Source organism: Melospiza georgiana, chromosome 1 (assembly GCF_028018845.1).
Source record: "Melospiza georgiana isolate bMelGeo1 chromosome 1, bMelGeo1.pri, whole genome shotgun sequence".
NCBI lineage: Eukaryota > Metazoa > Chordata > Aves > Passeriformes > Passerellidae > Melospiza > Melospiza georgiana.
In genome coordinates this window covers 98,630,104-98,702,192 of record NC_080430.1, presented here as the reverse complement: position 1 = coordinate 98,702,192, position 72,089 = coordinate 98,630,104, and the positions used below count along the sequence as shown (strand labels likewise).

The 72,089-nt window shown below is 37.8% G+C and overlaps 1 protein-coding gene across 3 annotated transcripts; it reads left to right on the top strand.

The window, feature by feature from the left end:
* Window positions 1–21,873: 21,873 nt before the first annotated feature.
* SOCS6 (suppressor of cytokine signaling 6) lies at window positions 21,874–49,352 on the top strand. 3 transcript variants are annotated; one of them, XM_058038033.1, is made up of 3 exons: window positions 21,874–21,999; window positions 43,223–43,339; window positions 44,333–49,352. In XM_058038033.1, the coding sequence occupies exon 3, from the start codon at window positions 44,458–44,460 to the stop codon at window positions 46,060–46,062; it is 1,605 nt and encodes a 534-aa protein (XP_057894016.1). In that variant the 5' UTR covers window positions 21,874–21,999; window positions 43,223–43,339; window positions 44,333–44,457; the 3' UTR covers window positions 46,063–49,352. The 3 variants fall into 3 exon arrangements, with proteins under 3 accessions (XP_057894016.1, XP_057894033.1, XP_057894023.1); XM_058038040.1 differs by lacking the exon at window positions 21,874–21,999 and adding an exon at window positions 22,070–22,129; XM_058038050.1 differs by lacking the exon at window positions 43,223–43,339.
* The last annotated feature ends 22,737 nt before the right edge of the window (window positions 49,353–72,089 follow it).

Sequence of the window (72,089 nt, the reverse complement as noted above, 5' to 3'; positions counted from 1 at the left end):
TTTGGCTTCTGTAAATATGCTAAACTCTTTTTTTTTATTTTTACTTTATGTATTTTTTCAAAGATAAATCTTTTTCTCTGCATTCCATTTTACATGCTTACATTTTCATTCCTGACAGACAACAGACTCTGATTCTAACACCCTCTATATATTTATCACTGGGTAGCATGTTGTTTGTCTCAAACCTTCTTCCCCTGTTCAATCTCTATATGTATTCCTTTTGATTCATTTTCTTAAAACATCAGTTTCTAAAAGCTTTTCTGTCTCTAAAGAAAATTAGGACTAATCAAGGTGCTTTTCAAGCTATAGTACATTAAAGTGCAAACTCACTCACATCATTGCAAATTGCACACCAGCCTAAGGTGTATATTGTTTATTTTTCAAAAAAAACCTAGTTTTTTGTTCTTAGAAGCTTAGTTTTCCTCTTTAACATTCTGCTGGCCTTTCAGAAAAATAGAACTGTCAAATACTCACATCAAAATGCTAGGACACAGAACAGAGGGAGAAAAATATCCCTCAATGCAACTTAGTTCCAAAATATTTTTGGTTTATATTTTATTCAGATCAAGTCAGAAATAATTTAAGCAATATTTTACAACTAGTTTTAAAAATGTTTTCCAGATCTGAGGCCTTATATAATAAACATTCATGCTGAAATTGTTTGACAATCACCAGCTTCAAAAAGTAGAGCTAAGTAGGGTGATACTGAGATAACCCCAGCTGTTCTGCTACTTCTAAGATAAAATGATATATTACAATAAAATATACAGCTACATTTACAATTCTTTCTGAGAAAATGAGCAGTAATTCACTACTGAAGAAATTCTACTGACTTCTTAATCTGTGCAGTCGTGTGTGCTCTCTGAAAGAGTGCCACTAGAAATTCAAAATGAGCCTGTTACTTTAATATTTCATCACAAGTTATTTGTTAGAGATGTGACAGTTTTCATAGTTAGCACAGCAAGCTATCTCATCCAGCAGCACTAAAATGTCCCTTTCTAGAAGAGATCTTGTCCTCAAGTGTGAAAGATATTTAAGTAAAACTTGCAGGAGTGAGGGTGCAGACACAGAGTTACAGGTACGTTTTGCTAGCAACACTGCTTATCCTCCAGCCTTAAGTCTGGCTTTTCATTAAAAGCCTCCTGTCTCTAGTTTTCACTTTTTTAAAGAATTGTTTTAGTAGTTCCCTCTACTTTAAGCTGGTTGAGAAGAGCCAAATACAGGTGTTGGCTGTGTATTTGACAGGGAGCAAGTACAGAGGGCTGCCAGGGAACCACATCCTGGCTATGGTCTCTGGCAGAGTCCTGAGCTTTAAGGGAACCCTCAGGGCTCAGCTCAGTATTTGGTCAATTTAGGAAATACTTGCATCTCCTAAGCTTTCAACAGCATTACACAATTCACTTGGAATCCGAGAGAGTAGCGAGACTTCCTCTTTAGATGAGCATCCCACTCTGGGCAAAGCTTTAAATAGATTACCAGGTTTAGATGGGGTGTTCACGTGCATGTTGATCAGGTATGAAAAATCCTGTCTTTGTATCTTTCCACGACACAAATACAGCTAGTGGATTTTTCTCTCTGTGTTAGTCTTTGTTTAATCTGAGATGTTAACATTGCATATTTTTGACTTTGAAAGATTCTAAACAGTTTTGAAGTTTCAGGCTGCAGTTGTAAAATAGATTTTTCTAAAGCTGACGCTCATTCTTTTGATAACAGATGAGTCAGAGAAAAATGCAGACATGGGCTTCTTGCCTGTAAACTTATATTAATAGAACTTCCTTGTTTGAGAAAATTGTTCATAACTTCAAAAAAAAATACTGGCCCAGATGAAGTAAGCACTCTTAGGTGCCCAGATGTGACTAGTTTTGGAAAGAAAAAGTATTAATATTAGAGATCATTTAGCTCAGCAGTGTATCAGAACAGCTACAATGAACAGTGCAGCATTTCAGGATGCATTTTAGTTCTTGTTCCTGGCAAATGGCATGGAAAAAGTTTTTGTAAAATGTAAAAAGATACAACAAGGTACTTTGGATTTTCAGATATACTATATTGTATAGTAATAAGTTACACAATTATAACTTGTAGCTTAGCTATAACATTATGACAATTAAAGAAAAAATAAAATATCCTCTTAGAAGTTATGATCTATCTAATTACAACTAAAACAGATATAAAATGTTTACGCCTAAATTGCTATTTTATTTGCACATAGATCAAATTTTTAAAGAAGGCAAATTTTTAAAGAAATTCTGACCTTTGGCTGGGATAGAGGCTCTCAATGAAGGTGTGAAATACAATACTTTTACAGATGTATATTTTGCCAAAACACTGAAGAAGATTTAAAATTGTATGGATGTGTTTATCCCCATGCATCACTGAAATTGCTGGGACTTTGACTTGAAATACTGGAAAGGTTGGCCATTAAACATAAGAAAGAGGAAAAGGAGACAAATATATGATCAGTCATATTTATAGTAATATACTTCCTTATATTACTAATTGTTTATTATATATTTAAAAAATAAAAAGTTTGTTCTTCCTTTCCCTATTTTTTTACATAGAAATTAATAGTCTAAAATTCCTGCAATCTTATGATTTGTAAAATCTCCATTGTAAATCCTCAACACATGAGAAGGTCCTAAATAGTAAATCCCAAGGACTATACTGAACTACATTTATATAACTGAAACAGGAAAAAGTTCCCATTGATTTTCCCCTTAAACTTTTCCAGCAAAAGAGAAGAAGACATAAAAACACTGGTAGTAAGGAAACTGGTTATAAGCCTTTCAGCGGAGACTTATTATCTATAATCTACTACATAGTACTTGTAATAATTCCTAAACACAAATAGAGAAAAACATCAAAACTTAGGGACAGGAAGTGCCAGGAAAACAGAAATGTGGTTTTCTTCATTTGTTACCTTACAGATTATGTAAGTCATTTGTTATGCAAAAGTGCTCCATGTCCCACGCACACACACCAATGTGCTATCAAATTTTGGAATTTTTTCCTTTAAGATTAACAACATAAAATAGATTAATTTTTCTTTTACATGGAAATGTCCATAATTTAAAGTCAAACTTGAAGGGATAAATGCTACAAAGATGCTTGGCTCAGAATCTGTGAAGTTCTATGTAATGGAAGCTATTTGATAATCAACTGCTGAGTCACAGAAAATTATGTAAATTATATACAGAAGGAATTTACAAGATCAAACAGCCCATCTCTTGGCTGTTACATGACTGGTTTTTGCACTCTTTAGTGAAGGCCACTTTGTTATCATCAAAAAGAGGAGTTAATGTAGTTTGACTCCCCCTACTTCAGATTTTCCATTTACGTGAATATAACAACCATGCTTAAAATTTTGCTATTTGAGGTTAACTCCAAAACAACCAGTGTCCTCCTACCTGCTTACCCCAATTTAATACAGCTTAAATGGGCATCTTCATGGCATAGCACATACCCTTTCTGAAGATCCTGGGATTTTAGAGCATTTGAACCAAAAAAACTCTAAATAAAATGCTACACCAGAAGTAATCAATGCTGTTATTTTAATCATATTTAATTGTCTTTCAGTATGCCTTATGAAGGAATAAAACATTAATAAGCATTTAAGAAGGCTGAATTGATATATACCTGCTTCTCAATGTCAACTTTCTTTTTTTCTTTTCTTCCCCCCATCCCCCCTGGGGCTTTAACAGCTCTGCACCTCCTGATAAAGTAAATTCACATCTTTTCCTCCTTTTTCTCTGCAGGCTTCTCTCTATTGTTTCTTGGGGGCAAGACCCTCATTCCTCCACCAAGGACTGGCTCATTTATTTTTAGATACTTCTGTTCTTAATGCCAGCAGGTGTGGGCAGTTGGGAAAATTGATGCTAATTTCTTGGTTTTTTCTTTGTATCTCAGTCTATTGGCCATTGGCATAGATGGTGGTGTTGTTGGGCTACAACAAGGACCGTCCTAAATGGCACATTGCAGCAGATTTGCATGAATAACAGTAACAAGCAGTGAAGGCTCACAAATGGCTTTGTTTGCTAATTTGTAATGTGGAGGTCAGATATAATGGAATCTGACCTCCGAGGGTAAGAGGAATTGCCCATATGCTGTTCCCAGATCCAGAAACAAAAGCTCTACACATAAAGTGCAACTATTGTTAGACCACTGTTACATGGAGAACACTCGATTCTTTATGTCTTTGTTTGTTCTGTAAGCCATTTTCTCAAAACTTGGTTACATTGGTGCAAATTGCAACCAAGATCTGCTCTAACTTGGAACCTCTGTCTCGACTGAGATTTTAAAAAAAGAAAACAAAAAAAAAGAGACAAAATTGTTAGAGAAATTTCTACAGACCAGCTTTGGGAAAATACTTTTTAGTTTGAATTGATATTAACTGAAAGCCTATTACTAAAAGCACAGCCAACTAGTTGCAGTTTATAGAATTGTTTATAGAATTTGAACATCAGAGGACATAGTCAGTGACATAATGGTAATTATCAAAGTATATCAATACCAAGGAAAAGAAAATTTTAAGCTACTTAATGCCAAAGTTGATTGAGAGTCACTTAAAATTCTGAACAAATCTAAAGATTATTTGGATTTTCAAACATTTGTGAATTTGTTGGTGAACTGCACTGAATTTATAGTTCTTGATTTACTGATGGAAGGAAAAAGGTTGTTTCATTTTCATACATTGCCCTTAAGGTATCTTGAAATAGGTGACTTTTTTCAAGAATTTTTGGTTTAACATAAAGATTTTACAGGCCATTATTTAATTTTTAGTTAAGAATTACCAGTTATAAAAGAAAAGGTTGATTATCAAGGCTTGTAAAATTGCATATTTATATTTTAGCTTGGTTCATTAAGTCCTTATTTTTCCTATACAAGTGAAATAGAATGTCATTTTGCTTATCCTTTGTATGATTACATAGATTAGATCTTTGATTTAATATAATAAATTCAGATGTTTCTCTTTCACAAGGATAGTGATGGACTTTACTTTGTACATTACTATTACAAAGGTTTTTCCATGGTCTTTGACTTAGCTTTTTCTATTATTTGTGTTTGGGTATGTGGACATTCCTTTTCTTTCCTCTTTTCTTACAGTGAATGTAGATTGGACAGAGAGAGAGAAAACTTGTCCAGTCTGTTCAGCATTTAGATCCCTCAATATGAAAGCCGCTTTTTCTGCAAAGCTTTTAAGTTTACTTTGAATTTATAGAGAAATCATTTGGATTTAAGGATAACAACAGGTTTAATATGTTAAATATGACTGGGCAAATTTTGGTTATTGGCAGCCTATTTGATACTGACTTTAAATAAATCAGTGTTTAATAATGGAAATGGTATCTGAACCACAGGCACTGATCCCCTTGGCAAGGTTTTCCAGCAGGTACTTGAGTGCTTGCATTCACACAGGATGAATTTGCTGTCCTTTTTATTAAAGTTGCACCACGGTGCTGAGAGGCAGGTGAGGGACATGAGTTATGTCATACATACAGAATGAGAAAAAAGCTGGTTAAAGGCAAAAGGCTGGCTCATGCTCTAGCTCTGACTGAATGGGCCTTTGGCTGCTTCCCTGCCACCCCAAACAGGCCTACAGGAACCATGGATGTGTTATGACCTGAGCCTTTTTCCTGTTGCTGTTTTTGACCTTTTCCAAGGCAACATTTTTATAAGTACCTTCAAATGAGAGTGAGTCTGAGTGGTTATCCTGACTTTCCCTGTGTCTGAATTTCAGGTGTTGAACATCTGCACGTCCTTCCTCTTGTCTTCACCTGAGGCTGGAGATGCTCAGAGATGCCTCCACATCTGGTCGCAAGTGCTATCAAATTCAAAGCTGGTCATGCCCAAACTGAGGGGTCCTTTATCAAGTACTGTGCCTTCATTACTCACGTGAGACCTGTAGAACTGACAACACCAGTGTCTGACCCACTGACCCCCTTGTGCATCAGGCCCAGCTTGTGCTTGCTTTCAGCTAAGGGAGCACTGAAGCAGCGTGTTGGGTGCTGTAGGTGCCCATGTTTTGGCAGCTGGGGGGCTGCAGGGGTGGTCTCTGTGAGAGCACAATGTGAGCTGCCCCACACCACACACAGTTCCAGCTGGCTGCAGCCCACCCACTGCAGGGCATGGCTCAGTCCCACAGCCATGATAGTGGCTCCTCCAGGAAAGCTTATTTAAGGAAAGGTTAAATATGCTGTGCAGAAGCTATGAGAGAGAGAAGAGAAAATGTGAAAGAAACAACCCTGCAGACACCAAGGCCAGAAGAGGGGGAAGAGGTGTCACAGGTGCCAGGTCAGAGATTCCCTACAGTTCAAGAAGCCCATGGTGATGCATATTGTCCTCCTGCAGCCCGTGGATAATGTCCCCCATCAGAAGAGAGCCATACCCTGAAGGATGCTGAGAGAGCCCACACATGAGCAGGCTCCCGGCTGGAACTGCAGCCTGGCATGGGGGACCCATGCTGGAGCAATATCTTCCTGAAGATTGGAGAGGACCCATGCTGCAGCAGGTCCTGAAGCACTCTGTCACATGGGAGGGACCCCATGCTGGAACAGGGAAAGAGTGGGAGGAAGGAGGAGCAGAAGAGGAGCTGTCATGGACTGATCTCCCCTCTGGCAACAGGGGAGGACTTAGAGGAATGAGGACTCAAGCAGCTGAGCCTAGGAAGAAGGGGGAAGCATTAGGGGTAGATGTTTTTCATTTTTTCTTTGTTTCTCACAATTCTACTCTATTGTTATAAGGCAATAAAAGAAATTGATAATAACCAAGTTGTATCTATTTTGCTCATAGCAGTAATTGGTGAGCAATCTCCCTGTGTTTTCCTCAGCCCATGAACTTTTCCATCTAATTTTCTCTTTCTGTCCTTTCCAAAAGAGGGAGTGAGAAAGGAGCTGATGGCCATGGAGCAGCTTGCCAAGGTCAAGCCACCACAGTCATTCAGAGAATTCTAGATCCACAGTAACTCATCTAATTAACTTTCATTTAAGAATTATTTCTTACAGGAATGCTGGATATTACTTTACCATTGTAGTTTTCTTTTGGAGTACCACTGTGCCGGCATTCTCTGTGTATCTTGCACAATCATCCCATAGATCCAGGAATGGCTTAGAGTTTCTAGATATCAGGTAATTTCTATGCTAAGATACATGTCTTCTGAAGAAATATGCACCTTCTAGGTACTCATGTTTCTGATGTTTTTTTCACATAACCTGAAAGTGGAACATATTTGCAAAATATGAACATTATTTCAGTAACTTGCATCTTTCGTAGTGTGTAGAGCTTCTTAACCCAGTCCTATGATTAAAGCAAAAGTAGCATGCAGAGCTTAAACGGGCTTCTAGATATCAAAAAATTCAGGAAACTTTTTGGTAGTTTCCAGACATTAAAGTCATTACCAAAAGGATGCTTGGATTAAACTGTGGGTTTCTGAATATGGAGAATTGCATTCTTTTAAAGACTTATCTTCCCTGTATATGTGATCCTAAGAAAGGGTATTGCTTTATTTGTTTCAGTGTTTATTCCTACCCAATTTATATAAAGAAAAACACAAGGGTACCGAAAGTATCAGTTTGTGGCAGCAATTTTCAATAAAATAGGTGATGATGTGAGTAGGAAGATTAAACATTTAGATAATATCTTTGATAAAGGACAAACATAGTACAGACAGTCATCACTTATACAAATTTTCAGAAGAAAAAAATCGTGGTGCTGTGTTCTTCACAATGGAGGAAGTACAGAGGTACAGGATTTCTCCTTTCTGACTGATGGTTCCCATCTTGAAATTTTTCCAAAGCTGTATCCTCACTTTGTGTTTCAGGCACTTTATCAGTAGGGCAAACAAGAAATTAAGAAAACTTCTTCAGCAAAAAAACAATTTTCTCTGGCAATTTTGAAGAAGCCATGAGAAGTTCTGTTAAAAAAAAAAAAACTAAAACCAAACCTATGAAATGGCTATCTGATGAACAGAGAAAGCAAATGGCCTCTGGGTAGCTGGAGATTACCAACTCCAGCTACCTTTCCTGTTCTGTGGTACCACTGATTTCATTCTCGTGTCTGATGCTAATGTTCCTCCTAACTTTCCTTTTTACACTGATGGGCTTTCTCCAGATGCCCCTCCTCACAGTGCTTAATGCAACATGATGGTCTCTGAAAGGAAAAACTTCTCTGCAGTGATCACTGCCATGCAATCAGGAAATACTGTGGCAAGCTCCCTGGGGACCGAACAAAGAAACTCACTCTGTAACTGCATCATCTAGCAGAAAGTGACCTCTGCCAGAAAGCAGACTGAGGATGTTGGTTTATCTTCTTTTCATTACTATCTTGACAGCAGGTGGAAAAGAAAATGTTTATGATTATAACTACAAATATGATTTGGAACATGGTCAGATAACAATGCACCTAAATTCCTAATATTACCATTTTAGTAAGGAAAACATCATCCTTTTTAAACAGATAGGAAAAATGCGCAACTTTGCAAAGTTTTCGGGCTACAAAATTTTGTGATAATATTTTACAATTTTGCAGAATCAGCTCTCTTTTGCTATATATTTCTTCAAGTTGGATGATACAAATTAATTTGGGATAAAGTAGACTTCCTGTAAAAATTTAAGAACTGCTCTGCACCAATAGCAGCCGGCCACTCAGTTTCTTTGCCTACAAAAGTTCTAACTGCAACTCTTGAAAGAACCTGCTGTGAGGAAAGCAGGTACAGCTATTTAGAAATGAAAGTGCTGAGTAGCTTGTATCTATATTTGATTCTATGCTTCTAGACAGTTAAAAAATCCAAACCTGATGCCTACACTGTGAAAGTTTTCCCACAGTTTTGTAAGAACTGGCAAGGTCACAGCCTGAGGTAATATGGTTGCCAGATGTCACACCATTAGTTACAGTTTTAGACAGAATAGGTGTAAGTAGGGAGAAGCAAGACTTAAAATAACTTTCATGTAATGTTTTTCCTGCCAACGCTCCTCCAACAATGTAAGTGCTATTTCTTATTTCATAGTCTTAGGTGTGTCTCAGTATTTTTATTTAACAGAAGTTAAGTATTTAACTCAATTTATAGTTGAGAGAAACTGTAGGCTATTAATCCCATACAAACTCTGTTTTTAATTACCAAGCTTTCCACAAGAAAAAAGCCTTTGACCACATCAGATCTTACCAGTGACCTATGATTTCTTTGAACTGAATATTTGTGCAATTACTTTCAGATATATTGTTATCCATTTCACTTTAATATAATGGGTTCAATAAAAAGCTTTTTTTTTTTTCCAAGCAGGGGCAATAATTTTTTCAGAACACCTCTCTTACCTTTGAAAGTCACTTTTGATACTGGGATGCACATAAATCATTGCCTCACTTTATTGGCTTTTGATGCATGTTTTGTACAGGTCATTCTTCAAGGAATGAATGCTATATATCTTTAGTAGTGGTTAGTTGTTCTGAAACTTTCAGAGAAACTGGAAAATTGCAAGTCAGTTTCTATACTTTTGCTTTTGTTCAGCATGTCTCTCCTGGACTGTGCATTCTTCTTTCTCAAGTAAGGTTTAATGTAGGGAACTATTTTATCTGCTAAATGTTTTCTAAAAGTTACTCTTCATTATAAAACACAGTTGCACTTGCTAAAATGAGTAGATCAGGTTTTCTTCTCTAAAAAAAATAATGATGCAGCAAGAAGAAAATAACTTGTACGGAGAAATTAATATATGTGGGAAATATTTATGTCTGTACCTGTACTGTGTTTGCAAAGAAATGCTGTTCTTTAGAGTGCTGTAGTCAACTCATTGTGTGTATCTGCATACAGAGGGGAAGGATAAAAACCCCATCTAACAGTATCACAGTGTACAGCTACTGTTCCCCTCTGTTTGGCAGCAGAAGGGTGGAGGCCAAGGTCCGACACATTTCACTATGTGGCCAGTGATGCTCTTATGTCAGGGGGCTCAGGAAAATACACAAACTGCCTGGTATGGAACTGATGCAGCAGAAAATGCTGGGCTGCAAAGCAAATATGTAAATCATTATAGCTGATCACCAAAACCACATCCAGCCATCAATGTTTAATACAAGAAAGCCTATAAAAACATCAACTTCTCTTCCAACATGCCCTCCAAAGCATCCTTAACCAGACACATGAGAAAGTTCTAGCAGCAGGAACAATAAAAGTTGTGGTGTTATTGAACAGTAAATCTGAACTTTGAAATAAGGAAATGAGCAGGACTGACTCCGTAACATTTAAAACTATTAAATACTATTGCTCTTTGATGTGTTCAAGTCTGGTAAACTATACATAACAGTATCATTCACCTTTACACAGAGCAGCATCATTAAAAACTCAAAATAATAAACAAATTTCTGCATTGCAAAAAATAATAGGAAAAAAGAGACTAGTCTTGTAAATAGAGTGACCAGTGTCATGATGAGGAAAGTAGACCATGTAAGAGACCCTAGCAGAGCACTACATGTAAGTAAATAGTTATTCTATGCCTGTTTTCATATGGTGTTCATTAGAAAAACAAAAGAACTGCCTCCAGCAGTTTTTCCTTAGAAACAGACAATACAGCTTTTGTCTTTTGGATCTGCGTAAGAGAGTCACAGACTGGAGAAAACATCCAAGTTTCCCCTTTGAATTAATGATATCTAAAAATAAGAAGAATGAAATATGTTGTGATTATCAGATGAATGTTAAAGTCTAAGTAATGCTCTATTAAATTTCTTTGAGAAAAATGACCCTTTTCAGATGCATTGCCTATTTGCTTAGGGCAATCTTGCTAAGAGACCTAACAGTGAATTATCATATACAAATTAAACTTTGATATGAAGAGGGTCCTTAGAGAGATGGTGAGAACTCTCTGCATATAAATAGTCACAATATGGTATGGAAGAATCAAGTTACTCACAGGCTAGTGATATGTAAAGCAGTACGAATTGCTACAGAGAAATAAAGTCACCAGTAACCTGAAAGTTTTCATGGCAAGGCTTACTTTCACTTTCTATTGCACCAGTGAGCGATTAGTAAATAATTGACTAGAAACAGACTTTCTGGTAGTACCAATTACTGTAATTTCACTGAAATTAATCTATTTTTTTAGTCAAAGATCAGCCACTTAGCATACCTCCACAAGTAGACTGGAAAATCTGAAATCACTGAGCATTCCCAGGAGAGTTTTCATCTAGCGTAAAGTGAGTCATCTAGAGTGATTATTTTGATATTTATGAATGAGGTTCCTTCTAGAATCTTTATAGGATTTTTCTTGTAAATATTTTAGAGCTCTTAACTGAAGATAAGTTCAAGAACCAGAACAGTCAGATAAAAAAAATGCTCTGAAAAGCTGTCTGCTGCTGCTTCAGTCCTACTGAATTTTGGTCAAAGCACAAAGCCTTCCACTCATCTCTGGTTGTCTTACCAGAATTGTCTTACAATTCACATTGTAGTATCAGTAAATCAGGGGTTTCATGCACTAAGGATGTGGTGTTAGCTCACACTCACCTGGTGTGACTGTTGACTTTTTGGGGCACAGTGGTCCTGCACTTGCCTTTTCCTTCTCAACCTTGTATTGGACGGAGCAAATACATCATTATGAGCTGGATCAGCTTGTTGAACTGCTGGAAAACTATCCCACCTCCTTCCCTGGCAGGCCCTGAGTGTGATAAAGGATTGAACTGATTCTCCCCTGCAGCAGCATAATCTTATTATGTGCAAGGGATGCATCAGGGACACACTACCTGGAGCGGAGGATGAAGAGATGTTTGTGGATTCGACTGATTGAAATATATTTGACAAATTACACCCAGCATTCCAACTAGTTTCAAAATTACAGCCCTGCTTATGGGTCTTGGAATTGCATTAAACAAAGTATGGATTGGGCTGGAAGTTAAACTAACCACATCTCCTGAAGGGTGCTCTCCTCCCAGCCTGACAAGTGCAAGCTCAAGAAGGTGCTGCGGACTCCACGCCACAGACACCATACAGGCATAGTTACAGTAGAGTTTTTGTGAAATATAAAAAAAATTACATTTCATTTCATTTAAACAGTTGATCCTAAAATTATCTCTTCATCACTAACTGAAATCTGAAAAGTTTCCCCTTCCTGACTGGCCATACATGTTGCATATTATCAGACACAGAGCTTCTCTCTGTATTCAGTAAGAATGGAAAAAATTGTAGAAAATTACTACCCTGGGTTTTGATAGTGAGGACTAAAAAGAGAGAAATGTAGTCAATTGCCAAACATCTTTAGGACACATGGGTCTCATCAAACTAACCGAACTTTTTTTGCATCTCAAGTTTGCCTGCTAAGCGAAATTGTATTAATGTAATAGTAATGTAATAGTTTTGTTCTAAAAAAGTCCTTGATTAAGATTAAATACACTTAAAAGAAAATGTAGTGATAATGAGTATATTAAATCCCATTGAAATTATATATTTCAGGGCAATTTTCACTTACAGTGTTGAACCTGAATGCTTATAGATAAAAAAGCAGAATTGTACAATACGTATTTATTGGTACCAGTACAACAAAGAATGATCACCAGCCAGCAATAATTTGATGTAATGATCAATAATATTAAAACAGTTATGAAAATTTTAAAGTATTAAATAGAGCACTTTTACAAGAGCAAATTTGAGAGATTTCCTCTTCTAATACAACAAAAATAGTCACTTCTGTTTACATTAATTTGCTTTTGATGTTTCATTTAGCTAATTTTGGTTTTTAATTATGTTTTCAATAACAGAAAAAAAAGTAGTGTGACTTCTGAATCTGAAGCTTGAAAGTTTTAAAATTACATCCCAATTATTTTGCCTTCACATTGCTATAGGAATGATTTAGCATTCAGCAGTATACATAAAATTGCCATTATAGTTAGCATTTAAACAAGGAGTGAGGAAGCCACAGTCATGCTGAAGTGAACACCAACTTTGCTAAGGACTCACATAGAATAAAGATTTAGTTTCAAATTTTCACCTATAAAAAATTAAATTCTGATTGAAATGTAAATATCTATCTTATCCACATATGAAAATTGCTCCCACTATGTAAATATTTACATGTTACCAGTATTTAAGCATTTTCTTATTTTTATAAAAAATGGATATCATTATGAAAAGGGTGGTATTCTTTATTTATCAATGTGTTCTATAGCTTCTTAATATTAGTGCTAAATAATATGTTCTTAAATATCTTTTTTTCACTGTCTTTTTCTTTTTTTCAGATGAGAAAAATAGAAATTTTATTTTTTTTCCTGTATGGTAAAATGGCCTTTCTGGTGTGAAAATAGTGAGACTGCATAGAACTTTTTGTAGCCATTGAATACAATTTAAAACAATATTTCTCAATTCATGTACTTCACTTTTGCTAAGTATCCTTTAGCTTTACAATGATTAAGTTTTTCCATGCTGCCTATCAACATATTTATAAAATCAAGACCATGTTTTATTTACAGCAAAGACATGATAGAGATGAGTCATAAAAGAAATTCTGCATTAAGAAAATCCTAACAGAGCAAGAGAGGATGTTTTTTCAAAGGCATGAAGATCCATGAGGCACCTAACTGATGTATCGAAGTGCCCTTCATGTCTTTAATAATCTGCCCTGAATGCATGCTATTTAGTAAAATGCCATTTCTTTCATCAAAGCATTTTCTTTTCTGCAGCAAAATTTGATAGCCAGCTAAAATCTGATTTTTACCCACAAAAGAGACCTGTTTGTGTATTCACAATCGTGAGCACATTAAGCAAAAATATTAACCTCCTTATTTTCCTAAAAGAATAGCCTTATTTATCAGTTTCAGCTGAAATAACTCAGTCCTGGAGTTTAGGATTCTATCATTCTTTGTGGTCGGTTTACCAACATTGATTTTAGTTGTGTAGTAAGATGCACATAAAAGTATTCTACATATGCAGTGGAAAGACGATGCTGCAGTGTTATTTACATCAGTAACAATTTCCAGCTTTGGAAGAGCACACTGCATATTCAGCACTGCTCTTTTCTTTTATAGAGTTCCTGCATGAAAGGAAGCTGTGATATGATCTTCAGCATGTCCAGGTCACTGAGTCTTTCTTTCAATTGTTTTCCAAAAGATGCCTCCAGTTATATTAACCTAGAACAGAACAGTATGACTAAAAAGAGTTTTGCTACACTATAATCAACAGTAACAAAATTTACTACTTCATAAATAAAAAAACAGTGAAATCCTTAAGGAATCCAAAAAGCTTTTGTGGAAGAAGAGGGATTATACAAAAGATGATACACTTACTACTGCAACTCTGTCTTGGGTCACTAAGTAGCAGACAGATCAGCTGATAAGAGTATTTCCTGACTGTTTTACATACTGAAAACAATCTAGACACCCCATCCCCATCATCATATAAGGATTTTTCACCTTTTCTAAATCTTGCTCTCATATTTTTCAAATGTTCAGTGTATTCTATGCAATAAATTTGACAAACTTACTTCGATAGAATAATCCAAATTTATTCAACAAACTCAGTGTGGTCTACACTTGCATAGATATCTTCATAAATGTTCTTGGGATGCTTTTGAAAATGAGGCATGTAGGCTGTTTCCTAATGCACACAATGCCATTTCAGGATTTCACAGTGATCTGACTTGTGACTGAGGTCTATCAAAAGTGCCTAGTGCAGGTGAGGGGCTTTTCCACCCTGCACTGCTAAGCAGCCTCACCTCTACTGAGAGATCAGCACATACATAAAGAATTGTAATTAAAAACTCTGACTTCATTGGGGAAGTAGATTGCAGGTAGAGAGCAATCTTAAAGAGCTCTTAACAGCAGTATTTTACTTGTTGCAGTTACAGAAGTAAGAAATGTGTTGTGCCAAATTGTAGAGGTTGGTACTGTTGACTTCTTCCTGAGAGATAAAATTATTCATTTTTGAGAACAAACATCTTTAAATGTGCATGTTTAGAGTGCATTTAGAAACAAGTTCACCAATTATGTCTTTTGAGCTATCCACTTCAGAAAGCAACTCATTCCATATTGGCTATGTAACAGATGTCAGTTATTGATAGCTTCAATTTGCAGCAAATGAAGACCAGGTTTGAACTTGTGACCTAAATGTGAGAAGTTCCATATGTACCTCTGTAAGCCATCTAGATTTAAACATTGTTTCTTCAACAATAGTAATTTTTTTTCCAGAATGCTGTGAATTTTATTGCTTGACTGATACAGCCCAAAGTATTCTTCTTTTAAAATTTATTTTACTTGTGCTTTATAAATATAAAAAACAGGGATTAAAATTATTTATAAACTATGTCAAATTAAAACTAGCAGCTGCAGGTACACCCTCTAAAGATAAGATCTTGAGAAAAACAAGAATATCATTCTTGATCTAACTAAGAGTGCAAGGATAAGCACCTGAGAAATGAGAATACTGGAGGAGCCATGGATCTAGGTGAAGTCAGAGGGAGCTCAGAAATCAAGGGAAATTGCTTGTGGCATCGCAGACAGAGCTTTACATGTTGGGATAAATGTGGATCTCTTCTGTGAACTGGAAGGAAAGGACAATCAAGGCTCAACAAGAACTGCTCAGCCACTATTGTGAAATGACTTCCTGCAACCCTACCTCCATTTGAGGGGCAGGCTTGTTTGTTTGTTGGTTTTTAATATGCTTCTGCCCATTAACTGAGTATTTATTGTGCTTTTATGCATGTTTTTAAAAGGATATTCTTAAGAGTAGGACGGAAAAGGAACCCATTTGACCTTCTTTTTCATAACTAAGGAAATGGCTGCAACACTTAAAGCCAAAAGGAACAATTCTTTGCTACACGGCAAGTAGAACATTAATTTCAAGGCACACCTGCTACAACTGTTTTCAGACATTTTCAATTTTAATATAATCTTCTGCAGTGAGCATTCTGAGCCAGCATCTACACTTTGCGTCCTTTTATGTGGTCTAATTTAAGTATGATGTCAACAAAATTTTATATTTAGGTTTTTCAATAAAATTCTAGCTACAGCTGTATGCTTAGTCCTCACTCATATAACTCTAACAGGAGTGGGCTGAAGAAAAAAATGCAAAAAAATATTACCTCATAAGTTTTAAAAAATGTTTATGCTTGTAAAAGGAAAGAGCAAGTCATCTTCTAAATCCTTTTCCCTTTTTTATTCCTTCCTCTATTTCCCCTTAAAGATGACAAAATAAACAACAGCTTGTTTTCCTTTTAAGTAGTCCTGCTTAAGGAAAATAACCTTCTGAAAAACAAAATTGTTTATTTATTGTTTAAATTACCAGTTTTATATTTGAAAATTTTGGGGCACATATTTGTAATGAACTCTCCTCTGAAAAAGCAGTTCAAATGCAACATTTACTGGACCAGTTTCACTTCCTAAAAAAGAGAAACCAGAAAATTGAGCAACACATACCCTTGTCACAATTTCAGTCAAGTCCCACAAATCTCATTTGATCCTGCAGACCTATGGCAAAACCATGACCCAAAGCTCAGAATGTTTAATTAAAGTGACACTTAGGTTTGTTTTGATTTGTCTTTGGTACTTGCTTTCCAAAATGGTTGTCTTTAGGTGGAGTCCTTGGGCCAGTTGTGAATACTGAAGTAAAGCCTAAAAAGCCAAGCTCATGAGCTGCATTGTAAAGAACAATTAAGATATTGAATATAACGAATCTGGCTACAGGGGAGAATATAATGTTCCAAACATAATTCCTTTTTCTTTAAAAAAAAAGGTGTTACCAGTAGCCATAAAAATGGATATATACATTCTTACTGGATACATACTTTACATTTTAACATAAGAAATGCTACAAGTTGAATAAGGAAGTCTCTGTGAAGTTTCTGTTTGACTGGTATAAGAAAAATACATGACTGTAGCTTTTTATATACATTATTTTGATATAGTAATATGGGCAAACAGATGAACCAATGCGCATGTGCACCAATGCATTGGTTTTGAGAGTATAGGCCTCATATATATTGCCTTTGTTAGCTATGTCCTGCTCCAGAGCAAAGTCCTCTGGGCTGAGATGTTCAGACTGTGTGTGTCAACAGTGATTTCACAGATGAGGTCTGAGCTGGGACAAGTTCTCCACCTTGCCTTTTTTCCTGAATCTCCACATCTACGTGACTCAACGCAGATTACAAGTGACTGTACAGGCAATACAGGCAATCAATGAATAAGACACATAGGCTAACCTCACTGTATAGAGCTATTTGCAGCCAGCTGTAGTCATGATTTACTATGCATCTTTGTCAACAAGAAAAGTGGTGTTTTATTTCTCTGACATTAACAGGAATCAATTTGTGAGGCCCAATTTACCTGACCATTCTGTTTTTGGTACATAAAAACTTAAAATTACTCCTCCTTTTCTCCATTACTCAAGAGTTTAGAAGTTATTCCCCCTAGTGCTGTTATTAGAGATGTCATTTTGCTTTACACTGTTTTCTACTGTAAAATAATTGTTAGAAAACTTTGAAAATAAAAGTAAACATTGAGCTGCACTCTTGCTAAAAAAATGAACAACCCTATCATCAGCAGAAAGCTTCATAAAGAAAGCAAGAATCTTAATTTCAGAAGTGCTCATCAATAATTTTGAAGTATATTTCCTCTTCAGATGACATTAAATGAAAGAGGTGAGAGTGGCACTCAAAAGTGGTGTATTTCAAAAAACACCCGAGTAAGTAAAGACTCGGTTTTTATCCACAATCATAAGAGATAGAGCATATCACAACCTAACCACAGTGTGAAACAGAAGCAAGAGCAGTACTCTGATTAAAATGTAGCTCATCATTTTTATGTATGATAGTTCTTTAGTAGCTGTAAGAGGTCTTAATGCCATCTATACCTTTAATTTCAGCAGCGTCAGTAAATAATGCCAATTAAACTCCAATCTGAGACAAAAGGTTTGTCTGTGTGAAAGAACTTCCAGTATACTTCACCTCAGTTTGGTGGAGTTTTTTTGTAACAATAGTATTGAACTGGGTGGAGGGGGAAGTCCCTCCAAAAAATAGGGAAAAAAACCCCAACACTTTGAAAATATTTATATAAATTAACTTTTATAATAGAAATGGAATTTATCAACAGAAAATGTGAAAGAACCTAAGAGAAAATGAAGTGGAACCAACCTACAATGTCTGAAAACCATATGTGATTATGTGATATATAAGGACTTCTAATACACATTATAACATAGGAATATAAATATACAATATTATCTAAAAATACAAATAAAAGAATACATAAATTCACTTAATAAAAAAGGAGTACAGGAATTAAAAAAACCCAGAAAATTAGGCCACAGTAACAAAAATGAGCAGCAATTTAGGGATTTTGGATATATGGCTTTCCTTAAAAGCATATGTTTTTTCGAGGCGATCTGAACACTTACAGTCTAAAAGATCAAGTTCCTGTAAAGCATTACAATAATTTCAACATTTTAGTAAAATGACAACAAATTTCCCTTCTGAAATATAGTGAACAGAACAGGAAAGGAATGCATTTGGGTCCTTAAAATAAAATCATAGTTATATACCTGCAAGAACAATAAGAAAAAGGCACTAACCTCCCACCACAATTCAGGCCAAAGAGCCAGGGCCAGGAAGGTTGTTACAAGGTGATGATAATCTATGCCAGGCAGGGAGGTAGTAATAAGAAAGAAATAGATATGATGGACATAACTATTGGTTTTGTTGTCAATGAACACTCATAATTTAGGTTTGTGTACCTCTGAACTACAGATTTGTATATACACAGTTTGATCTCAAAAATAATTAAGTCATTTGCAATCACGCTTTTAAGTATAATGAGAAAAAAGGCATAAGCATATAAAAATAGAGAACACATCAACATGCAAATCCAAAGTAATTAAAACTGGGTGTAGAGTTCCTGATTTTAGAAGCTCCCAAATATAAGGAAATCAGATTGGAAAAATTTGGATTTTCTATTACCAAGACCAAATTTCTAGTTCTTGTCATTTAAAAAAAGTTAGCAACCATGAGGCAAGTCTGATAAGTCATACATACAGAGAGCATTGAAACAAGATGCCTGAATGTATGAACAGCCCAATTTAGTTCACTACTGGTTTTTAAGCCAAGAAAAACTTATCTGAGTGATCCCTCTTGCATTTTCCTTGTCTGCCATCCAAGATGCAACATCAGCAGCACACTTAGGTGAATTCAGACTAGGTGATAAACTGTTGCTTTCACTGGGATACAGTTGCCTGCTGCCCCATTTCGATGGGAAAAAGTCTATCTGAAACCTGAAACTATATATTAAGGCTGAGACAAGCTGAGAGCACACTGGTAGCCTATGGAAAAGAATGAGATGTGAGAAATAAGGCATCAGTTCTTCTTGGTGTCACAATTTATTGTTAGGAAAATGAACCTCAAGAGATATTGCCACCTGTGCTGGCTTAGAGAGGACCAATGACGCCTGGGGCCACCATGAAAAAAGTGAAGGGCGTGCATGGGCAGGAGGAGGGAAGGAGAGAAAATGAGAAAGGTGAGTGCTTGGAGCAGTAATTTAAGCCATATTTAACACCATCCCTACTGAGAAGAATGTTGAGGTATGGAAGACATGGGGGAAAAAGCAACCAAATGTTTTGCATTACTTTCCTTCAAACTTCCTGTTGTCTATCGGTCACATTTCTGCAGAAAGATAAGTCCTTTGATTCATAAGACTGACAAGAGGGCAGTTTCAGACACGTGGAAACCTTTGGTCAACACATGGCTGGAAAACCTCATCATCCAGACTCAACAGTTTTTTAATAGTTTGGGAGACTGCAGAATAAGATTTCTAAGATGATTTTAAAAATTCATCTCATTTGTAATGTAGATGACTGAAAAACTTGTCTATGGCAAAAGGAAAATGAAGGACAAACATTTTAAGCCATGTTGGCTTCTTCACGTACTGCTGCCATTGTCCTGCAGCTCCTGCTGAAAAGTTAATACTAAACCAGCTTAAGTTAATACTACATATATGTGTCAAGCACGAATGCCAGCAGGATCCTGAAAACAATTACTTGCTCAAATGCTTGTATCCCAAGGAAATGGAGGCCGAGAAGAAGGTAGGAACATACACACATATACATGAAGAAGAACTTTCCCCATCAGAGCCTTTCTTGCTCTCTCTTTTTCCCTTTTTAAACTAGGTGCTAAACTTACAACAGTTCATCTAGGAGAAGAAGGAACCCTCTACATTGTAAAAAAAAAGTTAGTATTTTATTACTTGTTTAATTTTCTTTCTTTCTTTGAACACCACTGCCAGCCCAGAAAGTAATTTGTATTTTTCATATCAACAATATTGGTTTTACAAACAAAAGTTAAAATCCCTAAGGTTTCATGTGATCCACTTGAAGCGATTCTTAGCTTTGTTACACCACTGATAACATGTAATCAATCGTAAAACAAACAGTTCTAATCTAAAACACTTAATAAAAGCATAAATCATTCTATTATTAATGAGAACATAAACTTTATATTTGAAAAAAAAAAACTTCTGCAACTCTGATTAGAGTTATCATCTCCTGAAATAGTCCGGCCTGCCAGAAACTGAGGTTGATCAGACACGTAAGGAAGCATACAATCCTTGGATGAGACTCAAGGAAAGTGTATAACTCTCTATAAATGCCCGGGATATAAGAATGTGAATGCAGTCAGGGCGCACTCTGACCTCAAATAACCTAGGCAATTAAACAAGTCACTGACCTCAACACACAAACACCTCAGATCTCAGAATTCAAGCAGGATGTGTGTGAATATTCTCACAATCTTGAGTTTCAATGGATACTTTTTAACCTTGAAGTCAGTTGTTTCATAATAAGTCATACAAATACTCTTACTGACTGTCATGCAACTACATAGGTAAACAAATTATTCTTATCTGTGCAAATCTGGTTGTTGATTTGCATCGCTTATATGCACCACAAGCAGGAAATGCAGTAGTATTATACTAGCTCCACACCAGTCAGCAAACAGGACTTGCGATAACTTTTAAGAGCTGTATCGTCCATAGATTTTAATCCTTTGCACCCTGCTAGTCACTTCCATCAGTCTCACACATCCTAAATTAAGAATTGTTTTCTTGCTCTCGAGCTAGCATTTTATTTTTAAAAAGAGACCGGAGAACAAGCAATCAAAGCAGTCTGCTTGGCTGAAGTCGCTGCAGCACAGCTGATATATGCCTGAAGTTTAGTGTCACTTTTCTCGAGGAGATCTGTGAAAGAGTTGAACACAAAAGCAATGCCTGTTCTGGCGCATCGCTTTCACGCCAAGAGAGGTGTGAGGGAAGGTGAAGCGGAGGAGGAATCACCTCCCTCCTTCTCCCGCTGCCTCTCCAGCGCAAGCGGGCCTGGCGGGAGCGCCCGTGGCCGCCGGGGCGGCGGGGGCGGCTGAGGGACCCCTCCGGCCGGGCGCGACCAGCGAGGGGCGGTCCCCGCCCGAAGGAACAGGGGAGGCAGCTCCCTGTGGACTCGGCTGAGGAGCTCCTGTCGCCCAGCGGAGCGGTCACACACCGGAGCGGTGGGGGAGAGAGGAGAGGGCCGGGGCTAACAAAGCCAGACCGCCTCCCTGCCTCCATTCCAGCGCGGCTCCCGGCCGCCCCTCGCGGGTTTCCCGCGGCCGCCGAGCGGGAACGAGCCCGTGGCGAGGCGCCTGGACTCGAATAAGGGAAGGGGCCCGGTTTCTGCGGGGCAGACGGGCCGCAGGGGGCTCGTGGAGTCCGCCGGGCGGCGGGGGCGGCCGGGCGGGCGGAGGACGGAGCGGGGATGCCCGCGGCCCTCCTGCCGCCGCCGGGCTGTGCGCGGGCGCCGCAGCCGCAGCCGTAGCCGTGCCTGCGGCAGGCGGCGGCCATCGCGGGCTCGCCGCCCCCGTGCGCCCCTCCGAGGACGGAGGGGTGGGGGCAGAGGAGGCGGAGGAAGCGGCGGCGGCGGCGCCAGGAACAGGGAGGCGGCGGCACGGCGAGGGAGGGAGCCAGAGCCGAAGCCGGGCCGGGCCGCGCGAAAGCAACAGCAGAGCCAGCTCCTCCTTCTCCTCCTCCTCGGTGAGTGCCGCTCCGCCACCCCCGGAGGCTGCTCCCCGCCGAGCCCGGGAGCCGGCGGAGGCCGGGCCGCGCCGCTGAGGTGCCCGGGAAGAGGCCCGCGCCGGGAGCGGGACACCGCGGCCTCCGCTGGGTGAGCGTCCCCGGGGCAACGGCGCACCGCGGCCCGGCTGCCCCCTGCCCTCACCGCCGGGCGCGGAGGGCTGCTGCGGTGCAGGGGGAGCCAGTGGATTGGGCCGGGGCGGTTCGCCGCTTGCCCGCCGCCCTCTTCCCGGGCCTCGGCCCCGGCCTCCGCTCCCTTTGTTTGCTGGGCTCCCCGAGCCCGCGGCGGTGCCAGGCCCTGCAGAGGCACCGGGGCCGCGGCGCGGCCTGCGAGGCGGCCGGGCGGGCGGGAGGGAAGCAGTGCCGGGCCCGGGCCGGCGAGGCTCTGCCCAGCCCCCGCCGTGACAGGAGGGGACCAGGCCAGCCTCTCGTCCCCGCCAGTGGCGGCAGCGGGGCCCGCCGGGCTGCCGTGCTCCTACCCTGGGCCGCTGCCCGAATGCACCCCGCGCCTGCTGGTGCCATTGTGGGGGGCGACGGAATTGGGCTGAGTTCCCTTTACCCCGCCGTGAAACCCGCCTTCACTGGAGGCTTGTATGTCCCCGTCTCCGGCGGGGCGGGTGCCCGGAGGTGGCGATTTGGGCAGCCGGGTCCGGGCTTGTGCGGTGGAGGAGCCCCGGGTTGCTGCGAGGTGAGGGTGCGCCAAGGGCTCCCGAAGGGGCGAGCGAGAGAGGCTCCTTTCTGTGACAGGCGGCACTTAAGAACTTGACTTTAACAAAAGCATTACCAGATCCGCAAACTTTACTCGCTTTCATTGTTCTTCGAGCTGCTTTTTACACTCTCTTTCCGTAAAGATGCCACTTAGAAAACAACTAGCCCATGCCAACCCGTTTGCTCATGAAAAAAGCCTTTGCAAAACAACGGGTTTTTGAGAGATGGAGAGGATGATGCTTCTGTGATGTGAGGGTACTTTGGCTATGTCTTTCTGTCCTCTTTATTTTTCTTCTTATGTTTTCGAAATCATCTTAGTTTGGAACATAGTGTTTTGTTTATCATGTGGAGTAGGTTACTGCATTAAAGAAGTTGTTCGTAGAATATGCTTTAGTCAGGAAAACTGACTTCCCCTTAAAAAATTCTTGTGCCTTTTCACTGTGAGGGCCCAACCACTCTTTCCTACAGGCCAAGAATGTTTATGCCATGTCTGTCCTCTTAATACACCTGTAGTTAAAAAACACCTGCTGCAGGCCTCCTGTCTTGGAGAGCTGCTGTCTGCCCAAGTATTCAAGGAATAACGCATCTGCATTTCTGCTCTGGGTGGAAAAAACCAGAACCGGTTCTGTTTCTAATATTTGTTTGTGCTAATAGATACATCTTTGGATTGTAGAAAATATGGAAGCTTTGGTGCGATTATAAAAGAAATTACTTAGCTTGGCTGGAAGACTCTCAACAACTAGAGAATGTGTAGGTATTTTTTGAGTCTTCTGCAATAAGACAGTAGTCAGAACTCACAGTTTTATGTGTAACTTAGGAAAGACAATTTCAGCTTTTTCAAAATGCTTACTTTTTTGATGTGTTAAACAGTACTTGAAGGGAGTTTTCACTTCCAATTCAGTATTTCTTGGGGTTTTGGCATTGCTCTGTGCTTGGAACTGAGCTTTTACTTGAAACAGGTTCACCTCTTGTATGCTTAATCAGGGATGCATTCCCTATATCCCAAGTTTTGAGATTTTTTTAAAGTTAAAATCTAATGAAATTAAGCCTTAATACTTAAAAGTTTAAGTGATAACAGAGTATTGTTATGCAGACATACCCACATTAGCTAACTCCCTGGATAGCTGCAAGGGTATGGAGTAGTTAGGGAGAAGCTCTGTGTTGTTTCCAGGGGTTCCATGAGCATCACTTTAATGTACTGCATGTATTGCAGCATCAAAGTGTTTGCATGCATTCAGGAGACGTGATGGATAATTCTAGGTTTCATAAAAACTTGACATACTGAAATCTAAAAACCAGTTGTGTGTTAATTTACACTATGCTATTAACTTCTTTGATCCTAGATTGTGAAGTTGGTCAGTAACCTTGGCTTACTCTTGGAGAGGGGATGGTTTGAAGAAATGGTAACTGGTTCTTACTGTTCTGTGAGTAGATTACAACTTCTGACTCTCCTTAACATAATTAATTGGTAAAGTGAGAGTGAACTCTTAACAAAAAGTTGTTCATACAAAGCAAGTTAATTATTTCTGTTCTTTCTTATTAATTTTTTTATAGTCTTACAGTAATTCGGACACGAACAGTTGCAGGGCTTCATGTGGTAGGGCTGCCCTGGGTTCACTACATATTTACTATGCTACTGTTGGCAAAACTGGGGCCATAGTCCAGGCTAATCCCTAACTCAAGTGCCTTTTTCTCTCTTTCTTTACGGCCTCCTGGGCCTACACAGCACTAGTTTAGCAGTGTTTGGGTAGTACAATGCAATAACATAAAATAGATAGGATGGAGGCTGTTCTCAGCTGGTGAGTGCCTCAGTGTTTTGGTGATAGGGCTTTGATGCGTATTAGCAACGAATTAGAGAGGGTGGCTCAAGCACTTCTGATGCTCCAAGGAAGAAAATAAGATACAAATAGTATAAAAGGGAATGTAATACAGATGCTAAAATGGCTTGAATATAAATTGGGTAGGAAGAAAAACAGAACAGAGATCGATATCTTATGCCATGTAATAGTATATTTTGTACTGTAAAGTATTAAACTGAGAGCAAATACAGAACTTTGAATTGAGAACGCTCTTTTATGTTTTTTATTTTCCAGAAAATAAATAATTATATCTGTAATGTTCCTTGGCCTTAGGTTTATTCTAAAATTTGTTTGCATTCTGTTTTGTTGCACATCTGATTTTCTGGAAATAAATATCAGTCTTCAGAAGACAAAGGTCCCAAGGTCTTACCACCTTTGTCCTGGACCCTCCCAATAAATCTGTAGTAGTAGAGAAGGAAGTATCCTTTAAGAAACACGTTTTTAAAAAATCATTCTTGATTATTTCAGATGTCAAGTTACATACAACAGCATGTTTTTGTAGAAAAGGAGGTGGTTGTGCTTGTAATGGGATATTTATTATCCAGGATTAAAAAGCAGATTTGTACCACTCAAATATATATTTGATACTGCAGAATAAAAAAATTCATGGTACACAGTACGTTCCTTCTTTTATTATTGTTTTACTTTTTCCTCTTGAAATAATTGATTTCTGAATTAAAGCACTGTGCTATGCAAGTTGAATAAATTTCTGTGTTAAAAATAGTTAGTTACATTACTTTGGAAAGAAAGATTTAGAAACTTTGGGGCTTTTTGTTGCAGAAGGTTTTTCCCCCGTAGCTGAATTGAAAAAGCTATTGAAACAAAAGCCTGTCACCTACTTCAGCCTCTCCTGGTGAATAAAACCACACTGAAAGCAAACTGGCCTATAATTATTGCCCTGGATGAAAATGGAAAGCTGACTGTATGAAAAGGGTTAGCATCAACGTTATGAAAGAGAGTACACAAACTTTGCTCGAGTCTACACAGAGTGAATTTGAATAGGCAACGTGAAGCAAAATCTGGCTTAGTCTACTTATTTTGAGAATTAAAATTTTCAGATCAAAGCCTTAGAAATTTAGCTCTTCAGGTACTTAAGCTCACTTAAATAAAAGTTGCTCTGGATATTTTCTTTTGGTAGTTTTTGTGGTCTTCTTTTGTCATGTACAGGCGTGCAAACAATAAGTATTTGGACCTCCAGACAATTTCAGAAGGCTTTGAGGTGTTTGGCTTTGCAAATCTAACTTCTCTTCATTAATCTGTAATGTGGATTTAAGAAGCTATCTTTGCATATTTTTAATTTTTAAAAGATTAATTAAACTGTTATGTCTCATTAAATTATTTTCTGGAAAATATTAAGATAAAATACTTTGAAAACTATTGGTCCTTTTCAGTCTCCTTAACCATTCACATGACACTTTGGACTCTGAGGAACTCAGCTGGCCTCATTTATGAGGCCACATGTTACCTAAAAAATTCTTTCTTGGTTGCTGCATCACCAAGAAAAGTATGCAAGTGAAATGTAGGTGTTTGTTTAGCATGGATGTCCATAGAGTGGCCGACTTGTTCTGCCTCTGACTTTAAACTCCATTGAAGGAATATGAAAAAAATCTTTCTTGCAGGAAAAGCCAAGCATAGAATGCTGTATATAGACATCTCTGTCCAGGTGCTGCTCCCCTAACATTGCTTCCTTTTTTGTATATTTCATGCACACAGCCTCTCATGCTCTGTCTTCTGGGAAACAGTCTTTTTGTAATCTGCCAAGTGCAATAGGTTGGCAATTTAAAAAAATCTTAGATTTGTAAAGTGAGTGAGTTTTTGTTGTAAACACCAATTAATCTTGTTGTAAAATAGTTTTGGATGGGAGCCATTTTCTCTGGAAGTGAAGGTATAGATAGTAGATATTAGTAAATTTTTTGAGAGTTTAAGTGTTCTGAAGTTAAAAATTTAAACCATGAAAACGAGCTGTGCATCTTATTAAGTAAATCACACACATATATGGTATTGTTCTTTGCTTTTCAGTGCACTGTACAATCAGCAGCTGTACTTGTGTCATTTAACTTGGATGTATATGATACTGACCTGTAAGAGCAGGTGTGATAGGTTTTTATGGTCTTGAATTCATGTGGTGAATGTAGCTAGGAGATAAAGTCATTAATTTTAGCATTTGAGATTCCCAAAGTTATTAAATCTGCATTTTTCCTCAAGGATATTCTGTATTGCCTAAAACAGTTCATAGAGTGCTACTTTTGAAAACATTGTTGAAAATGAGATTCCAGTCAGACTTGGTTTTACAGTGTGTGATCTCTTGTTTTTTCTTGAGTAGTTTTATTCTTAATTAATCTTGACGTTTTCTGGTAAATGTGCTAAAACAGTAGCTTGTAGGAGTCTTGAGTAGGTGATTGTTTTTCCTTCTCCAAAGCAGTCTGCATTCCTCAAATAGGTTGAGAACATAGTAGGCTACTCCAAATGTTTCTTTTTGGTCCCATGATGTCTCTAATACAGTGGTCAAGCTTGCCTTCTTTTTTTTGTTCCTTCTGATTTCAGGAATTCTGTCTCTCCTGGCTTTACCTCAATAAGTGCTGCAGGACTGGGCAGTTACAAGCTGTAATTTTGACTGGTTTTGACATCAGTAATGGGTTTTAATACCCTTGGAATCCCTTTGGGTTAGTAATCAGGTATCAGATGAGGAGTTTTAATCAAATAGAGAAACAGAGACAAGTGTCAGCAGGGCAAAGGTTTTTGATTACAGAAGGTGTGCCTTCTAGGATGAGCTGTGTGGAAGCTGTACTCCAAAAACAGGGTAGGCAGCTTCTCAGATGGATGTTCTTTCAGGAGCTGGTGGGAACTGGGTGAGTAAGGAATTCTCGCCAGATTCACTAACAGAAGCTGTTTGTGCAGGGATACTGCTTTGGGTGAAACTTGTGCTGGGGGAGTTTTCCAAGGTGGAATTTTGGTCAGCCCAAGGAGGCTGGCTCTAGAATAGTTGGTTTGTGCATTCAGACCTACAAGTCACTAAGGTGTAAGAGCTTAAGTCTCAGTCTGTGTAAGGTAGGTGCCTAGTGGCTTTTTTATTCCTTCCCCTCCCTGCTCTCTCTGCAGCAGAAAAGAGGCAAAAGCAGTGCTGATCAATGCACACTGAAACATTAACTTTCTTCCTCTTTTTGGCTTTTGGAAGGAAAAGAGCTGCTGGTTAGTAGTAGTAAGTAATGCTGAGAGGTAATAAAATGCTAGCTATTAGTCTTTGGCATTATTTTGTACAAAAAATCCGGTTACTTGGGAAAATACTTGCAGTGAATGTAAATATTCTGTGGTCCCTTACTGCTGGGATAAAAGTCTCTATTCACCAATAGCACTTATCTGAGCTGTTATCTAATCCAGTCATGATCAGAAGAAGACAGTGAATTGAAGTTGTTTTATCAGTACTGACTCGTATGTTCTGTGTATTACAAAAATAAGTGCTTTTGGAATCTCCAGTGTTTTAAATGTTGTTGACAGGGGAGAAAAAAGAAACTTAAGTTCTATGTATCAGCATTGAAAAGTATGTATCCCCTTGATTGTCTTTTTTTTTGTTTTTGAATTGTGCTAATAATTTCTTTTCCTTCATTTTATTTATAGTGTGTCTTTAATGTCAGAACTGGAGAAAAGAAAGTCAGTGTGCATGGACACGACTCTTTTATTCGTGGTTGAACTTTGAAGCTTAGCTAGCTTTTGCAGCCAGGCTTCGATACTCCTGGCTCTGCAGAAATTTGACCTTGCTCTGGAGATAGCTATCTTAAGGGCTTTGGGTTTGTGTAAATCTGATAGAGCACATTACTTCATACAGACAGTGAAAATTTTATCTTTGATCCTGTCTGTGTGTAACAATTTATACACTGATGTGAAGTTGCTCAGTGTAAGGCCCAATTTTTTCATGTGCAGGCTGAATGCAATGTACAGTGAGGAGTCCCATTGAATTAAATGGCTGCTCACAGTTAACTAATCTTTGTTGGGTTAGGACAGAATATTAGCAAAATCAGATCGTTTAGGGCTAAGTGTAAAATGATTTCCTGCTACTGGCAACAATATTTTAAAAAAACCCACGACAGCCCCGAACCAACCATCTTCCATTGTGCATCAGGACAAAACAGTGTCTGTCTAAAAACCGCCATTAATACATTTGCCATCAGATTCATTGGTTGGGGTAGTGAGCCGTTTCTGTCTGCAGGTGATGAGAGTGTAGGTGTAGGAGAAGAAAAGCATTTCCTGATCTTAATCATGAATAATTAAGAGGCTCTCTCATTTTGACCCAAAATGAGAAGATTTGCATGTAGACTAAGTTTTGTCAGAACTGGTCTAGTCCTGTAAAAAGGCTTTACTCTGACAAGTCAGGACTTTATGAAAAAGATGGCTAAACAGCTTTGCCTATGCAGTCAAAATTCTGTTCCTATTCTGGTCAGTGTGCAAGTTGTGCAGTGTTAGGGTATGTGCCTTCTTACAAGAACCCTTGGACTTAAAAGGGTGAAATTAGAAATTTATGTAATGTTTCGCCTTCTTTTTTTAGGGGAAACAAAGTGTAAAAGTAATTTTGTGAGATTAGCTGGAGACAATGCTCTCCCTACAGGTGTGTTTACCTGGTGTATTTGACAGTACTTTAAGCACAGCCGCGTCTCCTATTTCCCATGTGTGGATAGACTCTAAACCATAAAGAAGATAATTATTTTACTCTGTTCCTATTGGGCCTTCTGCCAGTGAAATTAGGAAGGGAAATATTTTAAATAAGCTGTGTTTTACATTCTCATTTTCTGAAAGGCAGAGCTTGGATTACTTTCTGCAGTGGATCCTAAGACCTTGGAGGGGCAGCCAGGCCAAACACATGGGGGGATCAGTGGGCACAGAGTGCTTGGTGCTTGACTGATACAGATGCTGTTACTGGAGCATATTCCAGGAGAGACTGCTTAATTAGAGGTACTCAGGATGATTGCCCCTTGGGCACCACCTGACTCAAGATCCCCCCAGTCTTTAAATACGGAGAAGGAAGTTCTGTTCCTGCCTTTACCCCCTGCCTTCTGGTTTGTTATGTTGTGCTGGCTTGTCTGTAAATTAAACCTTACTTTCTGTTTCACTGATTGGATCTCTTTTCCATGAAAGACTGATCCTTCTTTAGCTGATACTATTTGACAATCTGAGTCGAATTGTATCTTATTAAAGTAAGAGTGCGTTCCTTATGTTTGATGTACTAAATGCTCCTTTGCCTTTAAAATGGATTCCCAAGTGTGTGTGAGTGGATTGTTGTCACTATTATTTATTTAGGGCCATAGATAATAGGCGGATATTGGGCCTGTCATCTATATGAAGGACAAAATCTGCAGTGAAATATGAAATTAAATACAGAAGTGTGTAGCTAAAAATTTCCTTGTCATTTGCACATACAGATTTCACAGACTGCAAGCAGTACAGGCTGCATTTCCCAGTGATGTAAAAGTACAGGATATAACAGCTTGCTAGGTAGAGCCCTCTTTCAGAATGTAAGATAGCCACGGTAATTTTCCACTTCTGTCCTTTCTGTATGAAGGCTACTCTGAACACTAGCCTTTCAGTTGCTCTGTAGTGTGAAAGGATTTCTATTCCTTCTTCTAAAGCCATTCTGAAGAAGATTAACAGAGCTGAAAATCATCTAGATAGTGTGCCTTTCTCATCCTGGTGGAGTAAGCAACTGATCTGGAGAGGGAAAACCTGGGACTTTCTCTCCCAATTCATCCTGCATCTGGAGCTGTTGCTGCACAGTAGGATATATTGAGACTCTCCTTTCATGGTGTCTAGGACCACTGGCCAAGTAATTAGACTTTGTAGTTTGATTTCCATTTATGCAAGCTCCTTATGTGATCCAAAGGAATTCTATGATCATGCTTCCACTTCTCATGATGTCCACAAAAAGAAGTGGTTGCCACTGAATTTTATGTGGCATGGTTCTGGGTAATGATAGACAGTATTAAAAATGTAGATAAAGGTATTAACCACAGGGCAGCCACTGATACTGTTCTTTTAACACTAAGTACTACTGCTTTTATATACAAAAAATAAGACTAAAGGCTACTGAGGAGCTTTGAGTTAAAAGAAAAAAAATTCTCTGAAATTCTGATACTTCCTTGATTAAGCTGCTCCGTGTATATGAAGGATTTTCAAGAACAACAAAGGTCCACCTGTCTGTAAAAGTTTTAAGGAACTTGGTTGTTGTAGTATGCCCAAAGTACTTGCAGCTCCTGTAGATTTTTAGAGGGATTGCTTATGCTTTGATACAGAAAAAAAAAAATTCTAACTTGGACAAAAGCCATATTTTTTTTATTTTAGGTAAGTGTAGTTACAGTTCTGACCTTTGCAGTTTGTCAAAATGTACTTGGCTTTCAATTGTATTTTTGGAAAGCAGGCCATCAGCCTCAGTCAGATCTGTTGTTACAAGCAGAATGGGGTGGGGGTTGTGAGAATGCTTTGTGCCATGCTAGTGACACCAGTTTAGCCAACTCAGAGCTTGTATCATTCAAAACTTAAACTCTGGGCCTTGGCCTATTTATTAGTCTGAATTTGCTTTCTTTGCAGGTTGTACTTCAATCACTTTAATCAATGGTTTAGAACTAACCTTGAAAGGTGTTAGAGTTTTGCTGTGCTTTTTTTCCCTTTTTTTTTTTTAGGGAAGAAGGGGATTTGTTTTATTTTTTGTTACTATTCTCCATAACTTTGGTGGTTTGCTTTTATTTTTTCTGCATTTTTTTAATGTCTTTGGCTACGTACCACTGATGGATTCTCTGCTCCTCATCCTGCTACCTGCTACATCTTGGTACTGTAACATGGGCTATTCATTTGCTTACTGCTTTGATAAATAAAACAACTGGCTGAAAGAACTTTGTGAAATATCTGCTGAATTGTGAAGTTTTAAGGGAAGTAGGGAAGTTGAATCGTCACTAGAGGACAGTGATAGAAAGTTTATTGAAAGGTTTGGTATATTTTAAAAGAATAATGAAACCCAAGCTTGTATGTTTGACTTACTCCTCCATTGTCAGTAAACCTCTGAAAGGGACCAGAAGAAGTTTAAGTGATCTCTTGCAGCACACTGCACTTTGCTGTTGCAGTCAACTCCTGCTGCCATCTTAGAGAACTGTGGGAGATTTCAGATTTAGGTAGGGTAGGTGTTTTCTCAAAACCCCAGCAGCTCTCACCCCTTTCCCCCATAACTCCACATTATGTGAATTTAAAATTTAGGTTTCAGAATTAAACTACCTTCTTTTTGCCTGATGGTGCATGTTATTCAGCTTATGAATCTATCTAAAAAAAGTGAAAATTAATCTTTCTGTGTTCTGACTTGTGAAGTGTTGAATAGAGCATTGAGTGCCTGTGCACTAACATTTAAATGCTGGACAGAGAGACAGCAAAAATGTCCTTAATGAAGTCAATAATTCTGTCTGGAATTTTGAGTTTAATTGGTGTCCTGTAAGTAAATGGTAGGACTATACATTTTAAAGGATGTTGGAGAGCAGCATTAATGTAAACATTTTTGTCCCACATGTGAAAGAAGAAAGAGAATTGGTTAGGAAACTCTTCTGGCTTTTCTCAACTTCTGAGTTCTAGGACTTTGAACCTTAATGAAATTTTCTACTATGTTTCCTATATAAACGGTTCAGATAAAGGATATAAAATTACTTTTCTCACTACGATGTTCAAGAGGGAAAGCACAAAGGATTTTACTTGCTGAGAGAAGTTGATTGTGATTATTTTAGTGATAATGTTTTAAATTTTCAAGAAAGTAAAATTGTTAGTGGAACTTAGAGGTAATTTTTAAAAGTTTAATATTTTGCACTGCTGGTTTCTTAATGCAGTGATATAAAAAGTATCTCCTAAGCCTTTTGCATTTTAACAGTTGATCAGAATTGAAAAACCAGTCACAGTAACAAAATACTTTTACTTCTAGTGAATGTAGGTGGTATCTTTAAGGTCAGAGGTAAACATTTCTATGTTACAATGAAACAGTTTATGTGAACATCATCTCTCTTGAGAAATGGAGATGTTTCATGTCACTTTTCTCCTTGCTTTTCAAAATACTTTTGAGTTCCAGAGAAAGCTTTTCCTGTGTTTAGAAATGCCCTTGGATTTTTGTATATGTAAGAATATATGAATTTTTGCCATGGCTGCTCTCTTAGCTGGGACACTGCCTTTCTGCTTATTTGATAAAACTTGGGCAGCCCTTGTGGGACTTCAGGCCATACACAGAAACCTTGCATGGTTGAGTTTTCTTTCTATGGGAAGCAATGCTAAAACAAACAATAGTCTCTGAATGTGTGTTTAACTCTTGAGCTTTTTTTTTTGTGAACTTTTGAGAAGCGACTAGGAAACTTGGCTTCTTGAATAGAAGCCTCTTACTTTATGTGAGACACACTTTTGCAGTATTTTATGTATTTGTTGTTATTGCAGGGATTAGAATGACCTTGGTTGACTAAATATAGTTATTGTTTAAATGTAGGCAATGCCTTTTCATCCCAGGTCTTTCATAGTTCACTGAATATCTGTTTCTCTTTTCAATGAGTTTTACTGAAAAGATGCATACACTTTCAAATTATGCATATGTTATATATGTATTGTAGTAACACAATTGGTTATTGCTTTGGAAAAATGTTGCTGTGTTTAGTTAAAAAAAATTGAATTAAATCTATGATAATTTCACAAAATTACTTTTCTTTCACAATGAACACATGAATGATATGAGTTGTTGGTGTTTGTATTCTGTTAGAATTTTCCATTGTTAGAGCTTAAAGATGTGAACTGATTTAATGTGCATAAAAAAGGAAAGCCATAGAGGCAGGAGTCTGCAGGTTGAAAACTTACCAAATCTGAGTTGTATGGCAACTTCATGCAAGGTAAGGAGTTTCCAGTACTGACAGTAAACATTTTTATATGGTCTGGAAGGGAATGGTAGGACCTTTGTGACATCTGTGTAGCAAATACATTGTATTTCTCTGATAATTTAGTGAAGGAAGTCCCAAAACAGAGGTCAGTCCTTTTTTCTCTGTGATTCTGGGGACTGTGCTTATTATCTGCTTCCTCCTCAGCCTGCTTGGAGATTTCTCTGCATGTGTGAACTCTGTACAGATGTTGGGGAAGATCTTTCCACTTTGATTTCTCTTTAATCAAGGCACTGTGTTCTTTCCCCTCAGACCATAAATGAGTTCATTTAATCCTTCCATTTATGTCGAGGGTTAACTGTCTCATAAAGAATTGCTGCATCTTAGCTTGAATTGAGACGATAGTGTTATCTTCTAAGGAAAGGCTTTTATTCTTATTGAAAATGGCCTGATGGAGGCAGGTGGGGGTGATAGCAGTAAAAACATTGGAGATTCTACCTGGTCAAACAAGCTCCAAGGGTCATTCAGTCTCAATGAAAAACTGTACTGGGGAGGTTAATTTGGAGTCAGCCTCGGTCATGAGATGCAAGGCAGAATGGTACAAGACAGTGTAAGGCTGCAGTGTATTGCTGTTTGCTCGGGCCTTCCAGAAGAGCTGAAAAATCAGAAAATGAGTCTTCCTGCAATTGCACATTCTCCAGCTGCAGAACATGACTGTGCTGCATATGGCAGAAAAACAGAATCCTCTTTTTCTGTGTAGTGAATTATAAAGCCAGTCCTATCTTGAAAGCTTTTTCAGGTGCCTTTGTTTCAGTTTGTGTATTTGGTAGACAGGTCGCTATAAAATATATTTATCTTTTAGAGTTTAACAACGTTTCTTTTGTTCCTGCTGGAATACATTAGATAACTAAATATGAATTATTGCTTGAAGAATTTAATTACTATGTTTTTGGCATACTTTTTAAAAGGTTGGATTTTTTTTTCTATCTGGATATTTTGAAAGGAATTGTATTACTTGGAGCTAATTTGTGCAGAATTTTTCTTTTTTTTTAAATATCTTTGATGCCAGGTGGACGCTATTTGTAGGAATAAAGGCCAATTACATATGGTCCTGGTTGTCTGTCAGATTAGCATAAATGACAAATGTAAGTGGAAAGGTGAGCTGTTTACTACTTACTGGTGAAGGTACTTGTTTTACAAACATGGGCTATGAAGCCACCTGTTGGCTAGATAGTGTGGCAAGTGAGGTGTTTAAAAGTTATGTTTAACTTTGTTTCGGGGTTTGTTTGTTTTGGGTTTGTTTTTTCCCTTGTGAATGTGACTTCATAGCTTTTCTGATATGCTGTTTTCTCATTTTTGCTCCTGAAGAAGAGACTATCCCATGTTGCATCTTAAAGAAAGCAAAATTATCAATCAGATAGCTTGCTTGGTGCTATAGTAATTTAAAACTACTTCCTTTGTCTTAATTTTCATATCGGGTGACTGAGACAGGCAGAAGCAAAAAAAAAGATGTCTATAACAAATTAACAACTTATAATTTAGGGAGAATGACAATATTTAAAAATTTGTAGTATAGTGACATATGCAGTGATGCTGTGCAAAACCTCATAATTTTCAATAGAAACGTGAATCACAGAATATTTTGAATTGGAAGGCACTTGAGGTGGGGTGAGGCTTCCCCCAGTGCAGAGCAGAGTGGGACAATCCCTTCCCTTGCCTGCTTGGTGATGTGCCTGATGCCCCTCAGGACAGGCTTGGCCCTCCTGGCTGCCAGGGCACTGCTGACTCAGGTTCAGCCTGCCATTGAGCAGGACCCCCAGGTCCCTTTCTGTAGCACGGCTCTGCAGCCTCTCATTCCCCGGTCTGTCTGCACATCCGGGATTGCCCCATCCCAGGTGCAGAATCGGGCACTTGCCCTTGTTCAACTTGAATGGCTGGTGTTTGCCCAGCCCTCTAACTTGTCAAGGTCTCTCTGCAGGACCTCTCTGCTCCTCCCAATTTTGTGTCATCTGCAAACTTGCTCAGTATCTCTTCCAGTTCTGCGTCCTTTTATAAAGTAATTTATAAAGATGTTGAAAGAAGCACGGGGCTGAGGATGGAGCCCTGCAGAGCCCCACTGGTGAGAGGTCGCAGTCTGATGCCACCCTATTCACTATAACCCTTTGTGTCCGACCCGTGAGCCACTTCTCACCAATCCCATGCTGTGTTGATCCAGCTGTGTGCTGGACGTTTTGTCCAGAAGGATCCTGTGACAGTACCTAAAAGTACTGAAATCCAAAAAGATAACACAGTTTGCTTCCTTTGATCACCTTGTCACCAAGGTGGGTTACCTTGTCATAAAGGGAAATCAGGTTTGACAAGCAGGACTTCTCATGACACAGTGTCCTGGCTGTGACCAATGACTGAGTTGTCCTCCAGATGTTTTTCAGTACCTCCTAGAATTATCATTTCTGTAATGGTACCATATGGTAAGAGGTTTCTCTTTTGATTACTTTTCCTGTATTTTCCTCTTTCTCCTCTTCCTCTTTCTCCTCTGTCTTCCCTTTTTTTTTTTCCTACTGATGTTTTTCCTCTGGAAGCAGGAAACAAATGTGTAGCATTGGGTTTAACTGAGTGGTGTATTTCTGTATTGCCCATTTAGTACGTGCCCCTCATACTGTGGAGTTCTTTGGTGACAGATGTTTGGCCTGAGAAGTTGAATGTCTGTTCTGACATAGCACAGTAGGAAAAGATCATTCATGGTACCTGTTTAATGTCTCCTCGTCAAAATATTTATTTTGCAGCAGGCCCTTTTCAGCTGTCTTGGTTCATTTTTTGGAAGCTGTACACAGTAACAAGGTTTCTGTGCTTGCTGTAGAAACACCAGCCTGAACTTTGAAAGCGAAACCAAAATCGATATAAGTCAACATGAAGTGGTCCTATTTAGCTGCCGCATGTCTGCTGAGTGTTTTCTTTCCTTTTTTGGGAAGGGCTGGAAAAGTGTTTCTCACAATTATATTATTTTGTCACTAACATGAAGAGTGGTCAGATTATTGCTGACCACAAATAAATCACTTTGAGAGAATGGTCTGCTTTATTCTTTCTGTCTTTCTGGCATATGCTTTGAACGGATGGATAGCATTTCTAAAATTATGTTTGGAAATGTATAATTGAGGATTCAGAAACCAAACTGCATTGGGTTTTAGTACGTGCACCCATACAATTACATATATTTTGTTCTTTTCAACATACATTCCAGCATTTAGACATTTATGCATACTTCTCAATAATTATAAGTGCAGAAATGCAATTTTATTTTGTTTTTACTGTGTTTTTCCTGTTCCTCCTTTCATTTTCATGATATTAATTTCAAACATTTATGTTGTTCTCAAATACGTAGGCTCAGAATCTGTTCCTTGCCATCTTAGAGCAAAAATGTTTCAAAATTGATTCCTTTTACAGAATATGATGTTGGTCTGCATTGTAAAATGAAATGCTGGTTTGTAGAGCATTATAGTTTTGCAGCTTTTCAGATTCCTAACATAACTGTGTTATGGTTTAAGAGGATTGCATATATATCCTGGATAACCATAAATCCTCATTATCAAGATGAGGCTACCCCATACCTTAGAACAGAGGGGAAACATTTTGGTGTAATCTTCTGTCAGGATGGAGTGGGGGATGGACCCTTAGTTGGAAAGGAATTCTCATATATTATCTCCCAGGAAGTCTAACCTTTGCTTATGAAACTACTTAATTTTTGCTGACAGACAGTCTGCTGCAAGGCTGGCTGCGGCATGCTGGTAAAATAGCAAGAAATGAAAACAGAGCCTGACTGAGCATTATTCTCACTCTTCATCTGCTTCTGCACAGCTTTGTGAAAACTAAAAGCAGAAGTTTATTTGCAGTCAATGGATGGGATTTCCTGCATGAAACACATGAACACATCAGGTTTCTTTAGCGACTTCTCCCTTCTGATTCATCAAAAATGCTCTTTTCTCTTTTTCAGGTCCTTGGCATATACAGAACTGCTGTTTTTTTTTTTTTTTGTTTGTTTGTTTTGTTTGTTTGGTGTTTTTTTTTTTTTTGGTTTTTTTTTTTTTGGTTGTTTTTTTTTTTTTTTTTTTTTTTGTTTTGTTTTTGTTTTTGTTTTTTTCCCTTGCTGTTAATCAGGGTCTTGGAGCCCAATAGTGGTTTCATTTTCCTAGTAATTTTTCCACATTCTTGAAACAATTTGTTAGCAGTATGCTTTATTATCATATGTTTGCTTAAAAGGAAGTGATGAAAGGTGGTACTTGTGTTGTCTTTTAGTAAATGTATGCAAAGTACAGTCTGCTTATTTCCCTATTTGGGTGTTGATTCTCAGTTTGTGAGAGATCTAGCAGGAATGGCTCAAGAGGTTACTGGCTGTTATCCACCCAGCTTCCCTGGAGTTTCCTTGTCCAACAGCAGCTCTGGTGTCATGATGTTGTGTGTTCTTGATCCGATACCAACTGGTGCCGACTTCAGTTTAACACCCCCACGTTAGTGTGCCCATGGTAGCTTGGGAGCAGATACAGATCCCAGCCAGCCATCCGTGGGTGACACAGATGTAACCTTGGCTGAGGTCTGTTAATATTAGTAACTGGGCTTGGCTGTTGTAGTGATGAAATTATTATAGTTACAAGTTTGTATATACACATACGAACCATAATAGAAATGCCATTTAACACCCTGAAGTTACTCCCCAGAGGAAAATCACCAATCAGATAGAAATATTCCATTCTGCAACCAAATATGGGAAAGAACAGGACCTACTGCAAGCACTCATGGATTAAATAGTGTTAAAACAGAGAAAATGAAAAAAAAAATCAAGGAAATCTAAATGTTAAAGGGCATTCTTTTTCAACAGCAGGCCAGGAAAAAGAAGTCAAGGTATTTGGGCTTTTCCAGTGGCTTTGTTCCTGGTTTTACATACTTTTAATTCCCATAATCAGAAGTGACAAAGAAAAATTTCATTGTGTCAAGTTTTCGTTATTAATTTACCCCACTTTTCTATGTATTACCAAAGGTGCACCTTGGTTACTCTCTGCTAAAGGTTGGTAGTGATTAGGGTTACCCTGTCCTGTGTTGGAACAGTAGTGCACATGGACTGTTTTATGTTTAAGTTCTGTAAAAGGAGGAAAAAAAATAGAGATGATATGACTAAATGACACAATTTACTGTTGGTTGGTTGGTTTGAAATTATAATCTCTATAAAACCTGTTCAATTACAGTGCTCTGCAGAGAGATTGACCATACTTTCCTCAACTGCTCCAGTCATAGAGGGTAGAAGTTTAAATTTGTGGTGAGTAACTCATGGTTCAGGTGTTTGATTAGTTAGCGTAAAAATAGGAGGCTTTAAGTACTCTTGAATTGTTATAAGTGTAATGTACTGTTAGATGAGCTTCTCATCTGTTTTTTCCTTGTTCCAGTTTTATGTGAAGTTGTACATCTGAGCCTTGAGCTCACTAGGAAAGCAGGTATGCAAATCAGAAGGGCTTTTATAGAATTTGTTGTCATATTCAGGGAGTGTTCATCCATTAGTGAGGAAGCCACTACTAAAACCATTTACCTTTTTTTCTTGTTTTCAAGGTATAAGAGTATGCAATGGAATTTAGATTACTTCATTTAAAGATTCTTCTTACTGAAAAGAAGTATAATGTAGGAATTTACTTGAAGATCAGTGAAGGAAAAAAACGTCACCATTTTCAGTGTGCTTATGGCATGTATAGAGAAAAAGCCAAAAGTTGCACTGTAGTATGTATGTTCTTTTAGAAACTAATGGTGTTTGAAGGTGTTTGAATCTATCTTTACTTAATGAGTATTTAGTGTGTATTTTTTTTACTCATATGGCTTGAAACTCCAAATACATAGCAGGAAATACCTCGAGTCAGTATTTTGTATACTGGTTTGAAGAAAACTTCCAGTGATACAGACTTCAGTATTGAAGTAAAGTTGATGGGAATGGGTATGGATACCAACTTCTTAATAATTCATATTAATAGATTTAGTTACTTTAGAGAAAATGTAGACACTTAGAAATTTCCAAAATACAGCACTTGAAATCTGCATTTCCTTAAGATGCTGTTCTTTACATGCCCTTCCAAAGAATGTGTGACTATATTTCAGTGACAATTTGGGGAAAGCAGGGAATGAGAACTTATGCTTCTGCAGATTAGAATAGGCTTCATTATCTGACAGTAATGAGACCCTAGTGGTTGTCATGCCCAGGAATGCAGAAACTTTTCACTTTTGAGGTATTTTTAGTTCTTTTCCTAATATAAATAGGATATTAATATAAATATAAAATATTTATATTTTATCAAAATATAAAAAATTTTGATAAAATTTGATAAATTGAAATTGTAAATGATGTAAGTCTTATGATGATCCAATAGAAGAATAAAGACTATATATTTCTAAGCGAAAGATGGACTTTTCAGGAATGATGCAGAATGGTGTGGGTTAAAAAGAACAATGCTCAACTGTTTCAATTTCTGAAAATAAATAAGCAGATTCACATTTATTTTAGAAAAGTTTTCTGAAGTAGCATTGACTAATAATTTGAAGTCATTTTTGTTATGACTTTTAAATTAAACTTTTTAAGGACAATTCTTTGTTCAAACATGAGTTGTATTTTGCTCTGTTTCCAGTGTGATGTTTTCTGTCCTAACTCCTTAAAGTTATTCCTGGTTTATTTCTCTTGTAGTGTGTTTTGGCATTCATTGTTTATAGTATTTGTCTTGGGAAATGAGTATGCCTAACATACAAGTGTGAAAAAGATCAGAAATTAATAAAGACAGTATAATCAGACTTTTTTGTTGGTGTACTTTTGCAAACACTGCGTAGAGTTAGCTATGTGATTCCAATTTACTGAAACCATTTTGTACCATCAAACTGAAACTACTCTGAAATGTTGGAATACGCAAACTGGATTTGCAATAATTGATATATATAAAAATTCCATGATTTTTCATACATCAGTGTTGGCCACCATAATAATTATTATACCACTGCATGGCCTGCTTTTCAGGTTTCTAAGAAGCAGCCTGTAAAGTAAACTTGTAGCCGTAATTATGTTCACTAGTAATTTCACATTTGTATGTGAAATGTTGCTCTTCCTCCAAGTGAGGTGTACAAATTTAGTTTTCATTACACATATTTTTTGCATTTCATTGCACATATTTTTATGTGCAAAAGGGGATATGGTGTTTACTGGGTAGTAATTTGGTAGTTTTCATCCAGAAACCTGGCTTGTATTTTGTTAACCTGCATACTATTAAAAATTCTGAGATGCAGAATTTGTCATGAAAGTTCATAAGTTTGAATTTCATTAATCCACATTATTCTGTGCGTTAAGATCTCATTTCTTTCTGGATTCAGTTAATCTTTCATTATCAGTCTGTGTGTTCCAGGTGTTTCTGCACATATAGTCACCAGGCTTTAGGAATACATTGGTGGAGTTCGAGTCTGTTAATAGTTGCAAATATCTGCCAGAAGAATTTCTAGAGTTGTCTCTTGTTAGGCCGTCTAATTCACTGTACAGCAGATGGCACTGGAAGAGCACATCGGTGGGAAGCTTCAGTCACGCCGTAATTCTTGCAAAATACTAGCGAAGCTGTTGCTGTGCTGAGGGTTGTGAAGTTGCATAATTCATTTTAATGTATTCCAGGCAGGGGTGCATGCCTGGCCTCTTCTGCTCCAGCTCTGGATGAAGACTGCAATGAATTCTCTACTCACAAACATATGAGTGTATCATCTATTGAGGGCTGTTTATATAGTGTTTTTAAACACACTGATACCCAATGCAGAATTAGCTGGTGCTCTTTAAGTACGTGCAAAGAAGGAGATGTATTGGGATCAATTTGGGTATCTGACTTCAGGGTGTATTTGTTTCCTCCCACCCTGGATAAAATATGTGTAGGAGGTATCATAGGGCGGGTCTCATATGGACAACCTTTTAGAGACTTGCTCTCATGATGTGAGTATGTCTGGCTTACTTTGAAGAGCTTTGACCTGGACTGTCACTAGATTTTTATCATCTTCTCATGCATGAGTGAACTGGGCTTCTGGATAGATACATGTTTTCTATGTGCTTTACAGTTGATCATCAAACCTTTCTTATATCTTGACATGAGTTTTTACAAGAATACAACTAATAAACCAACCATTTCATAGAATCCAGAATATACTGAGTTGGAAGGGACCCATCAGGGTAATTGAGTCCAGCTCCTGGCTCTGTGCAGGACAGCCCAAGAATCACATCATGTGCTTAAGAGCATTGTCCAGACACTTCTTGAACTCTGTCAGGCTTTGTGCTCTGACCACTTCCCTGGAGAGCCTGTTCCAGTACCCAGCCACCCTCAGTGTGTAAAACCTTTTCCTGGTATCCAACCTAAATATCCCCTGCTGTTTATATCACCTTCCTGCTGTTTCCTTGAGTCCTGGTACTGGTCAAAAGAGTGATGAGATTGGTATCTGCAGACAGTATTTTCCACAAGGAGGGAGGGACATTTCTGGAAAAGTGGAAATAATATCAGCCTGTGGATGTCAGAAGCAGTTGGAGAGCACTGGATTTCACAGGTGGAGCTAATGTGATAGTTCCCAGGCTTCTGGAACTACATACACAAAACCAGAGTTAACTTTATCAAATCAATCAATGCTCTGACTTTGTTAGTTTAGGAGAAGGAATGCAATCCTGAGGGTGTAATTTTCACTCATTTTGTAGGTTAATTTGGTTACATATGACAAAAAGAGTTCTGCAAATTGGAAAGGTGGCAAAATGCAAATGCTTTAGGATTAGAAAGTCAATGACATTTTGAGTCTCCTTTTAATTGACATGTAAGTCTCCCTTTATCTGCACTTGTAAGAAAGTAAACATAGTGTTTTAACCTGTGAAAATTCATACCCATAACTCATGATTGTGTTCACATTGTGTCTCTGGAGGATGGTGTTTTAGTATTTCATGACTCCTGATACAACAGGCATCATGTTAGAAGTGGAAAGTAACTAGTGAACATATCATAAAATACTGGGTCTGGTTTTTTTAAGTCTTAATACTCATTTATAGCAAGTAATTGATTCTTAGACTTTTGTCTAGGAAGTGTTCTGGTCATGTTTCTTCTTTGCTGGTAGAAAGTGAATCAGTTTAGAGACTGGAGAAACCTTTTAGTTCTCGCCATTGAAATAAAGGAAAGTGTTATTTAGTTTGGTAATTAAGAAAATGAAATGGAAAGATCTGAATGTGCTCTAAAGATGGACTTGGGAAATATCAGAGGTTATAACAAGGACACAGAACCTGTCTTTGAAATTGGTTGATGAGGATAGGACTAGGGTACAACTTAAATAAATCAATCTTTACTGCTTCTGCTTTTTATAAAGCAGTGTCCACCCCTCCAGCAGCAGATTTACCTAAAATTTTTCAAGGGGTTTTGAAGTTCAGAATCTGTAGATGCTTCACATTGCCTTTTAGTTTGCTTTGGATATATCCTTTAGCTTTTGTGTACTTGAGGACCACAGAAGTTGGGCTGGGCAGCAGCAATAGGCAGTGGACTGCTTTTTGGTTATAGTTATCATTGTCCTTCCATGCTTTTATGCAGTTTTTGAATGCTTATTTAAGAAAACGGTATTGTTTAGCTGATAAAACGTATTTCAGGCCATTGCACTGTTTTTCTCGCTTTGCTAATATTGTGATACTCGGGGAGAAAAGTGGGAAGTGTGTATATAAGGGCTCTTTTACTTTCCCCTCAGTCCACCAAGGTTGGAAGATTTCTTGAAAGATTCTTAGAGTCCTTCAGCTTGCCATGCTTAGCCTGGAGCCAGGCTTGCTGCTGCAGGTTGTGCTGCTAACATCGCACGTATTTGGAGGTATGTGGAATAACAGTTACTGCTAATTGTAGTACCCACTTCTGTGCGAGTAGCAACTTCCCTGTTTTCTCTTTCCCATGCATTGTCCTTCTCTTTGCAGAGCTGTTTACTTTGGAAGATCTAGCTAAAATTAAAACAAAACAAACCATGCCCATCCAAAGCCCCCCCAAAACACAGTCAAACCTCAATGGAGAATAAAAAGAATCAGAAAGATCAAATTTGTGGGTACTTGATTCTGCAAGATGCCAGGTTGGAGCAGTTGTCTGGAACTCGAGCAGCTGCGTCCACTAGGTCTTGGTAGAAATACTGGAGGAAGAAGAGCTCGAATAATTTTAGGCAAGAAGAGCCCGTGACTTGGTTTTCTGTGGCTAAAACAGATTGGAAATCCTTTCTTTCACAGAAGTTCAGGAGGGGACTTGCTGTAAATGTATGTTGCTTTGCTGTTCCGGAAAATCTGTATTTTCACTACAGTTAGTTTTCCTATAAATATGGAATCTTCTAAATATTACTTAACTTTCTTGTGTAGAGAAAGTATAACATTATAAGACCATGTTTTTAGGACCAGTCACAGTTTAACCTCCTAATTCCATGTAGGAATTCTGTTGATTAGAATGTTTTCTGTAGTTTTATTTTCTGTAGTTACTTGTGTGTGGATTTTTAGGAGCTTTTGGAAAGAAAGGGATGTTTATGTGTTTGAAAGTTATATATAAATGCATTAAATATATGTTCCTGTGAGTGTAATATGAGGTGTGTGGATGTTTCAAAAATTACCATGCTGAAAGCAGAATGAAGTTGTGGAAATCTCCATGGCTGATGTAGGAATTTCATTTTTTGAGCCTGATTGTTTTGAAGGCATCTCCCTATTTTTACTTTTATGTGATGCCCATTGTTAAAGTATTGCAATTTCTGTTCTGCTTGGAGAGGGGAACACCCTTATAGATAATTTTTGAAATATTTCTTTTGTGAATGTAATTGTTTTTTATTTCTTTCCAGGAAATGGCTCTTGAAGTTAAATGAGGCTGGATAAAACACATAAATGAAGCAGAAGCTGCTCTTCGTGTGTTAGGGCTACATCACTGCAAGCACTGCTGATCAGCCAGATTTGGTAACTTGTCATAATGAAGAAAATTAGTCTCAAAACAATTCGCAAATCCTTTAACTTAAATAAAAGTAAAGATGAAAGTGACTTTGTAGTGGTTCAGCAGCCATCATTAAGTGAATTTGGAAAAGATGACTCCTTGTTTGGCAGCTGCTATGGTAAAGATTTGGCTAGCTGTGAAGTCAATAGTGAAGATGAAAAAGGAGGCAAAAATAGATCAAAAAGTGAAAGTTTAATGGGTACGTTAAAAAGGAGGCTTTCAGCAAAACAAAAACAGAAAGGCAAAGGCAGCACACCATCTGTAAGCTCTGCAGATGATGACACATTTTCTTCCTCATCTGCTCCAATAACCTTCAAAGATGTGCGAGCTCAAAGACCTCTGAGATCCACTTCCCTCCGTAATCACCATTACAGCCCAACTCCGTGGCCACTCCGACCTACAAATTCAGAAGAGACTTGCATCAAAATGGAAGTGAAAGTCAAGGCCTTGGTCCATTCCTCTAATCCAAGCCCAGCACTGAATGGTGTTCGAAAGGACTTCCATGACTTGCAGTCAGAAAATGTGTTCCAGGAACAAACCAATGCATTAAAAAGTACGGAATCTCAGAACGGGGACTTGCATCTTCATATTGATGAACATGTGCCTGTAGTTATTGGATTAATGCCTCAGGACTACATTCAGTATACTGTGCCTTTAGATGAGGGAATGTATCCTTTGGAAGGATCACGTAGTTACTGTCTGGATAGTTCCTCACCCATGGAAGTTTCGACTGTTTCTTCTCAAGTGGGGGGAAATGCTTTCCATGAAGATGAGAGCCAAGTGGATCAGGACGTAGTCGTTGCACCGGATATCTTTGTGGACCAGACGATGAATGGTTTGTTGATTGGTACCACAGGAGTCATGTTGCAAAGCCCAAGAGTTAATCATAGCGATGTCCCTCCACTCTCACCTTTGCTACCTCCAATGCAGAATAATCAAATCCAAAGGAACTTCAATGGATTAAATGGCACAGATGCCCATGTGGCTGAAAGTATGCGCTGCCATTTGAATTTTGATCCTAACACTGCCCCAGGAGTTGGAAGAGTTTATGACTCTGTACAGAACAGTGGTCCTATGGTTGTGACAAGCCTCACAGAAGAACTGAAAAAGCTTGCAAAACAAGGATGGTACTGGGGCCCCATTACACGCTGGGAGGCAGAGGGAAAATTAGCTAATGTGCCTGATGGCTCGTTTCTCGTTCGAGATAGTTCTGATGATCGTTATCTTTTAAGTTTGAGTTTTCGTTCCCATGGAAAAACTCTTCACACTAGAATTGAACACTCAAATGGTAGGTTTAGTTTTTATGAACAGCCAGATGTGGAGGGACATACATCTATAGTTGACTTAATTGAACATTCAATCAGGGACTCTGAAAATGGAGCTTTCTGCTATTCGAGATCCCGGCTGCCAGGATCTGCAACTTACCCAGTGAGACTGACAAATCCCGTGTCCCGGTTTATGCAGGTGCGCTCTTTACAGTACCTGTGTCGTTTTGTAATACGTCAGTACACCAGAATAGACCTGATTCAAAAACTGCCTTTGCCAAACAAAATGAAGGATTATTTACAGGAAAAGCACTACTGAAAGCTTACGGGAATCTTGCATCTTGCACTTTGGGAACAACAACAACAACAAAAAGAGATTGAATTACAGTTTACAGACTTCCATTATTATCAAAATCTTTTGCTGCCATAAAAATATTTCATTTTTGTCTGTAAAAGAAAAGTAATGCATTTGGATTTATGTTTGTTTTGGGGGGTTTTGTGTATTTTGGGAGGCTTTTTTTCTTGTTTTGTTTTGTTGAAAGAATGATCTCAAGTTTATTTTTAGAAGTGTGAAATAGCTATCTTTCATCAATGTGCAGATTAATCACAATGTGAATGATCAAATTCTCCTTAATTTCCCCCAAGTCCTTTGCTGCTATCCACTGTGATTTTTATGCATTGAAAGCACATTTCATGTGTATTCAACGATAAGTAGAAGTCAAATGAAACTTATTGAATGGAATTTTTTTTTCCTTTAAAACAACCTCTGGGAAAAAAATTATCATGGATAAATAACATATTGGTATTCTAAATTACTGATTTTACATCTAAATTAAAAACTGTTTCCTAGTGTCATAATTAGACATTTCTGTAGAGATATGTCCCAATGTATAGACAGAGCTGTGTGATAAGAACATGGTTATGTGGCATATCTTTGGGAAAGAAAAAGCCTTCCTCCTAAGCCTTGTACTGTCTGTACACTCTTGTGTTTGAGAAGGCTGGTTCTGCCTTCGTCTCGTCTCAGTGTTTTGTCCTCTAAAAATGGCCTTTAAAAAACAGTCTATGAAAGTCAATGTATAGTACCTAGAAGAAAATTGTGGTATTGGGGTCTTGTAAAGTATTACCTTTTATAATCATGCCATCAGTTAATAAATGAACACCTACCAGGTCCCCTCTTTCTTTCCTTTTCCCTCCTGCCTACTCTTGCAGAGTAAGGGAAGGAAGTTTCCTGGATTTGTGGGAAGACTCTAGGAATTGTTATCATGGGAACATAAATTTTTAAGCCATTTTAGGGATGGGGTAAAACTTTTATTAGGATGATTTCTACCATATTTATGTTCAAGCTACTTGAAATTTTATCATTTCCATCTTTCTACTTTTTTATTTCACTTCAGAAAGTACAGTAATACACTAATGTCCTTTGGATCATTTTCCCCTTTTTTCTATATCCTTTGAGGAGGAAGGAACAGGATTGATAACATTTTATATGGAGGATGTTTAAATGCATCTCTAAAGTGCTATTCTCCTAGCCTTTCAAATTATTGGGAAGAGATATTTGGATATACAGTGACCGCAGAATATGTTTCAGTTTGCTGTCATGAAATATGTTTTGACATATGAAATATTGAATCAATTAAGTAAGTGTTTATGATATCTGTCAAAGATTCTGGCATTTGGAAAGCTTACAGTTATTCTAACCTTCTGTAGGGAAAAAAAGACTTTCAGTGGGGAGTACAGGTTCTACACTGTAATGTTTTCATCATGCAAGGTTAATCCATGGCATTTTCCTGTTTTATTTTAGTTTGGTTTTCTTTTCTCCCATGTTTTTATCACTTTTATGAGTTACTTGCTAAAGGGGTCATAGCTGGCTTGGGAAGGAGGCCTGCCTCTGCCTTGCTGAGAGGCCTTGCTTTGCATGCTTCTGCCCCTGTTTTGTGTTTTAAAATGTCATATTCCCCATCTCTGGTAGAAGTGGCTAATGAGTAAAGATCACCTTAAAAAAAAAAGTCCATCTTTGATACATCTTTCTTGTTTGAGTAATTTTCTTCTCCTTATTTAATCTAGCATTTCTGTACCCTAAAATGAGTCTTTAGAAGTGAATACAGTATTGCTGCAAGGTGGTGCAGTAGCACTACATCTTGGGTTGCCTGAATTGATAGACAAAATTTATATTTTTTTAATTTATTTTTTGACCATAATGTTTAACTAAAAAAATAAAAAAAGAAAATCAAAGGTAGATAGAGACTGCCTTTGCTTTTAAGGGAGGGAGAATAAGGATTTCCTCTTTAGTCTGATAAAGTTTTAAACTTAAAAAAGAAAATAATCTAGAGCAGTCTATACATGTGATTTGTTGGCTCTGCCATGGAGATATATGTATGAAAGGGAGGATTCTGTTTTCTTTTTTTTCCTCTACTGACTTCTCCCCCTACCCAGTCATGTCCCATTCCCCCTCCCCTGAATCAGGATCACTAACTTTATTCAAAAAGGCACAATAACCTATTGTATGGTACAGTGTTCTGATTCTGTCTGTGGAGAGGAAAAAGAAAATCGTTTTTATGGATTTCAGATTCATACTTTTGGAAGAAAACCTCTGGCATTTTCTTCACTTTAAAAATTCTTTCCCCATACTAGAGGGCCTATGCATTCTACAGAATCTTTGAAAGATTATAGTATATAAAATATTTTCGTTGCCATTTAATACCACTATTGAATACATTAAACATATGTTTATACTATGCCACATACATTAATTTAGCAGTCATTGCATTGAAACCTAAATATTTGAAGCTATAATATCCTGGTCTTATTGTGGAATTGAAAAACATGCAAGAACACACATGCCAAAATTCTTGCCCATGCCTTTATAAATTTCAGTTGTTCACTCATAAATGATGCTTTTTTAAATAAAAAACTGTTTTAAAACAGCTATCCAGTTTTTGAATTGCCTTCCTTGCTGTGTTATTCATCTGTGAACTTAATCAGGTCAAGTTAACTTTGTCATTTCCCCTGCCATAAAGCTACCACAAAAGGAACACTTAATAGCAATTGAGGTCTAGGACATAACAACCATAGAGCACTTTGCTTCTGAATAAAAAGTGGGTGGTGATATTTCTACTAAGCTCCAAATACTTTAAATCAGTAGTAAGTAGACACAGATACTTATTTTTACAGGTTTCTTTAATCAGAACTTCACAGTACTTTTTCATAGTGAGGTGTCTGGCCGGCCAAGAGAATGAAATTAGAAAAAATACTTTGAAAATATTAAAGATACTTACAATTTCTTATTATAAAGATTAATATAAAAGAAACACAGTAGCATTTAGTTATGAGTCAATTTAGAAGCACTCAGAATAACCACAAAATTTGTGTTGACTTCTGCTTCATGAAAATTAGAGGAACAAAGTGTCCTTGACAAATAAAAGAAAGATGATGGAGGATATTTTGGGGACCTTTGGAAGTAAATACACTAGGAACAAAAGCTAACAAGACTATGGTCCTTATAGAGTAGAAATATGGCTATTTATTCAGCACAACAGTTTAAGGGTTCAAAAGGTATGCTTTTTATGCAATTGAATTGAGGAAAAATAGTTTTAAAAATGAAAAATAAAACTCCTTTCAGTGTCTGAAATGATTGACATTACTCATAACTTTGCTTTACCAATTAGAAGAGTAAAAAAACACCTTGTATTTGGAAATAATAAATTTGCACAATTTCCTCTATGGTTTTTTAAAATTTTGCTTTGTTTTGTTTTGTAAGCCAGTGTTATAAACAACTGAAAGTGATGTGTATTCTTTGATCTATTTGAAGGATATAGCACTTATCCTTCTGTTGACATAGTGAATGCCATCTTTTTATCAAAATGTAATTCTGTCAGAAGGATCAGAAATGCAATTATTAATTAAACTTTTTGTTCTCAGATGAGCTGACTTTGCATTTTGTTAAAGCCAATTTTCTTTCTGTGAATATTGACTGCTGGGCTAAGTAAAATTTGTGCAGTTTTTGTTTTGATGCATTTCATCTGTGTGAATACTGGATTTATAAATTTAAAACAGCATACCAGCAATATATGGGCTACGATGAGAAGTATTTCTCTGTTACTGAACTTTCAAATTCTGAGCTAAGCTATAGATGAATTAATGATTGCCAATTTAATTTCTTTAAATCTTTCTATGACTGCAAAGAATAAAAATTACAGGCATTCTTTATAAATAAAAAATGGCCTAGATGGTAGTTCATAATGTGAAAAATATGGCATTATTGTATCTGGAAAGTGATCTAAATTCTACACAGATAATGAAAAATTCTAAATGAATTTTTTATGAATACCTGTTGGGTTAAAGAATTTTTATAGTGATGATGGAGTGCCATGAAGTTAATACTTGCAATCCAGATTGCTGTAGTTTACACTTTTCTCTGTTTCAGACCTGGTGTGCACTATTTGTACTAAGCACACCACAGAGTGAATTATCCAAAGTCCATTGATTTTAATGTGTTTTGGTTTGTAAACAAAATTATAGTAATTTCTTGCACATTTTTGAAAAATAATTGTATAAGGATTTATGTATCTGCTTCTGGATACAGTGTGTAAATAAAAATTTCATTCACAAAAAAGGCTTGTGGAGTCTTCTATACATTAATGACATTCTAAACCAGAAGAAAGTACTGAGAGACACTGTAAAATTTGGGAATCTAACTTAAACAGTTAAATTTTAATGGTTATTATTTTAACTATTCTGTAATTTTTAATCCTTGCTAGTTGACTTTCAAAGTATTTCCATATACCAATTATTTTAATTTCTAGTTTACAAAACAAAAAATATTTGTCAGGATATAACTAGAATATTATTTTTGAAAGGTATGCACAAATACTATATTAAGTTAACCTTTTGATCATTTTAGTTGGGTTTTTTGCATTAAAAATTTACAGAATTCATAACCAAAGTCTCCCTTTCATCCAGATGTAGCTCAAAGGTAATATATTGCCTCTTGCCTTTCAAGCAACCAGATATTTCTTAGGTAGCTCCAAAATAAAAATTTAGACATTGTATTGTTCATCATATATTCACTCGATGCTGGGAAGTCACAGAAATAAAAGAGAAGATTGAAGATAAACAGTGTGTTACAGAAGATATGCACAATTGTTCACATGTTCTCATGTAGTTCGGACTTGGATTCATTATTAAAATTCAAGTGAGTGCCAGCAGCTCCTTAGGTCTTGGTTTATAACCAGGTGTGATGGTGGTGGTGTTTGTTTGGTTTGAAGGCTTTTTTTAAAGCAAACAAACTAGAAGTCCAGCCTTGGTAACAAGTAATTAGTGCTCCTATTGTCCACAGTGCTATGTACTTTTGTGTTTATTCTGTAACAACAGTCCTCAAACAGTAACCAGGAAGGATTCATAGCTTTTGCTGTTTAAGAGAAAAACACATTCTCCTATTTCCTGCTGATGGGGCTGGTATTGCTTTAGGCTCAGTACATTGTGTGGTTGTTCCCCTGGGGGTTTTTCCCCTGGGGAATCTTGCAGGGGTTTCGCTAAGAGGTCTGCATGATGTTCGTCTTTATGTTTATTCTGTTCACTCCAGAAATTCCATGAAAAATAAACTCACCCTCAAATATTTCTGTGGTAAGCAATGAAAGGTGAGTAAGAAGTAAATTTTCAGCCACCTGTGAAATTGGCATGATCCAGAGAGAGCTGGATATTTTATGCCTACAGTATTATTTCTACCCCACATTCAATTTTCATAGTTGTGGTAGAAGAGAAGGAGTGAACCACTGCCTGATGCTGAAATCTTGCTGCATATCTAATAATGCAAACCTGGGACCAAAGCAGGGCTTGGCAGCCACGGCCTGAAATACATCACCTTCTGCAATTAAGACTTCAATACTTACAAAGCTACAAGATCTAGTGGAAGTCCTTGATACTTAAGAAACAATAATCCAATATTCTGTTATTTTTCCCCAGCATATGCAATTTGCTTGCAATCCATCTTCTTGTTTTCATTTGGTTCTGGTTTTTTGTTTTTCCTTTTGAAAGGCTAAGGTTCAGCCAGTTTTGGCATCTTTTGCACCATTAGTATGCACCTTGATTTTTTTTTTTCTGGTAAGGTAATAACTATTGGTTGCTCTCAATGCCATGTGAAGCAGGAATAGGATATTGTAGGGAGTGGACACCAATTGCAATTTCTTAGGCTTTGAGGAATGACTTGGAAATAGGAATTGTTCTGCCTCAGGGCAGATTCTCAGTTCAGCTTCATAGAATGGCTTGGAGTTGGAAGGGACTTAAACAGATTGTCCAGTTCAACACCCCTGCCACACCTTCCACTAGCCCAGTTTGCTTAGAGCCCCATCCCACCTGGCCTTGAGCACTTTTAGGAATGGGACATCCACAACTTCTCTGAACAACCTGTTTCAGTGTCTTACCACCTCAAAGGAAAAAAATTCTTCCTAATAGCTAATCTAAGCCTACTTTCCTTCAGTTTAAAGCCATTCCTTTTCATCCTGGTACTGACACTACACACCCTGGTAAAAATCTCCCACTTTTCTCTTAGGCTCCCTTCAAGGAGCCAAAATTAGGTCAGTCTTCTCCAGGCTGCCCAATCCCAATTCTCTTATTCTTTCCTCACAGGAGAGATGCTGCAGCCCTCTGAAAAATAGATAGGGCATCTATTATCATGTGATCATTATATCTATTTTTTAATTCACGTGTCATTTAAGTTATACACCTTTCAACTAAGGAAGAAAGGAAAACAGCTTGAATTTCCTAAACCGTTGCTAGGTGCTTCTGTGTTTGACCACACCACAGGAACCAAGGGGCCAAATGGCTGAAGGGATATTTGGCAGTGCTGCCTCCCAATAAAATACCTCCCTTCTTCTTCTGCCCCAGCTCTCTGCTTCCATCAGGAGACAGCAGCTGTCTTGTTCAGTGTCTGGTTAAAGTTTTTGTTTGTCAAAAGGTTTTCTGTGCCCACTAATACAAATGCCTGTTTCCCCTGAAAAGCATACTTTACTTTTTTCCAGAGAGCCTTTCTTCCTTGGCTGTCTGCCCTGTATCACTCCAAGAAGAAAATAAGTCTGTGAGTGTTCTAACCTTCCTCAAACCTGATCTTTCTGAAGCAAAGCTCTTTCACAAGTCCTATTTTGACCTAATGGAAAAGTTACCCGAACTGTTTTAGTCAAGCAGAGTTTTCTGCCCATCTGATGATGCTGAAATCTCTAAAAGTCTCAGTTTCAAGACTTCATTGTGCAACAAATTCAAAGATACTCTGCAGTCCTTATGAGCATGAAGTTCAGAAATGTAATGTTCTTAGAAACCCCTGTCTTTCTGGGCTATGGGGAAGGTAGGTAATAACAAAGTGCAGGTCCATGGCAGACTTGTTCCTTTGTATCAATTTAAAGTTTTCTAACTTCTCCTTATGTTTTCCTTCTCTTCGCATATCTTTTCAGTTTCAGTGGATAAATCCAAATTTAAAAATTATAGAGTGATGGAAATTGTTACTATTGCTGTATTTTCAGGGAGAATTTTTTCTCTTATTGCAGGCTGTTACATAAGCTTCAATACTGATGTTAACATCTTCATACCAGTTAACTGTTAGGATGTGTTCATCAAAGAATTGTGCACTCCTGACTGTTAATACAATATTGAAAGAGAAGATAACCTCACTGTCATTTTTTGGTACTAATTTACTGCATATCAAAGTTTCTTTTGAAGATAATTTTTTGCTTAGAATGAAAGCCATAGCCTCTAATAATTAGATAATTACCTTTTTTCCAACAGTGGTGTTTGGGAAAAAAAAAATCTTTACATGTAAAAAAACCAAAAATTGGAACTGTCAAATCTTCAAATTAACATTGACCTCAATAAATTTTCGAGTTTAATTAATTTTAAATCGAATCCTCAAATAGTTTTCTGTGGATAGCCAAGAAGCAGAATGTTAGCCTGAAAGTTGTTTCAGAAACAGCAATTGCTATTTTAATGATTAAAGACTAATTGTCTCAGCATCTGGTAATGTATGAATTTAATATATTATTCTAATATAATAAAAGGACTTCCAACTGTAATACATACAACAAAGAACTAAATATTACTTTGACTGATGTTACCCTCCTGTACTGCTGAGAGGATCTGGTAACTTCCTCAGATCAGCGAACCTCATTGCTCAATGGCAAAACCACATTTGTCTCAAGAGAATGAAGCAATTCCTGCCTCAAGCCACCCCAAAATCCCAATTTATTTTATACATTACCATTGTGCACAACTGTGAAAGCAAAAGGATTGTGGAACAACAACAAAATAATAAACCCTTGAGATTTGTTCACATATAGGTAAACTAGTTCAGTGGCATGTATTACATACAAATAGATCAGTGCCCAAGAGAAGCCTTAGGGTGTAGTTTTTAAATATACAAATGATGGTGTCACTTAAAAAAAGAGATATATTGAAAATAGAAACAATTTTAAAGACCCTGAGAAAAGCCTACAACACACATAAATTTTTTTTTCAATATCTTTAGTGTATTAGTTGTTCCAAGTATCAGTTTTGATTTTATTCAACAGAGACTGACTTTTAGATGTCATGCCTCCTTGGTAATACCGCAAATACTTGGTTATTTTATATGAATTTACTTATATCAGAATTAAACTTGTGATGGTACCTAAGAGGGTTTTTTGCGGAGGTAGGAGTAGACTTTTTTCCAGTGTTGTCAACTCTGCAGTTTCAGGAAGGTTAACGATATATTTAGCACAAGGTGAGATAGGGAACTGCCTATTTCATAGAGATTAGCTTTTCTTGAAATTTAGGTAATGTGTTCAGTCATTAGAAGGTTATTTGTAAAACTGTCAATATTTTATAGTTTAGAATATGTGATGTACAATGAAATGCAAGGGAACAAAACAGTTATAAAAATAATAGCTTTGAGCTCCTAGAATAAAAATTTGAAGAAAAGTTTTTATAGTTTACTTTTAAAACAGAGATTGTAGGGTTATGTATTTTTGTTTTCTGTCATAAAAATACAGGTTTTAAGGAAATCTACTTGAAGATTAACAATGTTTTAAAAAATATGATTTTTTTTTTAAAAGGAAGGATTGTGCCTTACAATGCTGACACTTCTTCACATTCATACGTGTCTATGTCCCTTAGGGCATACCAGCATGCAGAGACAGCAGTTCTCTTCAGCGCTGTGGCTCAGTTCTCCTCCCCACAATTTACCAAGCCTGATCCCTTACAGCTCCATCTCTCCTGTAGCTTCTATCTCTTCTTTTGGTTCCATTTCCCCCTTGTGGTGTCTCTGCCATGCTCACTGTGTGGGACATTCCTACTAAAACTTGCAGTGTCACTCAAAGATTACCTCTATCCCTTCATATGGCAGAGAGGAGGAAGCACCACACAAACATCAGGCATGTGCCCAGCATTATCCGTGCTGTCAGCTTCTCCAGGGTCTGTGCAGCCCTGGGAAGGGGCTCCAGGAAAAGCTGCTGGCTTAAATCCTGGTCTGGCTCCAGCAGTGGGGTAATGGCTGTTGCTTGACAACCTGAAGGAAGTTATCCTAACCTTAGAACATATTAACTATTAGCTTCTAGAGTTCTCTGTAGAAAACTTTCACAATTAATGCTTAAGGCTTTTAGCAGTCTAAGACAAGCATTTTCAAGGACTGTCATAACAAGAATTGTGGAGAGCTTTGTGGACAGTTGGCTAGCTGAGAAAGGTCACGTCGACATAATGCCGCTGGTTAAGCTTGAAGGGGACAAATATAGGAGTCAGTAGTCAGTGTCCAATAACAGGCAAGGACATTGTGCCCTTGGTGCAACAGTAGGATAGGGGAGAGCATCTTTGGCAGGAATACGAAGAAAAGTTTCAATAAAATATCCACAAGAATGCAGAAGTAGGCGTAGTTGCCTGATAAGTAACTAGCCAACAGTGAGCTCACCTTTTCAATATATATGAGATTCATTAACACCAATATAAAGATGTGTACCTATCAATAAAGTTTGAGATTTGCTGATCACTCATATTGCATGCCACACTTCTCCCGCCGATCCAAACAACATGGTGACCCCGACGTGATCCCAACAAAGAATAAGAATAATATGTAAGAGAAGTGAACTTCCATTTAGCACCAGCGCTGCTAATCACAATCTTCCTGCCCTGAGTTATGACCTGCAGCTACTCAGGGTCACCACAACCAGCCCACTGTGGATGTAACCTGCAGGTTGCTGGCCAAGGCCAAAAGGAATTACTTCAGGTGGCTGATAAACTGTGTGAACTGGGATCACTGATTCACTGCCTTTCCCAAAACAAGATCTAAGGGGGGAAAAGGAAAAGTAGGAGGAAGAGGCTCAAAAGAAAGGAGTATGTGCTTCATACAGCTGGGCTTGAGGTGTGAAGCTCCTTTTCATGGGCTTTTTTACATGCTAAGAATGTGTGTGGGCAAGAACACAGTAAGTTCAAATGTTAGAAATACTTGTGCTGTTTTCCTAAATGCAGTGATGGCACAGGATGGCTAAGGGGGCATCTGAAGGGCAGATTGTTTTTGCAAGGCAAGACTAAATCCCTGTAATTTAGTGTTAATCTTTGCCCAAGATGCCTCCAACCCCTCTAGTAGTATTTCTTCTCTTTTTTACTTGCTTTTATTTACTTTTACTTCCTGTGCTGGTCAACTTTTCCAGAACTGGCTTCTAACTGGACAAACATAGTGCCGAGCTGTGAGGGTTTGTAGTCTGACTCTGCACCTGTGCTTATGTTTTTGCACTGGAGGAGAAATTGCCAATCTTGAAATATTGTCTAAGAATTCTTGTTACTGTGTCTTGGGGTTAGAGAGAATTTTAAGGATGAGTACCTTCTTGATCGTTGTGGAAAGTGTTACCTTTATTTTTTTATTTTATTTTAAGGAAACATGGAACAGAACAGTATAAAATTTGGCCTTTGCAAGGTAAAGGATTGTCCCCAACTGGAGCATCTAACAGATTTTTCATGAAGCTCTTCTGTACTTTTTTTAGTGCAAAGGCAGTGTTAAAATTAATTCAAGATCTGCTTCAGATTCATTCCAGCACTGAAAGCTTTGAAAAATATCATATCTGAGAGAGACATTTTTTTGAACCAACACAGAATCTGTGTAGTATAAATATTTCAGCAAACAAGAAGAACAAGAGCATATCTGAAATTACATTCTTCCTCCTGTGTTTGCCAAAGTATAAGCATATTTAACTGCACAGAAAATGATAGAAATCTCTGTGTATCAGTTAGTATCAGCAGAAAATCTGACCTGCTTATCCTTAAAATTGATTTGTTTAATGTTGTATTTATTTAATGTTGTATTTTGACATATTTATTCAATGTTGTATTTTAATTCTTATACTGGAGGTTGGTTTGTTTTAATTTGCTGAGGTGATGAAATAGATAAGGGGAAATGAAAAAAACAGGAACAAGGGGGATGAGGAAAATATCTTTCATCCTTCTATTTTTATATGCAAGTAAAAAAGAGAAGAATACTACTAGAGGGGTTGGGGACATCTTGAGTAAAGATTAACACTACATTACAGGGATTTAGTATTTATTTTTTTTCAGTGTGTGTGTGGCTGAGTTTGGTCATGCTACCCCTGTACAGTGTCTGAGCTTCATAATTTGGCACCTGTATATATTTCTTCTCAAAGACATTTTACAGCTTGCTTTCAGAAAGTTTCAGAGATTATGTTTTCAAAGACCTATCAGAAAACAGCTTTGTGGTTTTGATGATTTTCATTAAAGATTATATTGCCGTAGAAGAAAAATACTGAAGCCTAATTTTTTTGTCCTGAATAGTCTTGGAAAAAAGATCAAATGCTCAGCTAATGAATGGATTAGTGCTTTTTCTCACTGCCTTATAAATCTCAGATATTTCCCAATGGAAATATATAAATAGATTTTGATAACGAACAAAGGGTAGACATATCTTATTCCAAAATACTAATGCTGAAGGGCATGTCAAATACTGAAGGGTTTTTTTGGGTTGTTTTTTTTTTTTTTTTTTTTCTTGAGGAGACAACTGAAAATCACCAAGGATTTTGACCAAAGATTTTTTTAAAGTGATATGAAGTAATTAAAAGTAGTAAGCCCTTAATGAGTGATTTACAAATTCTAAAAGGGTATTACAAAAATCTGAAGCACTGGGACATACAAGAAAATCTGTAGCCTCATGCACATAGAGCCATAAATGACTATGTATCACCTGTTCCATTTCAAGGTCAAGGAAAATGAAAAAGTTCCATATTAGGAACTGAGTTCGTCAATAGTATTGCAAGAAGAAAAATCACTTATCTTTTATACTTAAAAAGAAGTAATTTTTATTGCCTTTTTTTTTTTTCTAATCTCAAGTTCTAATTTGAGAGAGTGGATACTGTGAAAATCTGGCAATTAACTGAAATTCTTGCCTTTCTCTAGGAATCTGTTGGGACCAGATAAACTTATGGTTTTGCTAGAAGGTGATAGTCAGTGTTTGATTTTAAACACAAATTATTTTGAAGAGCTGTGGAATTTCAAAAGAAATTATGGATGAGGACATTTTTTTTTCTCCTCAGAAGACCTTTTACAAGTTTCAAATCTTAGACTTATAAACATGCATTAAATAATCATGAGGCAGTTGGCATGCATCTTGGGAAGATGTCAGGAAGTAAAACATAGAATACAAAGAGGTGATATATTATTAAAATCTCATCTATCCTTAGTAGTAAGATAGTATAGTATTATATCCTCATATATTCTTAATATTAATGCATGCTTTATTATGGAACTATATCTGAATAACTTTTGAGCCAAACTGAAGCTTGCCCATGCCTCACACAGATCCTACTTGAATTTCCTTTTCAAATCTACTACTTCTTTTCTTAGACACACAGTAATATTAATACAGAAAATATTTTATTACCTCATAAAATCCTTTGTTTTATTATGCATCTCACAATTCTCTTAAATGCAGTTATTTACAGGCCTAAAGCAGGAAAGTTTAGAAATCAGGACAGAAAAAGAGGTGAATTTTCTTCATGTTAGTGAACTACTGTACTGTTTTTCTCTCAGCTTCCAAGAAAGGCTACAACAAATAGTGGGTCTCTTATCTGGAAGAGAGTTTAATATAGGTACCAACAGCCACAGATGTCTCTCATTTTTAAAAAATTGGATACAGCACTGTGCATTTCTACAACTTGTCCTTCTGAGGTGGTGCAAAAAGAGGAAAACTGTTATGAACTTTACTACTTCTGAGCAAGAAGATGGTTCTATGGCACAGTCAAGGATTTACCAGGAGAAAAGGATTTACTCGTCTTGATAGGATCATAATTTGCCTAAGCTTATCTGTAGGGAAAAAAAAACCCAAACCAAACTCAACAGCCCTCAAAGTGACAAGGTTTCCCATTTTCTTCCTATTTTGTATGCAGTTATATGTCTATTTTTAAAACTTGATGCTAATTTTGGCTGAGCTGACACATATGTGGCCAGTTGTTTAATTTCCCTGAGTCTCAGTAAACTTGGCAGAACAGCCAGACAAGAACACAAAACCACTAGATAACACAGATGGAAAAGGAAAATAAATTTTACCCAAAGCACTATGGTTTGACATGAGTAATTTGAGGGGAGGATGTGAAGCAAGCAATGGACTGGATGAGACTGCAAAGAGATCACCTAAATTATCCAGCTAAGTCCATCTACCCAGAGCAATAATCCCACTGAATTTTTGATCTGAAGTGCAATCTGTCCATCCAATTTGTGCATGTGTGGCTGTACAAATTTATGTCTGTGTGGGAGAGGATGCTGGAGAAGTTCAGACAGGACAAAGGAGCATTTCTGACCTTGTGATTACAGCTGTGAATTACTCTCATGCCATCATAAGCAGCATGATGACATGCAGACAAATGTTTACTTTGCATGGAAATTTCTGTGATCACCTATGTGCATGAATAGCTTGAAATTTATGCAATATTCATGCACATAGGAAAAAGATAGCTTAAAAGTAAAATAAAGTACATTTCTGCATTGTGTGTACCTTGTGGGGGTTTCTCTGGAGGGTTTTATTGGGTTGTATTTTGGTTTTTATGGGTTTGTTTTATTTTTTGGGGGGGAGGGATTTTTTTTTTTTTTTGAGTTTTTTTGTTTGTTCATTTTTTAAATTTGGTTTAGTTTTTTTCCTAAGCCGCGAAGGATTTCTCTTGTGTTAAGTAGACTCAGGCCAAGAAACTGCATCTGGAGAAGGAAGCAGGGGCAACTTACTACTAAAGTTAAAGAGTTATGGCTAAATGGTATAAAATGCATATTGCCTAAAAAGATGACTCCTAGAACTCTGGAAACCAGTAAACTTCTTTGGTTTTCCTTGTAAACTAATTACTGAATAAGTATCTTCTGTGCCTGTGTTTCTTATTATGACTTAAGAAAAAAAAGGATTAATGACTGGTAATTGAGGCCTACTCTTAATTATTTTTTGCATTCTATAAACACATTTTTTAAAATTTTGAACCAGAAATGTAGACAAGTAGTTCCATTTGATTTTCTGGCTAGAAAATGAGGAACGATTTTGCAATGACAAATGTTCGCATGTCAAACTACAAATTGCTTTAAAGTCAGTGTAAGCTGACAAACAGTGATGGGGCACTGCAGAGTTTAGAGGCTCTTGTTAGGATTTTGGAGGCAATTACATTTCTGTGGGTGTCAATTGTAACTCATCTCTGTTCTGTTCAAGGGAGAAATTTGTTCAGCCACAGGCACCAAACTGTAATGGATATAATTCTAGGAAATTATTCAAGCCAAATGTTTGTGCCAAATTAACAGAAGTGCTAATTTGTCAGACACTATGAGAAACTACTTATGTCAGTGTAGTGAGGGGTTTTTTAAAATAATATTCTAATGCCAATAGATATTGACTTATTCTAGGGGACCTGAATTTGCTAAGAACTTCAAATATTAAAGTACCATTTTCTTTAAATTGCTAGGCTAACTTAGTGTCTCTTAGGTTCTGTCAACTGTGGTTTTTCTAAGTACATTGATAATTATTTTAGTGATGTTGTGGAGGTGAAAAAAAAAAGCAATAAACAATGTGCTTACTTGTATATTTTAAAGTATGAAATTAATGTCTATTCTTTTAGCATTTCCAGATTGCTGAGCAGAAGAAATTAAAAGCGGTCAAACTCCATGAAAATACGAGACAGCCTTGTCTCTAATTAGAGTTTTCAAAGTTTCTGATGGTACAGTCAGTAAGAAGAAATAGTTTAGAAATTTGTAGCTGAATTTATTACCTCACCAAGTTATAATTTTTGTATGTTTTTGGAAAGCAATACAGAGAGAATACCTGTTCTGTTCACATTGAAATCAAAAGCATTCAGAGGCATTAGAATAACATTGAGATTTTTTTCAAATTTCACAGCACAGTCTATTTTATTTTTTATCTGATTTAGCAGCTGGAATATGTCTTCAAAGAGGCATCACCTATGGGCAGGTAATTGGAATGATTGTCACTATTGATCAGGTATTTGGAAAGATTGTCAGATCACTATTGATCAGTCGATACATGGAATCACTCTTTGAATCTGAAACTAAACTATTCATACATAACACCCTCCAATGGACATCAGTAATTTATGTGTCTGTCTCCATACAGCCTTGGTAGTGTACAAAGAGAAATCTCTGTTCAACAGCATGCCATTGCTTTATTTATATATATGGATGTTTATTTTACTAAAGAAACACAATCAAAAATTACAGCGCAGGCTTCTGGTTCTTTGATGAAAGTGTTACAAGGATTCTTTCAATCCAGTGGTCCTGCTTTGTGAAGCCATCCAACAGTTGGCCAAGTACTGATTCCACAGGTTAGGATGCCAAAGATAATATATTTTAAACAAGACCTTTCCCTTAACGTTGGCTGCTCATTGGAGGAAGTTAGAGACATACTTAAATTTTAGAAGTATGCTAACCATTAACAGCTGCTGGCTGAGGAGTCTGGGTTTTGCTACTGACACTTGGATTTGGTGTAGCTGCTGTCCAAGGGGTATCTCTCAATTCCCCAGATGAAAGTTGAGCAGGTTTCCCCACCAAGGCAAAGGTGCTGTGGGGTGTGCGTCTCCTTCATTCACCTCTGGATGAAAGGGGTGACCTAAAGCCTTGAGGCTGGTCCCTATGGATGATAATTGTGAGGAGAAGGAATATTTGTATATCCATAATTTCACTATAAGAAGGAATTTTTGAGATGACCACTTCAATTTTAGTAATACTCTTAAAATGTTAGCAATTTAAAAATCTTGATATAATAAGCTTTTTCAAATATTGTAGAGCCTGACTGCAGTGCACAATTACCAGTAGAAAGGGCAAAACAAGAGTATCCAGTTAAATATATTAAGGAAGATCACAGGATCATAGAATACTTTGGGTTGGAAGGCACCTTTAAAGACCACCTAGTCCAACTCCCCTGCAATGACCAGGAACATCTTTAACTAGATTATTGTCCTGGTTTAGAGCAAATTTGGGGAAGAATCCCCCAAGGAGCTCCGGTGGGAAAAGCAGATCCAATCGGCCCCTCCCCCCAACTGGTCCGGGAGGAAAAAATACGCACTTGGAGAAAGGTGGAAAAAACCTGTTTATTAAACAATAAGACCAAACAATATCAAAACAGTGAGACCCCTTGCCACTCTAAAAGAGATGACAAACTGAGAAAACCCCGGGTTGAAGCTCAGCTCACTCAGTCTCTGATCAATCCCTCCTGTGCTGGAATTGTCGCAGGCCAGGCCCGGCCCGGCGGGCCACAGCTGCAGCTGCCGGTGCGCTCCTGTGCAGTCCAGAGCAGTTTCAAGAGGTCCAAAGAAAAAGGAAAAAAGACAGTCCAGGGAACTTCTTTGCCTCAGCTAGCTAAAACTAACTAACTAAAAAGCAAAAGAAGAGCTCTCTGCCCCGCTGTCTGTCCGCAAACAACACAGTCAGGAGCAGGAACGTGGAGGAGGAGTGCAGTGTCTGAAAACAAACTGCGCGCTTCTTCTCTCCCCCCCTTCACTCTCTGTAACACTCTTAAATGTACAAAACTTATTCAACATAAACAGAATGAGACGACTGGGGATAAAAGCATCATATAGTCAACCCAGGACAATTAGGTTTCTCAGAGTCTTTTCCAACCTGGCCTTGACTGTTTCCAAGGATGAGGAATTCTCTCTTGGAAACGTGCTCCCGTGTCACTTACCCTCAGTGTAAAAAAAAAAGTCTTCATGGTATCTAATCTAAACTGACATTCCTTCCATTTAAAGCCATTACTCCGTGTGCCATCACAAGAGGCCCTGCTAGGAGGTTTGTCTTTCTAATACTCCCCTTTAAGGTATTGGAAGGTGCTGTAAGGTCTTCTCAAAGCCTTCTCTTCTCCGGGCTGAACAACCCCAGCTCTCTAAGCAACTCCTGCCTTCACAGGAGAGGTGTTGCAGCCCTCTGATGAATTTTGTGGACTCCTCTGAACCCACTGTCTTTGTCATGCTGACAGCTCCACGATAGATGCTTTCACTAGCGTGATCAGAATTTGTTGATATATGCTCAGTAGATCGCCATTTGTTATGTCTCCTTGTGAGAATGTGATAGCACTACCTTCCCCATTTGAGTTATTCATTTTGTAGCTTTCAAATGAGCAGTGTCAGGCATGCTCACTTCTTTACATTAGCTGAGTTGTGAGTTTTCAGAAGGATTAATATATTCTCCTTCAGCTTTCATGCCTTTGTGCTGTCCCGAGACTCATAAAGCAAGAGGGATTGATAGGTTCAGCATTTTACTCATGTAACATGGAGAAATCATTTAGAAAAGTGATTTATGGTGTTGCAGTGATATGGTTCATAAAGGATAATGCCTTTCTACTTTAAATTCACATTCTATTACATAGGAAAGGCTTTGGCATTTGAAAGAAAAGTCAGCTGTGGTATCATCAATTTATAACAGACTCTTTGAATGTGAAATAGAGGGAAACACCCCATCAAACACTTTATTCCTGGTAATGTTAGCTTCCCTGATAGTTAATTAGTCATGGAGGGTGCCATTTGACAATTAGCTGTAGATTTCTGATTGTGATGAAGAATGGTTGGAAGGAAAATGAGAGAGACCGTAACCTATACAGCATTTCTGTATGTGTAGAAGAGGTAATTTATTCAAGGACAAGGCTTTAATTCTTCTGTCTTTGACATGTTAAGATGACACAAAATGGGAAGGTTGAGACAGGCTTACCTAGCTTATTCCCACTTCAATATTCAGCAGCAATAATGAGATTAGAATATATTTTCTTGTTATCAGCTGACCTGATACTTTCCAATACACAGTGGAATGAGAGCTATTATAGCAGTCCCCAGATATTTGAGTCTATTCCCATTCCCCTTTTATCTTCCTCATTTTTTTATTACTAGTCTTGATTTAAATCACAGCTCAGTTCTTTGCTCTCAGTTTAAAACCAGATTCTACCCATGAGCTTGGCTGTTTGTTGATTTTGGGAGCTACTCTGCCTGTGGCCACTTCTCCCTGCTTAGTGATCACAGGAAGCAAGCAAGAACCTGCTGATGCAGCAATAACACAAGCAGTGCTCTCTGGGGAATTTTTTTCCCTTTTCAAAGTACACAAGTACGACTGAAAAAGCACAGTTTTGGTCCTGCACTGGCATGGGCTGTGGGAGAAAGAGAAGTATCATCAGGCAGGAAGTTGGTGCAAATGACAGCAAAGAGGGATTTGTTGAATTTTTAATGACATATGTCAGTTCTTCATACCCTGTGCACAGAAGCAGAGTAGCAGGCTCAGGGGACACACCTAAATTATTGTAAAGGGTAATTGGGACCAGTTCCTGCGTAAAGTGGCTGAACAAGACAACACCTTTCTTTCTATGTACAAGGAAAAATCAGAATAAAACTTCCTTTATATCAAAGAGAAGATTTAACCCAGCTGTCTTTATCCTTCTTCCCTCAATAATTAACTTCTCTGAATGCTACAGGGTGAAGTATGGCATTATTCTGACTATCTAATGGCATCATATGGAAAAGGTTTGTCAAAGACACAGCATAAACTTCTGTCTATTCTTAAATTTTCCCCATAAATTTTAGTGAAAAATGTGACTACATGCAAATATAAAAATCTAGAAGAAACAAACAGAAAGAAAGTAGGTACAGTCTTTTAAGGAAGAGTATGAAGTTAGGACAGTAGCTGCTTGACTTGATGAGGTTCAAATCAGGAAAGGGGCATAGAAGGTTTTGGTAACACTTATATTTTCTCAGCAGAATTGATTCTCACTTAAGAAGTGTAATTTTTACTGTTTGGATCACTTTTTCCAGATGTTTTCACAAGGGACGCTTTAGATAACCCTGAATTCATGTGGTTTGCTCTTTTCCTCTCAAGTCCTTAATAAAAACATTAAGTCACATAGAATCTTAGCAATGACCTTGTTAGTAGCCTGCAGTGATTGTGTATATAAAATCTTCAAATCTAGACTACTTCATAATTATTCATTACAATTCATAACTGCACTCACCAGAGACTGTGGTTAGTGTTTCTTAGAGCCTTATAAAGGCTTTATTCACAGGGAATATGGAAAGGTAAGAGAACTGCAAAACTAGAAGAAAAGTAGTTAGTGTGAATTACTTTAGCTTTGTTTGCTGCTGCTACATTTTTGCTAAGCAAAGAAGATAAATTCCAAGAAAGAAGAGTGTTTCAGTTCCATCTCTTTTGAATATTGCTTCCATAGTTGCATTTTTAACTCTTTCATCCCTTTACCTCTTTTAACTTTCCCTTCAACAAGAAGTGCTGTCATAAACCTCTCTCCTGTTACTGGTGCAATGAGAACAGAGAATGTCTTTATGTGGCAGGAGTCTTGGTAGTTATAGCAAACCACTTTATCTTTTTTTATAAAAAGCATAACTTTTTAATGCTTTATCTTTCTATTAGTAACTGCAGTGATATTCAGTACTTTGCAAAATGACTTATTTCTTTCAGTTGCTTTCAGAGTTGCCTCGAACCTGTGGTATCCAGATCTTGGGGTATCTTAGGCCTTGTCTGTGCTTCTAGGGGCATGATGTACCACAGCTATGAATTTCCTCAAAAATAATCAGAGCTGTGAAATGATGTAAATGGGTAAGAATTTGCAGCATTGGGATCAAATTTATAATTTGCTTTTGGATGAAAATGTTGTTGCTCAGTTTGGGTCCCTGGGATGCAAAGGTCAGAGGAGATGAAGGCTCTGGGAGATGAAGGCAGTGCTCTGCCATTCTTGTGCCTGAGAGCTTGAAAACCAAATCTCCTTTGGGAACCAACTGTAATTAACACTCAGTTTTCGGGGTAATGGAGGATTTTGGTGCCCAAGAGAAAAGCACAGATAATATAAACCTATGTAAATGAAGTCTAGAAATACAGAATCTGCGCAAAGCCCTGGCATCCCACTGCCATGCAGATAAAATGTTACTGCTTTCAGTCCTGAGATGATTTGTGTTAAATTTAACCTGAATCACTGAGAAAGTCTACTTCCAGACATATAAACATGGGCAGGTTTCCACTGCAGCAAGGTGGATCTGAGAGGCATGCTAAGATTTTTAAAACATGTGATATGATGGCATTACTGGATGCTAACAAAAATCCTGTAACTGCCCAGAGTCCTCAAATCCCATATGGAGGAAGAAGAGGACACATCCAAGGAAACCAAACAGGTAGAAGTAGCCTTGTATCTTCTGAATTAAAGAGAAAATAATGAAATTTCATTGTAAGCATGGCCTCATAATTGAAAGCAGTATCTTGTCCAGAGGGTTTAAGAAAGTTAAACCACTTGAAAGCTCCAGTCCCATGCTTTAGGACACTTTTTGAGTCTTAAACTTATAAGCAAAATATCCATGCGTGAAAATTAACAACTAAGTGCTCAGCAAAAATTCAAATGAAACCTCATAATCTTTCATTCAAAAAGTCATGCTGAACAGGGCAATACTTTCAGGTGTCCTCCAAGCAGAAATTCAATTTCAAGTGCCTTTTTTTGATCCCACTGTGTTATGGATTACTGAGCCTAAATCTTGAATTACAAAATAAATCACCGACTAATTACTTCTGTGAAGCATGTTACACACAGTTCATATTAAATCATGGAGCCTTAAGACAAGAAATACTTATGCATCTGGTGAGAAGGCCTAGAGAGAATAGCTTTCAGTCACAGCCATTTTTCTGAATTCATGAGCAATTGGTAGAAAAACCTGGAGTTTATTTTTCTAATTTAAAATATATCTAAGGCAAAAACACTGTTAAGTTTTTTGTGTGTACTTAGCTAAAGGTTATTTTACTAAAAAAATATTTTTATCCTCTGTTTTTTTTCCTTTCCTGCAATTATTCTTTGGAAACCTTATTTATAGAAGGAAATATATACTTCAGAAAATGATATGCCTAACACCCAGTCAGTGGAATTTCATAATGGTGCCCCAGATGGATATTGTCATACTAGTCCTTTTATATTTTTATGGAGGCTTCAACTCAAATTCAACCTACCCCTCTTAACTTAAATTTTATTCTTACAAATAAGACTTTTGAAGATTAGCCACTCTGAAAAATTAGCTGTTATATTTTTCAGCATATGTCTTAATATAATCTTTGCTGACATAAATTTGCAGAAAGCATGTTACCTCAGCAGAGGGGCAGAAAACAGATGGTACAAGAGTTCTTGCTATATTTTCAGGAATTTTGAATCTGGCATGTAGTTTTATCTGAAAAACAGTGTGGCAGAGGGGAAGAAATGCAGAAATGCATTTTTCTCCAAATGAAATTTTTCACTGTCTTACTTTGAAACTTAATTTGGTACTATATTGAAAACAGGGTGAATGGCACATTCAATGAAATGTTTAGGGAAGTAATTTTTTTCATCATGCTGAAGTAATAAAGATGAACAGGTGCTTTGGATTGATGTGAAATGAAATGGAGTCATCAACGTACTCATTATTGATCAATAATGATTACTCTCACTGTACAAGTAATTGGTATTTTCAGAAAACTTCTGGCTTAGTTGTTCAATAAAGGGCATAAATAAAGGTAAAGAAGGGCAGAATCTGGAGACAGAGGTAACTTCCTTTGCTACCTCTTCTTCTAATTTCTTTGGATGACCCCTCCAGAATTACTGAGTTTTGTTTTGAAGATTACTAGCACAGAAGAACTATCACTGATGTAGCTAAGTCTCTCACATTTACTGCTTTTTGTCATGGATCTTTATAAATACTTCATTGCTCTATGCCTTTACAGGGTCTACCTTGGATTTAATGGTTTCCATAAGAATTGCTGTATCTACTAATTAAGGGTTGTAGAGCTTACAAAACTGTTATCATAGATAACCTAACTCTCTTTTAATATTCATGTATACAGAGGATGTTTTCTGCAGTTCTTCACACAGTATTTTGAATACTTGATATTTAGAACACATCCTACCTAATTTCAACAATTGGTTCTCTATTTTTCCGGTTCAAAAGAAAGTTTTAGAATCTTCTAGCATTCAGGGGCTCATTTATCTACACGGTTCACTGCTACACCTATTCTCATACTTCTATTTATAATGCAATAAAGTCAGTCACTGTCACTGAAAATGCAGTGATGGAGTAGTAATGGATCACAAATTCTGTAGCTTTCATGCAATTAAACTGTGTGTAACTGAGCAGTGCAGAGTTAGGGGTGGAGTAGAAACTGGCACATATTCAGGAAAATGCATTTCCTTTTTCAAAGCGAAATGCTGGATGGCTTCACTCATATTATTGCTGAGGGGACCCGCCTAGCTGATGGGAGCACTGCAAGCCCTGCACCATCAGGGGAAGAGCTGGGGTGTGGAGGAAGTTGGTTTGGAGATTTGTCAATGCCTTGATCTAAATACCCTATGAAATAATTGTCACAGTACTTGATTAAGAAACAATGGTACTACTTTACATTTTCCACCAAATGTTTCAAACCCTTTGCAAATACCACTAGACTCAAATGTTCACTAATAAGAATAAATAGCATTTAATAAAAGTGCATTGAAAAAAAAAGGTACTCCTATTTTCTATTATTAAGTCACGTTCTGGATTTTTCACTGAAGTTATGATAGCATTTTTGCATAGATTTTAACCAAGTAAATGGCTCAAGAGAGCCCAGGTTAATATTATAAAGGAAATCTACTGCAAAACTGGGAACTGAACCCAGATCAGAGGTGACCACACTTTTGACTGCCAGGGAGACGATAAGATCTTGCAGAAAGCTTCACTGCTTCAGCTGTGTGTAGTTTTGTAGAATGAGTAATGTGGCATCATATGAATGATTAGCGTGGGTCTCGTCATTCTCGGATGATTCATTCCCTCACACAGCTGGGGAACTGGCCAGTCCAGCAGCTCCTGCCCTGGGACAGCCCGTGCCAATGCGATCATATGCTCTCCCCAGTCACAGGCAGGGGAAGAGCCATAATTGCCCCTTTTTTCATTTGGGCATGTCATTCTGGTCTCAGAGGGATCGATGGGACAAAGTCCATCTGACAACTGCTCATTGGTCATGTCCTTTGGAGGTCATCCTGAGGCTGCTTCTGTGCAATATGGTCTGAATGAACTGAATGATGAGGCAGACAAGATATTTGCTGTGCTCTCAGCAGATGAGAGTGGGCAGGGCTGCTCTTCAGAAGGATCTTTGTGGCCTGGAAAAATGCAGGTACTGCGAAAAGTCAAACACGACCAGGTACAGTACTGCATGTGAGATGGAATAATCCCATGCACAGACACAGTTTGCTGATGACTAGCTGGAATGCAGCTTCAGAGCAAAGGCCCTGGGAATCATGGTGAACAACAAACTGACCATCAGCCAGCAGTGTTTCAGCGTTCCTTTACACTGCAGAAGGCCTCTTGCACCCTGGGCTGTATTAGCATGACTGTAGCCAGCAAACAAAGGGAGGTGTCTCTTCCCCTCTGTAGAGTGAAATCAATTCTGAAGTACTGCATCCCATTTTGGACTCAGCAGTGAGATGCTCAAGGGTCTGGAGCACAAAGTGTATGAGAAAAAGTTGAGAGGATTGGGCTTGAACAAATCCAGCTTTTAGCTGAAAGCTCTTAGAGGAAACCACTGGGACACAATACTGTTATTGCTGTCCAGAGCTGCCTAGTGGGAGACTGCATACAAGATGGAGTGAGACTCCTCTTGGAGACGCATGGTTTTGAGATAAGAGATGTGAGCTGGTAGGTGAGAATTTTCTTCTAGATGTGATAATTGTCAGATATAATTCTATGCAGGAAATAGAGGTATTTATTTTTAATCTTGAGGATGGTCAGACACTGGAACAAATTGCCCAAAGCATCTTTGGGAGTTCCATTATTTCAGAGATTGATTCAGCTAGACAAGAACATGAGTGACCTACTTGAAGCAGGCCTTTTCAGAGCAACAAGCTGTACTAGATGACTTTGAGAGGTCCCTTCCAGACTGAATGATTCTGTGAATCTTTCTAGGTTTGTGTAGTCTGATGTCTGATGAACACCACTGTACCACTACAAGGTTTGCCACAGTGTGTAGGAAGATGCTTATCCCGTAAGTTATTGGTTTGAACCTTAAAAATGAGAGTTATATGGTAACTGAGCATTACGACCACAGAGTACAGCTCTATTTTCTGTGAGGCTGTCAGACCTTCTGTGGTTATTTTAAATTGCAGTCCATTGAAAAAAAAAGTTGAAAAAACAAATTATTGATTGTACTGTAGAGCTGACTGATGGCAGATGACACCAATCCCATTTACTTTCCTCTCTCCTTCCCTGGTGTAATTTGGACTATATCAGTTTTCATTACAGAGGTTCCTATTTTTACAGCGATGACGACTTTCCTGCAAGGTTTCTCATGCTCGTTTGATTCTGTCCTCTTGAACTGATGAAATGACCTCAGTGCCCCAAAGCACATCATTCTTCTGTTCACATCAGTGGATTTTCTTCCTGTCTCCACCCATTCATGGTTTTGTGGCTGTCTTCTATAAATGACTGGCTTTGTGGTACTCACTCCAGGATGCTGCAGCTTCCCAGCTTCATTTGTCATTTGCGTTCAAGATATATAAAGCATGCTACACTTCAAATCTTGCAGTTTAACACTTGTACCTGCCACTTCCTAGTTCTCTGATTGTGAATCACATATATTGAAAATAAATCCTTGCACATTTGGGTTCCTTCATTGTTTCAAAAATGTTTGATCTGTGTTATCACAGCAGACACAGCTCTGCCTTTACGAGACAGGAAGCAAGAAATATTAAACAAATGAGAGGGACAAAAGTAGCAGCTCCACTGAGCCAGCAGGGCACTTCGCAGCAGAAGTGACAAGATGGACTAACAGGCTCAGTATATTCATCAAACAGCTGATAGGTTTATGCGCAACTCGCCAGTGCATGAGATATGTGTTTGTAAGAACTGGTGCAATACATTCTTTTGTATCTAAGTCCAAACAGAACACTCCTCTGTGAAAACATGTTCAAACTGTTCTCGTGCCACAGAGAATGAGAGGCTGAAAGCAACCAGTGCAAAAGTAGTCTTTCGAACGTTTCGCAGTTTATTTTTGACTTTCCTGTAGTTGGCAAAATTAAAATTTCTTCTTGAGCTACATTTAATATTGTCACAGGAAAATAAAGCCAGACTCAGGTCTAGTTAGGTGTTCTTGGACTACTGCTGTGGGCTGGTCTAGGCAGGGAGAACAATGTTTTACACTGTGGTCGGTAAATGGTGCATTGATGTGTAACAACGTGATAGCTTGGGGGCAGATAACCTTAGGACTGGCTAGAAGAAAATAGCTCTAAAGCTAGAGTCATATCTAGTGTGGTGACACACTTTTGAAGTACAACCTATATTTTCACCCAATAAGGGTAGTAAATGAACATAGGAAACCTGCAAATCTGTTCAGTGTGGAAATACAGCACCAGGACTGTGTATAGGATTAGAAGGGTGTGTCCTTTCTTTGTTCTATTATGCAAACCAGACAATACATTCAGTAATTCAATCTAATCAGACTTTCACAATCAGGTGCTGGCATAGGACTATAGCAAATATTTCCTGAATCCTTAGCCAGCCACATTTACAGCAATTGGGAAAAAATATGACATGGTAACCCCTTCATTGCCTGTGTCCATCACATAAGAAGCAGCAGTCCTATGGACTCACTTTGATCTGATAAGCCATAGCTACTTACCATGGCAGAAGAGAAATTGCTGCATATATTTTCACTTCTGTCAAGGTTTCTCCACATCCTCCCAGGAGCAGGTCTGAGCCCACACTGCAGCCTGGTAAGATGCACCCTAGGTCACCATCAGAGCCCTCTGAATGTTCCTTTTTAAGGTTCACTGATAATGGATCTTCCTCTGGGAGCCATGGGGATGTTTATTAGGCATTTGCAGGTACCTGA

What these genes read in the sequence shown, in the direction of transcription:
- SOCS6 (XM_058038050.1), top strand. Translation starts at nt 44,458, where the DNA reads ATGAAGAAAATTAGTCTCAAAACAATTCGCAAATCCTTTAACTTAAAT.